At 39.4% G+C, this 72089-nt stretch overlaps 1 pseudogene; it reads right to left on the reverse strand.

The window, feature by feature from the left end:
* Positions 1–2489: 2489 nt before the first annotated feature.
* On the reverse strand, positions 2490–40586 carry LOC132651542 (WASH complex subunit 5-like; annotated as a pseudogene).
* Positions 40587–72089: the final 31503 nt, after the last annotated feature.

Raw genomic sequence — 72089 nt, forward strand, 5'->3', positions numbered from 1 at the left:
TAAACTGTTTATTTGGTCTTGATTTAGCTTTGTTAGGTGAAATCTATGAAAAAAATTGTCAGTTTCCTTTAGATTTTCCAATTTTGTGGAATACAGGCCTGTGAAAGAGAGCAAATGAGTTATTTTTTTATTTCCTCATTGTCTGAGAAGACATAAGTTAAGATTCCAGGTTGGAGGACTCTAAGACCCAAATGCTTTTCTACAGGATGTTTCCTGAAATTTCCAGAGACTGAAAACAAATGAGTTTCTAGTACCAATTCCATTTGGCAAAAAAGAAACTTAGAACTTTTAAACAGTGACATCAGATAGGAAAGATTAAGCTATGTGATTTCTTCCCAGCTCATTAAATTGTAGATGCCCATCTTCTTAGCATCTCTCAATGATTCTTCTCAGTCTCAGTGATATGGTATGATCACAACTGTGGCAAAGAATAACATCTACTGAACACTCACTGTTGTCCTATGTCACCCTCATAAATAGCTTTGTGATATAAAAACCATTTAACCCCCATTTTAGCAGGGAGATTATGGACATCCAGGTAGGCCTGGTCCCAAGACTATGCAATTTTAGAGCTTTGTTTCTCAAGCCATTGCAGAGGGGCTTTGAGTGACTGGTAGACACTGCAGAAGGTACGTATTTCCACACCCTACTCCTAAACAATATAATTTTGCAGGTATGTGCTGAGCCAGCCTCTGCAGTTCTGACAAGCTGTATACATGCAGGCCTCATGTTATAAATACCACCATAGACACACACTGTACACTACACGGCAAATATTACCTTATACCACACCCAATTATACCACATACCATACACCACATAGCATACAGCACACACCACACACCATACAACACACATCATACATTACATAACATACACAACACACCATACATCACACACAACACACAATACGCCATATACCACACACCATACACATATAGCACACACCCCACACCCCATATTCTACACCACATACTATATATCACACACCATACAACACACACCACATGCCATACACCGTACATCACATAGCACATACCATACCACATAGCACACATCATACACCAAACACTATACATCACACACCACATGTCACATACCATAAGTCACACAGCACACAGAATACATCACACAGCACACACCATACCTCACACACCAAAAACCATACACCATACACCATATACCACACAACACATAGCACACACCATACACCACACAGCACACACCATACATCATACATCACACACCATGCATCATACACCACACGCCATACACTATACAACATCATACTTTATATACTACACACCATACATCACCACACGCCATACACCACACACCATCATACATTATATACTACATACCATATATCACCACACACCATGATATACCACAAACCATACACCACACATATTATCATAAACTGCACACCATCATACACTGCACACCACACACTCATGGTACTTAAGAAGGAGCAGAAAGCCTCAAGAGTGAGGAAGTTAGACTTAGAAGTAAATGTAGTAAAACAACTCAGGAATGAGGTTTGCAAAGATCCATATATCCTTTATGCTTGGCTTCAGGTATCCTTCTTTTTCCCAGTACTAGCACTTTGACTATGACATTTGAGAGGAACCTAGTTCTGAGGATGAATTCCCAGTCACATCTAATCTGTGCTAGAAATATGAGCAGACAACTGATCAGGGTAGTTTTCTAGAAAACTCAGTGATTCAAGCTGTGGACACAAAGGACTATTTACTCTCTTGCCTGTGACAGAAGAAAATATTTCTGCTAGAAATGTCGAAATTTTTATCTACACTTGATCGACTTTCATAAATTTCGAGAAACAAAATAAGCCTGGACTAGAAGGCAGTATGGAATGTTAAGGAAGGGCATGTGTATTCAACAAAACATGGGTAGGTGGGGAGAGAAAGAACATTTGTTTTTTCTGGTAAAGCACACCTTTCATAGTCCTTTCTGAACATGTGCTCAGGAGTAAACTGAGCCACAAAGCAGCAACCTGCTCTTTCCTCTGTGGTCTTAGTATACTGTGTCATCTGAGGCTCAAAAGAAGAGGGAATGGGTTTAGCTGGATTATTGGGAGACACCATGGTACCCACCAGATATTTTCATCAAAAGTTTTAATTATGTGAGAAATTTCAGTCAGTCCTTGCTGAAGGCAGAACTCATGTGACAAGGATGTGGCATCACTGCACACAAAGCTATATGGTGTGCCCTTCACCAGCACAGTGCTTTGAGGGCTGGAGCTCGGTCTGATATAAGGACAGTGCCTGACAACTGTGGCATGCTTTTGTGCCAGAATTTCTTCATCTTTAAAGTAGCAACAGCACCAACACCTGCCTCCACAGGTCATTTTAAAAAGTAAGTATGTAGATTCCGGGAACATGCTGAGAAGGAGGTATGGACAATTGAGTACTCATTAGATAATGGCTCTTAGTGTTTCAGTGCTGGAAATAAGAAATAAACACACTATCTTAAATGGCAGGATGAGCTGACAAGTACAAAACTAGGGCTAGAGACCAGGAAGTATATATCAATGACACAGGGGTCTGGGGGGTCTTAAGCTCAGCCACACTCAGAAATACTTGCTTGGGGTCTGTTATCAGCAAGATTTCTCTGCAGAGTTGATAAATAAATGTTATAGACTCATCCACAGACCCAAACTTTGGGATTGGAATATGAGTAGACTGCTACATATTTTGCCAGTCTTGAATAGAAAAACAAACCCATAATGTCTACTTATGATAGTATAACTGGATATAATTTCTTTCTGTAATCTCACAGGCTCCATATAAAGAGCAATAATTAAGTGTTCCTTGGTTTTGAAGAGGAAAAATTTTAAATTGCCACCAAATGTTACATATAACATAAAAAAAAAAGAAAAACTGTAGAACAGAAGTGAGCACTGGAGATGTGGTTAATTGGGTAGCATGAAAAATGCCTGAGGTTCCACCCCTAGCAACTCATCAAGCAGGCACAGTGATGCAGGTCTGAAATCCCTGGGTTAGCAATGTGGAGGCAGGAGGATGGGAAATTCAAGATCATCCTCAGCTAAACAGAGAGTTGGAACCTAGTCTGGGCTGCATAAAAATGAGAGATATGGAGAGACAGAGAAACATACGTGTTATTTTTTGTTTGTTTGTTTGTTGTCTAGTGAGTTAAGATGGACAGTGTAACCTAAAAAAATAGAAAATATCATAAGCTTAAAAAATCTTTTGTAAGTATATCCAGCATGTGTCAGTTCCTTGTGTAAAAGAAATGACATGGGGGGGCAAGATGGTGGCGCCCAGAGAACACTGTCTGAGAAGTGGGACAATACTCTCCATGCAGCGACCAGGACACTGAACTCTGGGCCCTAAAACTACAGCGATCGTGTTTCCCAGGTGAGGGGAGGCTTCCACAGCGTGGAAATCAGTCGGGTCCACTCTCAGTACCCAGAGAGATCCCGGGTAACTCAGGCATTGGGTCTCCAGGAGGAAGCTACACGCCTGCGTGTCCCGATCACTTTCCCAGGCTGATTGGTGGGCACAGGGTGCCAGAGACTAGGAGTCCCAGTCACAAGAAAACCGCACGGGGAAGGAAAGTTGCGAGACTGATCACGAGTCACCCAGTCTTTCCCTGGAAGGTCTCACTGACCACGGGTACCTACCACTATCACAACTGAGCTCCCGCCACTCACAGAGAGTGAGGAGGCAGGACGCGTCCAGCAGAATCTGCCACAGACCACATTGTCTATACCCCAACCCAAGATCGGGGCTGAGAAAACCCAATCCTTTCGGGCACTCCCCCAAATGCCGCCATACCCTGCTGCAGCGGAGCAGAACGATAAAGAGGTGCATAGCGACTTCACAGTGCTGGGACCCCAGTGCTGCCAGCTGCTCCTAGCAAACAAACCTCAGCTCGGGATCTGGGACTGTGGTCATTCAACATCCTGAGATTCTCCTGGGCCCAGCACAATAAGGTCTAGCACCAAGTGCTATCACTGGTGCCCCCCCTCCCCCCCGGCAGCGAAACCCCAGCTCAGGATTGGACTGAGAAGTCCCAACCCCTTCTGGCACTCCCCTGAGAGCACCGCCATAAGCTTGCCCTAGCAGAGGGGAAGGTCAGAGGGGAAGAACAGAGAGGCAGCCTGCCACAGGACATAGCACCCCCTCTCCAGCTCACCCAGCGGCCCCTAGCAGAGAAACCCAAGCTCTGTATCTGAGGACACTGAACCCTACCTGGTACTTTCTTGGGATCAGCAAACATAGGTTCTTCCGCCAGGCTGCTTCTGGCAGAGACATCTGGGCCCGGGATCTGGAATTAAGAACACTCAAACTAACTCTTTCCTGCACTACCCCAAGACCAGTCAACATAACCCCTCCTGGCAGAGGGAAAGGACAGAGAGGCAGCACACAGGAAAGGTGGACACCGAGTCCTGCGGCCACAGGGCCACAGAGCTGACTGTTAGCCTACTTTTCTGCAGCAGGTCCAAATCAGAGAGTAGAGAGCAAGGGGAACCCCTATGCATTCCAATTGGTCCTGCAAGAGAGTGAGTGAGCCTTCTAGGGAGAGTTTGCCCCAGACCCAGGGCCTCTCCACAGAAGCAACCAGACGAGATCCCTGCCACCCACACCCCTAGTGTGAACATCATAGAGATTCTTGGGAGAGCGACCCCAACGTTGAAGCCTCTGCCTTGTGGGTTCACCAGTGTAATCTAGGCAAACAATCCCTGGATCTCAGACAGAACTGCGTAATAGTGCCCTGCAGGCCACTGAAATAGTCAAAGAATCCGCGCATGCACACTGCAGCTAAAAGCGCATGCGAATAGCACCAGTGTCACATTCTTTACTTAGGCAAAACTGAAACCACAACTCATACTCCCAAACCAGTGAACCTCTCTCATCTTCCTGAAAAAAAAGTCCAGAAAACAGAAAGAGACGATCATAGCCCGAACTACAATCTCGAGGAACAAACAGTGAGGGTTATAAATAACCATATGGCTAGAGGCAGACGTAAGAACACTCCCAACAAAAATCAGGAAATAATGACCTCACCAGCAACCCCACAAAACAATGGACACTTCAATTCACTAGATATACAAGAAAACGACCTCAAAACTATGTTTCTCCAGCTATTAGAGGCCCATAAAGATGAAATGAACAAAGCCCTCAGAGAAATAGCCAAAGAAATCGAGACGAACCAAGAGGAAACATATCGAGCTTTCAGAGAAATGACCACAAAAATTGAGGCAAACAAAGAAGAAATGCACAAAGCTCTCAAAGAAATGTCCACACAAATGAAGGCAAATAAAGAAGAAATAAACAAAGCTCTCATAGAAATACAGGTAATTATAGCCAAAGAAGTAGAGGCACAATTAGTGATACATAGAGAGGAAGCAGACAAAAAAAAAAAAAAAAAATAGAAGCTGTCATTGAAAAGCAGGACTCCACATTCAAACAGATGAAGGAAATGATGCAAGACATGAAAACAGAATTAGAATTAATAAAGAAAACACAAATAGAGAAAGACCAGGAGCTGGAGAACATAGAGAAAAGATCAGGAACTACAAAGGTAAGCATCACCAACAGAATACAAGAGATGGAAGAAAGAATCTCAGGAGCCGAAGATACGCTTGCGGAAATTGACATGTCTCTCAAAGAAAAAATAAAATCAGAAAAGTTCCAAACACAAAACATCCAAGAAATCAAGGACACCATGAAAAGACAAAATCTAAGAATAATAGGAGTAGAAGAAAAAGAAGACGTCAGGCTCAAAGGTCAGGAAAATATTTTCAAGAAAATTATAGAAGAAAACTTTCCCAACATAAAGAAGAAGATGTCCATAAACATACAAGAGGCATGTAAAACACCAAGTAGACTAGACTAGAAAAGAAATTCTTCACGTCACATCATAGTCAAAACACTGAACCTACAGAACAAAGAAAATTTTCTAAAAGCAGCAAGGGAAAAAGGCCAAGTAACATATGAAGGTAGACCTATCAGAATCACACCAGATTTCTCAACAGAAACTATGATAGCCAGAAGGACCTGGACAGAAATCATACAGTCCTTAAGGGACCACAGATTCCAACCCAGACTACTATACCCAGCAAAACTTTCAATCGACATAGACAGAGAATTCAAAATATTCCATGAAAAAAAAATTTAAACAATATCTACATAGTAACCCAGCTCTACAGAAGTTACTAGAAGGGAAACTCCAAACCAAAGAAACCAACGACATCTAAGGAAACAGAGGAAATAGATAAATACACACACAAAAAAAAGAATACAATCAATGGAACTCAGTGACACCACCAACCCCACATCAAAAGTAAGTAACAATTGTTGGTCACTAGTATCTATCAACATCAAAGGACTCAACCCCCCAATAAAAAGACACAGAATAACAGAATGGTTGCAGAAACAGGATCCAAAATTCTGTTGCATCCATGAAACACACCTATGCAACAAAGATAAACACTACCTCAGAGTAAAGGGCTGGAAAAATGTTTTTCAAGCAAATGGTTTCAGAAAACAAGCTGGAGTAGCCATCCTAATATCTAATAAAATAGACTTTCAACACAAGTTAATCAAAAAAGATAAGGAGGGCCACTATACTCTCATCAAAGGAAAAATCCACCAAAAGGACATCACAATTTTGATTATCTATGCCCCAAATACAAGAGCACCTACATCCGTAAATGAAACAATATTAAAGCTTAAATCACACATTGATCCTAATACCTTAATAGTAGGAGACTTCAACACTCCATTCTCACCAAGGGACAAATCAACTAGACAGAAAACAAATAGGGAAATAAAAACACTTACAGAGTCCCTAAATCAAATGGACCTAATAGATACCTACAGATCTTTTCATCCAAACTCAAAAGAGTATACCTTCTTTTCATCACCCCATGGAACCTTCTTCAAAATAGACCATATAGATGGTCATAAAGCAAGCCTCAACAGATACAAAAAGATTGAAATTATCCCTTATATTCTATCTGACCACCATGGACTAAAGCTGGACTTCATCAACAACAGAAATAACAAAAAGCCGAAACGAACATGGAAACTGAAGAACTTGTTACTCAATGACAGCTGGGTTAAGGAAGAAATAAAGAAAGAAATTAAAGAATTCCTAGAATTCAATGAAAATCAAGGCACAACATACCCAAATTTATGGGACACATTGAAAGCAGTGCTCAGAGGAAAATTTATAGCACCATGTGCCTGCAAGAAGAAATTCGTAACATCACATACAAACGACTTAATGGCCCAACTGAAAACCCTAGAAAAAAAAGAAGCAGATACACCCAAGAGGAGCAGATGGCTGGAAATAATCAAACTCAGGGCTGAAATCAATAAATTAGAAACAAATAAAACTATTCAAAGAATCAATGAAACAAAAAGCTGGTTCTTTGAGAAAATCAACAAGATAGACAAACCCTTAGCCAAACTAACTAAAGAGCAGAGAGAATCTATCCAAATCAGCAAAATCAGAAATGAAAAGGGTGACATAACTACAGACACTGAGGAAATTCAAACAATCATTAGGTCATACTACAAAAACCTATATGCCACAAAATTTGAAAACCTAAATGAAATGGACAATTTTCTTGATAGATTCCATCTTCCAACATTAAGTCAAGATCAGGTAGAAAGACTGAATAGCCCTATATCCCCTAAGGAAATTGAAGCAGTCATTCACAGTCTCCCCTCCAAAAAAAGCCCTGGGCCAGATGGTTTCAGCGCAGAATTCTACCAGACCTTCAAAGAAGTGCTAACACCAATTCTCCTCAAACTATTTCACAAAATAGAAACAGAAGGTACATTACCAAACTCATTCTATGAAGCCTCAGTCACCCTGATACCTAAACCACACAAAGACCCAACAAAAAAAGAAAACTTCAGACCTATCTCTCTTATGAACATTGACGCAAAAATACTCAATAAATTACTTGCAAACCGAATCCAAGAACACATCAAAGATATCATCCACCATGAACAAGTAGGCTTCATCCCAGGCATGAAAGGGTGGTTCAGCATAAGGAAATCCATCAATTTAATCCACCATATAAACAAACTGAAGGAGAAAAATGACATGAAAATCTCCTTAGATGCTGAAAAAGCATTTGACAAAGTCCAACACCCATTCATGTTTAAAGTCTTGGAGAGATCAGGGATACAAGGCACATATCTAAACATAGTAAAGGCAATATACAGCAAGCCTATAGCCAACATCAAACTCAATGGAGAGAAACTTAAATCAGTCCCACTGAAATCAGGGACAAGACAAGGCTGCCCACTCTCTCCATACCTCTTCAACATAGAACTTGAAGTCCTAGCCAGAGCAATAAGACAACTAAAGGAGATCAAGGGGATACAAATCGGAAAGGAAGAAGTCAAAGTGTCACTATTTGCAGATGATATGATAGTATACATGGGTGACCCCAAAAATTCAACCAGAGAACTCCTGAGCTGATAAACACCTTTAGCAAAATAGCAGGATACAAAATCAACTCAAAAAAATCAGAAGCCCTCCTGTATACCAAAGACAAAAGGGCCGAGAAAGAAATTAGGGAAACAAAACCCTTCACAATAGCCACTAATAACATAAAGTACTTTGGGGTGACACTCACCAAGCAATTGAAAGACCTTTTTGAGAAAAACTTCAATTCTCTGAAGAAAGAAATTGAAGAAGATATCAGAAGATGGAAAGCTCTCCAGAGCTCATGGATTGGTAGGATTAATATTGTGAAAATGGCCATCTTGCCAAAAGCATTCTACAGATTCAATGAAATTCCCATCAAAATACCAACTCAATTCTTTACAGACCTTGAAAAAAAGATTCTCAGCTTCATATGGAGAAACAAAAAACCCAGAATCTCCAAAACAATCCTGTACAAGAACAGATCATTTGGAGGTATCTCCATCCCTGATCTCAAGTTGTACTCCAGAGCAATAGTAATAAAAACTGCATGGAATTGGCATAAAAACAGAAAGGAGGATCAATGGAACCACATAGAAAACCCAGAAATAAACCCACACACCTATGAATACTCGATTTTTGACAAAGAAGCCAAAACCATTTGATGGAAAAAAAGACAACATCTTCAACAAATGGTGCTGGTCCAACTGGATGTCTACATGCAGAAAAATGAAAATAGATCCATATTTATCAACCTGCACAAAACTAAAGTCCAAGTGGATCAAAGACCTCAACATAAAACCAGATACTCTAAATCTGTTAGAAGAAAAATTGGGGAACAGCCTAGAATTCATTGGCACAGGAGACAACTTCCTGAACAGAACACCAACAGCACAGGCTCTAAGAGCAACAATCAATAAATGGGACCTCATGAAACTGAAAAGCTTCTGTAAAGCAAAGGACACTGTCTTCAAAACAAAACGACTGCCTACAGATTGGGAAAGAATCTTCACTAACCCTTTATCTAACAGAGGACTAATATCCCATATATACAAAGAATAAAGAAGCTGAAAAGCAACAAACCAAGTAATCCAATTAAAAAATGGGGAACAGAGCTAAACAGAGAACTCTCTGTGAGGAATATCGAATGGCAGAGAAACACTTAAAGAAATGCTCAACCTCTTTAGCCATCAGGGAAATGCAAATCAAAACAACCCTGAGTTTTCACCTTACACCCATCAGAATGGCCAAGATAAAAAACTCAAGTGACAACACATGCTGGAGAGGTTGTGGAGAAAGGGGAACCCTCCTCTGCTGCTGGTGGGAATGCAAATTGGTACAACCACTCTGAAAATCTATCTGGTGCTTTCTCAGAGAATTTGGAATAGTGCTTCCTCAAGACCCAGCTATACCACTGCTAGGTATATACCCAAACTTTGCTCAAGTACACAAAAGGGATACTTGCTCAACCATATTTATAGCAGCTTTATTTGTACTAGCCAGAACCTCGAAACAACCCAGATGTCCATCAACGGAGGAACAGATACAGAAATTGTGGTATTTTTACACAATGGAATACTACTCAGCAATCTAAAAGGAGGAAATCATGAAATTTGCAGGCAAATGGTGGGATCTAGAAAAGATCATTCTGAGTGAAATATCCCAGAAGGAGAAAGACAAACACGGTATATACTCACTTATATAGACCTATAAGTTATGATAAACATAATGAAATCTATACACCTAAAAAAGATAATCAAGAGAGCGGACATGGGGCAAGATGATCAATCCTCGTTTAGAAAGACAGATGGGATGTGCATTGAACGTATGACAGGAGCCTACTGAGCGCATCTGAAAGACTCTAACTAGCAGTGTTTTCAAACCAGATACAAAGACTCATGACCAAACCTTCGGCTGAGTACAAGGAATCATATGAAAGAAGGGGAGTTACTCTGATGGGGAAAGGATAGGAGCTCCACAAGGACCAAGTATATCTGGGCACAGGGTCTTTTCTGAGACTGACATTCAACCAAGGACCATGTATGGATATAACCTAGAATCTCTGCTCATATGTAGCCTGTGGTAGCTCAGTAACCAATCGGTTTCCCATAGTGAGGGGAACAAGGGCTATTTCTAAGAGGAACTCAATGACTGGCTCTTTGACCTCCCCACCCTCCAAGGGAGGAGCAGTCCTGTTAGGCCACAGAGGAGGGCTTTGCAGCCAGTCCTGAAAATACCTGATAAAACAGGATCGGATGAATGGGGAGGAGGTCCCCCCCATCAGTGGACTTGGAAAGAGGCAAGGTGGAGATGAGAGAGGGAGGGTGGGATTGGGAGGGAATGAGGGAGCGGGACATGGCTGGGATACAGAGTTAATAAAATGTAACTGATAAGAGAAAAATAAAATTAAAAAAAAAGAAATGACATGAGTTTGTTATTATTTTGTGGCTCATGAAAAAAACAAAACTCAACTCTCATGTCCATATTTCAAAGAAGATATACATACATGCACACACGATGGATAAACATGTGACAATACTGGACAGCCATTAAGGAAGTTCACATCAAAAAGGCACCTTCACAACCCACAAGGCCAGCTAAAGTTGGGAAGTGTACAGAGGCAAGTGCTGGGTGGGACATGAGGAAGGCAGAAACCTATGCACTGATGCAGGATGGAGCATCTATCACTGCTGTGAAAGGACTCTGAAAGTTCCTGAACAAGCCAAAGTGTTACAAAGTCAAAAGAGGTCCTGAGCCTCCCACTCTGGACCCCTGAGTTCTAACAAGAAAAGCTGCAGCTGCTACAGCCAGTTAGTGCTATCTACTTTCTCCTTGACACAGAAAGCTCCCCAAGGTCAGGTCCCATGTCATCTCTCCTTTTACAGTGAAATCTCCTAAAAGTGCTCTGTGGGACTTAATAGTTTTCAGTAAAACTATTAACTAAAACTATTAACTAAAAACTATTAACTAAAAACATTTTCTTGTGGTATTGCTGAGATTTGGAGTATGTATTTTAAATATTAGAGATAATAGACTCAGCCAAGAATTAAAAAACATACTTGCTAAATATTAAGAAGTTATTACATTTATAATCCACATTATCCTCCTGCCAGACCTTTAGACCATAAATGTTGGCATAGTCCTGTATATACTCAAAAGAACGATGGAATCTCTACATGGTGCCTCCCAGCTGTTTCAGCTTGGGCATCAACTCACTATCTATAGAGAAGAGCACAGGACAACTATTAATGAGAGCAAACTGACAAAGTAACACCTACATTAGACCGTAGTGACACACTAAGGGACTTTAGTCATGGTTTCAGACATAGCCAAAGCTTTAGAAATATTTCCTTCTACAGTATGGCTGATTGGCAGTGTTGTTGTCTTACAGCACTTGTCTATTCAGCCAGGAATAGATATCTCTCATTTGGGAAGGAAGCCTCATGCAAAGGATACAACAGAGAATACTGATGACATCACTACTATCAACTACAGAACATATCTAATACTATACACTTATCACTTAAGTTGAATTTACTAAAAAAAAAAAAAAAAAAATTCAGGCCTATTAATTTTTCTCCATAGAAAACCCACCATACTTTTAAATAGAAAATGCAAACTTGAGAACTGATAGACTAAGTTCAGAAAGAAGGAGAGGAGGACCTACCCTATCAGTGGACTTGGGGAGGGGCATGCATGCAGAAAGGGGGGGGGGAGAGGGTGGGACCAGCAGGGGAGGAGGGAGGGGCTTATGGAGGGATACAAAATGAATAAAGTGTAATTAATAAAAGTTAAATTAAAAAATCCCCACAGTTTTTTTATAGTTTCTATCTCCTTTATGGTAAAAAATTTCTTTGGACAATAAGTACTGTGAGTCATAATTATCAGTTCAGTTCTTAACACAGGATGAGCAGGGAAGGAGACAATTGGTTTTAAAAGTGATTTCCTTTTGAATGGATTATAGAAGGAGCAAAATGAACTACAGTTTTTGGCACCTTGAACACACACTGGATATTCAGGAAAGAGAAGGACCTATTTTGTTAGGAAGGTGTTCACATGCATACTGTGACATGGCATTTGTACCGTGGCCCGAGGTTTGAATATCAATCCCCAGTGGAGGGCGAAAGCTACCCCCTTAACTAGCTCTTTCCTTATTCCATCTTCCAGCAACTGCTTGGGATCCACCTACAAGTACAAATTAAAGGCATTCAGTGCAGTCAGGAAAAGGCAGGTGAGGAAGAACAGGGGGAGATGGCTCTGAGAGTCTGTAATGCAGGATTTTCCTACCTCATCTCTAGATGATTTAGATTTTTAAAATTTCTACCCCTCTTTCATCTTTCAACAGGTACACTGAATTTTTAGTACTGATACATGATAAATTTATGACACATTACCAAGATGGCAGATATGGACAGTTTTTAATTGCTTCATATTTTAAACACTTCATTAAATGTTAAGTTTTTTTTTTCTTGTAAAGCCAGCAGGAGATGGTGAGATGAAATTCCAAATTCATGTCATATTCTTGTTCTTAAATATGAGCCATCAAGATTATATAATGCTCCTTCTTCCTCCACCAAAAAATGGGTAAAAACAAAATTTCTGAGTCACACAAGATGGCCACATTCCTTCTTGTTCCATATGTAATTACCAGAAAATCAAACAAATATCCACTGGCTACACAAAGCAGCAGCAGGACTATTACCTTCATGATGCCCACCAGGGTCGTTTTCATCATCAAGATGCCCTCCATCTCCAAGATGGAGATGGTGTGAATGAGCTTGGCAACATTTAGCAGGGAGAGACGAGGGTGATGAAGTATATCACAGGAAAGATTCCTTACTTCTGTGCAAAGCTAAACAACTGGCCCACAGTCCCAAAATGGACAAAGGCAACAGGATATGGCTATGTGTAAAGGACAATGGTAAGCATGCACCCAAGATGTAAGTGAGGCTTTCTGGGGTAAAGAAAAGAATGCTGTTAGTTGTGCTGGGGGACAGTTGCTGTCAGCAGTTCTTCATCCTTTAATGCAGCACTTCCCTTCTCTGGGTTCTGTTTTTCACGTCTAAACTTGAGGGCTGGTCTCAAGATAAGCTGTTTTACTCAGCTTCCTGACTGTATTAAATGACTTTTTCACTTAAGAATTTTTTAACTTATGAAGGCTTTATTGGGATGTACCTGTAAGTCAAGCATCATGTGAACAAGAGGAGCATGGATGTGAAAAGCCCAAGTCCTGTAAAATACGAAGAAGAAGGGCAATGCCAGAATAATCAAGAGAAAAGAGCTCCATCTCTCTAGAGAACATGTTGGTGAGAAGGGCTCTCAGGTGTCCTAGGGAAATGCCGAGTCATGGTGTGAGTGCACTAAAAACTGCAAATCACGTTATTGCTGAGAGAGGGAGAACACAATCACAAGTGCTATACTCCATGAGCCATTGGACTGTGACATGTAGGAGGGCAATTTGCTCATAATGAGAGATGTTGAGAAACAAGAAAATTGTCTAAAACTGTTAGAAGGGTGCTATGTGGTGTATGCCTTTAATCTCAACAGCAGAGAGGCAGAGTCAGAAAAATCTCTTGTGAGTTCAAGGTTATCCTGGTCTACACAGCAAGTTCCAGGTCACTCAGTACTACACAGTAAGCTGTCTCAAAACAAAAACCAAACAAACAACTGCCAGAAAGCACAAGTTCATTTATTCCCACAATTTACTGGACAGAAAATATAAAGTTAATCCAAAAAATGCTCATGATTACTTATCATGCTCCTATTCGAGATTTTTAAAAGAGCAATGCTCAAGATGTCAATAACATCTCAGGAAGTTATCAGCCAGTGTAAGACAAAGACCGACTCTGAATTCAGCCATGGCTGAATCCTTGATCCATCAAAAATGACTGGAGCAAGGACCAACTCTCTCTTGAAGACTTGAACTAGGTTCTTGTAATGGAATGTGAACTATGATCTGCCTCTGAGGAGCCAGCTCTTAGCCTGAAGAGGCTACATCACCTCTGTTCCTCAGCTTTCTGCAACTCTGAGGCCAAGAACATGTGAAAACCAGCATGATCTCCTTAGAAAGCAAAATCACATATGCATGTCTGCAGCTGTAGTAAAAGTATGCTTATTTTGGGGTACTGCAAATTTCTGAAAAGAAAAGTGGAGGAAGTAATGCTCCATAAGGACACTGCTTGTTTAAGGCAACAGCTGGCCAGTGAAACTCACCCAGAGGCATTTCTTACCTTTCCCACTTAAAACACAAATTCTCTCAAATAATACTGGGACACACTGAGGAGGTCAGGGCTATTTGCTTGATTAATGTGTAGCAGGGGAAGATCAAGTGCAGATGCAAGCTGGAAGGAAACAACACACATCTCTTTCTTGTTTCATAAATGTCCTAGAAATCTCTTCCTCCAAAGTAGAATTTACAATGCAACATTTGTGCTTCACTCAATAGAGGGAAACACCCAGAAAGTCTCAGGAATACCTCAGATAGACTCAGACAATACATTAAAATACTAGGGCTTTCAGTTGGCCCATCCCAAAATCTACATCATCTGTGGACTGTTGGGGTATGTGAAAGGGCTGGGCTTGTCAATCCAAAGCTGCAGAATATCGAGGACACAGGGCAACAACAGGATAACCAGGAGTCTTCTCAGTGAGGATCCAAATTTGATGTTGTTACAGAAGCCAGAGACCTTGAGCATTTACAAGAGAAGATGTGTGGACAAAGGGGTATATTGTGGGACACACTGAGACACTACAGCTTCCACAAGATGTTTTCTATGCATTGCTTTGTTTAATTTTGTGGGGTTTTTGTCTTTTGTCTTTGGATTTTTTTTGGGGGGGGGAATGGAGGTTACAAGGGTGGAGGGCTGATACAAAGGGATGGGGAGATGCATGGGATTGAGGTGCATGATGTGAAATTCACAAAGAATCAATAAAAATTTAAAAATATATATATAATAAAAACTAAAACAAAACTACCCCTGCAGCCATCTAGTACTGTGGCAGTGTTTCGCCCCCTGATCACCAGAAGCATCTGGGATAGTGTGAGACCTTGTGAGACCTTATCAGGCTTACCACAGACTGACTTCGTCAGAATGCTGGGAGTGTGGTGGAGAAGCTGCTGTGCTAAGTAACACTGGTGCTTCCTGAAGATGTAGAGCTGCTATTCAAAGGAAGATCTTTGCATTCTTGATTCCTTTTCACTCAAGAAACCCAACACATAGGTCTGTAACACGGGCATAGAGATTAAACATTTACTGACAATAATCTATAAATTTACTTTAAAACATACACAATTATTTTACCACAAGAAAGCAAAATTGCATAATAAAGAAGATGTATGTTCATTTTTATATAAAGAACTAAATCTTGCCTGAATATTTGATGTTTCAGGATCTAGAGCTTTTCAAAGGCATTGATGAAATGTTTCATAAATGTTTAGTGCAAAGTGATAGCAATGTACAATGACCAATGATGGTGGAACAAAGGCTGACTTTACTCTGCCAGAAGATGGACATCAGCACTCCCCACTTACCTTTAGAAAAGTGGTTCTGAGTCTGGTAACCGTGGATGGGTTTACTCATATGCTTTCTTGCATGGTGGAAGTAAAATTGTAAAGAGGGACACTTGGTAAGTACATGAACCTCCTGGTCTTCATCAAGGGTAGAAATCAGTCTTTCCCCATTACCTGTGGATTAACTGCCAGGCAAAAGAAAGGTACCCAATGATATGCATGGTGATCAGGACCTCCTTCTTAATGTTGATGATTCTGATATTTGATGAAGAAACTTTCGGGTGTCAGCAAGAAACTGGCAAACTTGCATATTTGATTCTAACTGGTGAAACTCTTGGCATTGTGTTACATAAGTCAATTTCATGGCTTGGCAGGATTAACATAGTAAAAATGGCCATCTTACCAAAAGCAATCTACAGATTTAATGCAATTACCATCAAAATACCAACACAATTCTTTACAGACCTGGAAAGAAAAATTCTCAACTTCGTATGGAATAACAAGAAACCCAGAATTGGTAAAAAAAAAAAAAAAAATCCTCTACAATAAAAGATCTTCTGGAGGTATCTCCATCCCTGATCTCAAGCTGTACTATACAGCAACAGAACAGAAGACCCAGAAATAAGCCCACACACTTATGGACACCTTATTTTTGACAAAGATGCCAAAACCATACAATGGAAAAAAGATAGCGTCTTCAACAAATGGTGCTGGTCCAACTGGATGTCTACATGTAGAAAAATGAAAATAGATCCATACTTATCACCCTGCACAAAACTGAAGTCCAAGTGGATCAAAGACCTCAACATTAAACCAGACACATTAAATTGGCTAGAAAAAAAAAGTGGGGAATGCCCTAGAACTTAACTAAAAAATTCTTTAGTGTATCTTTCCCCTTGAAGTCACTTCAAATAAAGTACACCACTTACCAACGACCTCATGACAAATATTTCATTTCAAATTAAGCTTCAGAAAATTATAAAGCAAGTTCTAAGAAAGTGCACAGTATCTAGGTTAGAAAACTTGCCCCTTCTCTTATCCCATGACAAGTTAGCATGCTTATCTTCCATTTTAGAAGAAATGGACACATCTTGGAAGACAATCTTCTTGTGTACACCCACACTAAAAAAAGTCTTTGGTGAGTTATAGCACTACCAAAATGCTGCTAGAGTAAACTACTCTGTTCTCTCTGTTTCTTTAATGTCTTAATTGTCATGTATCACACATGAGGTCTGGGCTACCTGCCAAAATAAATAAGGAAAAACAAAGCAAAACAAAAACTGAGGTTTATGAAGCTGTTTATAATTGCAGTAGTCTAGAAAATCCCCAAACAAATACACATTTATAGTTGTTCTGGAGTAGATATCCTGAGCAAATTGGAGGTATTAGATAAAGTTGTCTAGTGAACATCAAAATAATCTCAAAGAAATAAAAAATCATAGGAAAATTTACTGAATAGAAAATATTAATTATACCAATGGATAGAGAATAGCTGATATTTTAAATAACGAGTCTGTGGTAGTGTTCTGACAAGGTTATATCACATTTTAAATCTACATAAACAAACAAAACTTTAAGAATTGTGAGGTAGTGTCACTTCCTTGGGTTCAGTCATTTTTGAGTATATATAAAAATTAAACATTTCAGAAAAGAAAGTAAAACACTTAAAAGGATAATATCAGTATGTAAGTACATTTATTTGTGTATTTACTTCTAGTAGTTCCCCACAGAGTTTTACATACCTAAAAGATGGCATGGACCTCCATTTTTTTTATACCTTATCACAAAATACCCAGTATTTCTAGATTATTTTCACAATTTTATTTCTAAAATATACATTTATTCATATTCAAGTATTTCCCAATTCTTGCTACAGCTCTACAAATGCTGACCACTTTGTTATAATTTTAAAGTAATTAGTATAACACTTCACATGAAAGATTCTCCTGAATAAAATGTTTTATGAGCAAAGTATCAGGTGCAACATAAGGTGTAACTTCTTTTTTTTTTTTTTTTTTTTTTCAATGCAGTTTATTCAGGAACCTTGAACAATCCTCGGACCCTGGGGAAAGCCAGCCCACAGCTTAGATAGCCTCTGGGTAGCCAACCCAGGCGTGCCACGTGGGCAATGCAGATAGGTCCACATACATGGAAGCAAGCCAGATCCTCAGCCTTAGCCAAATGTGGAATTGTTCGTGACAGAGAGCACTCACCATCGGGAAGGTGGAAGGCAGAAACCAGCTCCATCTTTAAGGCAAAGCATTCCGCAGCTCTCTACGGTTCCCCCTTTTTGATTTAGACGCATCAGGCAAGAGTAGAGGTCTGATCTCTGATATTAGAAATAAAGTGGGACTTTGTACCGATGTTCATTTAGGTGTCATCCACCCAAAGAGCATCAGACCCGTCCGATACCTTTTTCTCAGAGGTGGGACCTGGGGCATCAACCCGCATGCAATCAGACATGCTCTTCTCTGGGTCCAAAGCGGCTGACCCTGAGTGCAGTGCTTAGCCTCGCATCCTGAGCATAACATTTTAGCTTTTTATGGTATCCAACCATGCTTGGGGAGAATGTCCTGCTTCATTGGCTGTAAAGGCCTGACTTCTGATATAAGATATAGTTTCAAGATTTTAAAAATGATTTATTATTTTTTAAATTATTAAATTTATAATTAATAAGCATGAATGATTATTTATACTAATTTTAATAGTATGTAATTAATATTATTAAATTATTTTTTAAATTATAAATTTTTCTGCTATAAAACTTTGCCTCATTTACTTTTTATTTTTTATATTACAATTTATTTACTTTGTATCCCAGCTGTAGCCCCTTCCCTCATTCCCTCCCAATCCCACCCTCCTCCTCCATCTCCTCCCTGCCCCTCTCTAAGTACACTGATAGGGGATGTCCTCCTCCCCTTCCATCTGAACCTAGCTTATTAGGTCTCTTCAGGACTGGCTGCAATGTCTTCCTCTGTGGCCTAGCAAGGCTGCTCCTCCCTCGAGGGGTGGGGGAGGTCAAAAAGCCAGCCATTGAGTTTATGTCAGAAACAGTCTCTGTTCCCCTTATAAGGGTACCCACTTGGATACTGAGCTGCCATGTGCTACATCTGAGCAGGGGTTCTAGATTATATCCATGCATTGTACTTGATTGGAGAAACAGTCTCAGAAAAGACCCCTGTGCCCAGATATATTTGGTCCTTGTGGAGCTCCTGTCCTCTCCAGGTCATACTATCTCCCCCGTCTTTCATATGATTTGCTGCACTCTGCCAAAGGTTTGTTGTGAGTCTCAGCATCTGCTTTGATACGTTACTAGGTAAAGTCTTTTAAAGGCCCTCAGTGGTAGGTTCCTGTCCTGTTACTTTCACCTAATTCCAATGTCCATCCCAATCGTCTTTCTAAGTGAGGAGTGATCATTTTACTCTGGGTCCTCTTTCTTGTTTATCTTCTTTAGGCATACAGATATTTTTTTTTATTTTAACACTTTATCATGACTATTATTTTTAAAATGTGAATCTATTAAACCATGTAGAAATAAGACTATACAAACAAAACATACTTTAGACATGTATAAGTAGATAGACTGTGAGATCTGGATTGTCCAGACATCTTCTTCCTGCTATGGCAGCCAAGTAATCCCTCACTTCAGTTGGGGTGAGCCTCCTAAAGCCAGCTTCATTACAGATCCCAAGTTCTATGTTATCTTCAGTCATTTACCCTTCAAAAATTTCCTTTTGGGTTAAGATGGCTGTATAAATATCATCTTCCAGTTCTAGGTCCTCATTATATCTTTTCTCAAGGAAGGTTTTCCCATTCAAGTAGTTCTTTCCCATTGATGTAGTCTTCCAGGCAAAGTAAGCTCCAGATAGATCTAACTGAAATAAATATTGTCGTTCCTCATTCCACCCACAAATAAACACCAAACGGGCGAACACCACCTGACAGGGTACACTCATGTATTCCAGATGTTACTCTCTATACCAGCTGGGTTGTGGGAATGGGATCTTGGTAAACAAGATAGTATTGCTGGGCAAGTTTCCAAGCTCTGTGCATAAGCACTCTGTAATCTGGGCCCATATCACTATATACCAAACCAATATGCTTGGTAATCAGCTCCACTTTGTGTACATTCCTTTCATCATACAGGATGGATTTCTGCTTTTTCTCAGTTGTTAATACTATACCATGTGCAGCTTTGATTCCCAGTGTAGGAGCCCCTCCAGCTACAGCAGCCAAAGCATACTCAATCTGTACAAGTTTACCAGATTGGCTGAATATGGTCAGGGAAAGCTGTAACTGTGCTCTGCCATCTTTAGCCAGAAAGTTTCAAGTGTACAGATTTTACTTTGTTTTATCCTTTCTTATAGGTCTAGTACCCCCTTATAAGTGAATATATACCATGTGTGTCTTTCTGCTCCTGGGATACCTCACTCAGGATGATCTTTTCTAGACCCCATCATTTGCCTGAAAATTTCATGATTTCCTTGTTTTTAATTGGACAGTAGTATTCCATTGTGTAAATGTACCACAATTTCTGTATCCATTCCTCAACTAAGGGACATCTGGGTTGTTTCCAGGTTCTGGCTATTACAAATAAAGCTGCTATGAACATGGTTGACCAAATGTCCTTGTTGCCTACTTGAGCATCTTTTGGATATATGCTTAGGAGTGCTATACCTGGATCTTGAGGCAGCACTATTCTTAATTTTCTGAGAAAGTGCCAGAATGATTACCATAATGATTGTACAAGTTTACATTCCCACAAGCAATGGAGGAGGGTTCACTTTCTCCACAACCTCTCCAGCATGTGTTGTCACTTGAATTTTTTATCTTAGCCATTTTTAAGCATGTAAGTTGAAATATCAGGGTTGTTTTGATTTGCATCTCCCTGATGGCTAAGGACATTGAACATTTCTTTAAGTGTTTCTCTGCCATTCTATATTCCTCTACAGAGAATTCTCTGTTTAGCTCTCGACCCCATTTTTTAATTGGATTTCTTGATTTGTTGCTTTTTTACTTCTTTAGTTCTTTGTATATTCTGGATATTAACCCTCTGTCAGATATAGGGTTGGTGAAGATCCTTTCCCAGTCTGTAGGCATTCATTTTGTTCTGACAACAGTGTCCATTGCTTTACAGAAGTTTTGCAGTTTCATGAGGTCCTTTTTATTGACTGTTGATTTGAGAGCCTGTGCTGTTGGTGTTCTGTTCAGGAAGTTGTCTCCTGTGCCAATGAGTTCAAGGCTCCTCCCCACTTTTTCTTCTACCGATTTAGTGTGTTTAGTTTTATGTTGAGGTTTTAATCCAGTTGGACTTTAGTTTTGTGCAGGGTGATAATTATGGATCTATTTTCATTTTTCTCCATGTAGACATCCATTTGGACTAGCAGCAATTGTTAAAGATGCTGGCTTTTTTCCATTATATGGTTTTGGCTTCATTGTTAAAAATCAAGTATCCATAGGTGTGTGGGTTTATTTCTGGGTCTTCTATTCAAGTCCATCATCCACCATTGTGTTCCTATGCCAGTACCATTCAGATTTTATTACTATTGCTCTGTAGTACAGCTTCAGATCAGGGCTGGAGATACTTCCAGACAATCTGTTGTACAGGATCATTTTAGAAATTCTGGGTTTTTTGTTTTTCCATATGAGGTTGAGAAGTTTTCTTTCAAGTTCTGTAAAGAATTGTGTTGGTATTTTGATGGGAATTGCATTGAATCTGTAGATTGCTTTTGGCAGAATAGCCATCTTCACTATGTTAATCTTACCGATCCATGAGCACGGGAGATCTTTTCATCTTCTGATATCGTTCTTCAGAGACTTGAAGTTTCTTTCAAACAGGTCTTTCAATTGTTAGAGTCATACCAAGGTACTGTATGTTATTAGTGACTATTGTGAAGGGTGTTGTTTCCCTGATTTCTTTCTCGGCCCTTTTGTCTTCCATATACAGGAGAGCTTCTGATTTCTTTGGAGTTGATTTTGTATCTAGCCACTTTGCTGAAGGTGTTTATCAGCTGAAGGAGTTCTCTGGTTGATTTTTTGGGGTCGCTCATGTATACTATCTTATCATCTGTGAATAGTGAAACTTTGACCTTCCTTACTGATTTGTATCCGCTTGATCTCCTTTATTTGTCTTATTGCTCTAGCTAGGACTTCAAGTACTATGTTGAGATATGGAGAGAGTGGGCAGTCTTGTCTTGTCCCTGATTTCAGTGGATTGATTTAAGTTTCTCTCCATTGAGTTTGATGTTGGCTATAGCCTTGCTGTATATTGCCTTTACTTTGTGTATGTATGTGTCTTGTATCCCTGATCTCTCCAAGACTTTAAACATGAATGGGAGTCAAAGCTTTGCAGTTGGATTTGATCAAATGCTTTTTCAGCATCTAAGAAGATGATCTTGTGGATTTTCATCTTCAGTTTGTTTATAAGCTGGGTTACATTGATGGATTTCCATATATTGAACCACCCCCACATGCCTGGAATGAAGCCTGTTTGGTCATGTTTGCTGATATATTTCATGTGTTCTTGGATTAAGTTGCAAGTATTTTATTGGATATTTTTGCATCAATGTTCATAAGAAACATAGGTCTGAAGTTCTCTTTTTTGTTGGGTCTTTTTGTGGTTTAGGTAACAAGATTACTGTGGCTTCATAGAATGAGTTTGGTAATGTTCCTTCTGTTTCTATTTTGTGGAATAGTTTGAAGAGAATTGGAGTTAGCACTTCTTTGGAGGTCTGGTAGAATTCTGTGCTGAAACCACCTGACCCAGGGCTTTTTTGAGATGGGAGGCTATTGATGACTGCCTCAATTTTCTTGGGGGATATAGGACTATTCAGTCTTTCTACCTGATCTTGACTTAATTTTAGTAGATGGAATCTATCAAGAAAATTGTACATTTCCTTTAGATTTTCAAATTTTGTGGCATATAGGCTTTTGTAGTATGACCTAATGATTGTTTGGATTTCCTCACTTTCTGTTGTTATGTCTCCCTTTTCGTTTCTGATTTTGCTGATTTGGATAATTTCTCTCTGCCTTTAGGTAGTTTGGCTAAGGGTTTGTCTATCTTTTTGTTTTTCTCAAAGTACCAGCTCTTGGTTTCATTGATAATGTAATTGATATTATTGATTTTTAATTATAATTTTTATAAAATTATTTATAATTTATAATTCTGTCTTTTTGTGTGCTCATTTATGTGAATGCAGGGTTGAATGTCTGTGTGTAAACAGGTAACACACATGTGTGTATATGTGTATATGCTAGAAGTGGTGCATGTATGTGTCTGCATGTTAGCATATGTATTCATGTGTGTGTATGCACATGAGTGTGTGCCTGTCTGCTGTGAGTATGTGTATGAATGCCGGTGATTACAGAGGCCAGAGGCATTAGACCCTTGAAAGCTGGAGTTACAGGGTGGTTGTTAGCTGCCTGACATGGTTCTAGGAATAGAACCTTCATACTCCAAAGGAGCAGCACACAGGTCTCCTGACTGCTGATCCCCTGATCCATCCCAGACACTGTGGTTTAAGAAGATAGGCTAACCTCTCCAAAGCTTGCATTTGCTGCACAGTTTTTCTTCCTACAGCAATAGAATCATCATAATCTAGAGACAGTATTTGTTTTGATATCTCTCTGAACCAAGCTTGAAGATTTCCTCTTAATACAAAAACAAAGAAAGCTTATTGAGACCCAAAATCCCTGTGCTTTTAATTTAATCCATACATTATTAATGTAGTTTTCATAGCACTTTTATCATGTGATAAATATCACTCCTAACAATTTTTCCAGCCATCAATAATGTGGAGTGCCTGTGCCCAAGAAAATAATTTTCGGATTTCTGTATAAACAGCCAAGTCTCTGATACTGACTACTAAAGGATCAAAGGCCCTTACTTAAGCTGCAAATGGAAGTGCTACAGTGTTCATGGACATGGAGAGAGTTGGAGGGCACTGACTGTTGGACAGGACATGGAGTTATTGAGTTTTCTGGAGAAGTGAAGGTGGATAAAGATTTGGGTTGTTGGAAATGAAGAAGGTCTTCTCTCAAGGTGAGGGACAATCATAAGCACAGGCTTCTGACCAAGGAGGAAACCAACATCTCAAACTGTGAGGTACAAGCAGAAGGTTGTGGGACTTCTGACCAGTTCAAGGGGTGCCATCGTACTTATGTTTTTAGTGGTCAGAGTGGTCTTTTGGGAAAAATTTTTAAAAACATTTATTTATTTTTATTTTATGTCTATGTGTGTTTTCTTACATATATGTATATGCCAGATGTGTGCAGTGCCTGCAGATGCAAGAAGAGGGTGTTAGTTCACATAGAACTGGATTTATAGACACTTGTGAGCTGCCATGTAGATGCTGGAAACTAAGGTAAGATTTCCTAAATTAACCAAGATCAAAATTATTAAAGGAAAACTTAGGTTATTACCTTTAAATAACAGCCTGATCCTTAGTTGATGACAGGTTTTCTGGGAAACAACCTAGCATGACTAGAAGAATCTTAGGATCCAGGTAGGTCCTTACTAATAACCTCAGGTGACAAGTTCTTCTAGAAGATCACAAGTTCTTTAGCCTTCATTTTTTTCCTCCAATTGCAAATAAATACACTCATGAATTTTATCTAATATTAGGGAGAGATAGATTATGGTTCTCAGCCCTAGCTATGAACCAGTTATAGGAACCCCTGGTTCATATTTCAAAGATCAATTGAAACAGGAAGTCTAGAGTTGATCTGATTGTTGGCCCAGGGAGAACAAGCTGGAAATAGCACAGACTAAATGCAGGTCTCTAAGAACACCACCATGCAGTGCAGAGTTACATATGATAAGATGAGGATTGTTAACTTGGTTAGAGTGATGGTAAGTCCTGACTTTCAGCTTGACTGGATTTAAAAACACCTTTGAGAACACTTCTGGACATGTTTGAGAGACCTGTCCAGAGAGGCTTAAATGAGGGAGACCTACTGTGAGTGTGGGCCACACCATCCCATCATCTGAGATAGACTTAGAAAAAAGAAAGTGAGCCAAATACCAATGGTTAGCCTTCCCTTCCTGACTGCACATGCCTCACAGCCCTGCCTCCATATCTCCTCTGCCATGATGGGCTCTTCTCTCAAATTGTGAGCCAAAATAAATCTTCCCTTCCCTAAGTTTGTTTTGCCCGCTATTCTCTGACAGCAATGAAGAAAGTACCAGCCAGTTTCTAAGGCTTCAATAATATAAGCATACATCTCAAACACATCCATAACTACTCTTCAGCAATTACCATTTTAGTTAGTTGTTTCACCTCTGAAAAGACATCAAGCTTGGTTATGCACTTAGAGACCTCCATCTTGTACTGTTTCCATTTGGATTGTTTCTCTGAAAGCATTTGTTTGAACATCTGTTGACAAGATGGAAAAATTTATTTACTCAAGAGAAAACTCAGATCCTGAATGGACCCTGATTTACTCTAAGTAATATGTAATAGAGGGTTGGAGATGTGGCTCGGTGGGTAAGTTGCTTATCGTGCAAATAAGGATCCAAGTTCGGATCTCCAGAACTCTTATAAAAAACAGGCAGGTGTGAAGGTAGAGTTGGAATCCCTAGGAAAGCCAGCTAGCTAGACTAGCCAGAATTGCTGAGTTCTGTGTGTGGTGAGAGACCATGCTCTACACATGAACTGGAAGTGACTGAAAGGGTAGTCAATATCAATTCTGGCTCCCATTTTTGTGCACCCCTCACACACATGCACCTACACACACCCATAAAACCTACCTACAGAAAGTTTGTTTGTATGTTCACAGACACAGTAGAAATCACCACTGACACTGATACCATATCTTTGCATTACTACATTATAAATCTGAAAAGTAAAGCCAGACATGTGTTTCCAGACTGCTTGTACACCAGCACAACCCAGAGGGCTTCAAAAGTTTCAAGTTTGCAGGCTCTGAAAATTCAATTGAGAAGGTCTTGAGTAGGCCTGTGAATCAGCACTTGAATATGAAATTAAACTAGCAACTACTGTTCTATGGCCCTTTCTAAGAAACAACTCCCATTATTCTAATTTACTCCTGGAACAGTTGAATATTATCTTTACAGAGGACAGAGTAATGAACTAAATGACCTATGTAAGTTCCTTCTTTTTACATTAGGTGACAATTCTGTTTGTTAATTATTTCCATGACATGGAAGCCTACCAAAAGTAGAGCTAGCTACTTGGAGAAAATGTAACTGAAGCTTGTTTTTCTTTCCCTTGGAAACAAATGTACAAAAATACTGATATGTAATCAAAGGACATGTTATATCACACAATGTATAGGACTTTTACACTGTGCTCTTATGAGATACATAGGCATGGATACTAATTTTTCTCTTAAGAGAATCTGCATTGGTCATTATCATAATGAAACCAAAAACAGGAAAAGTAAGTCATGAGACCCCTCCTGCATGTGAGAGGATCAGTGGTAGGCGAGACTGTGGCATCTGTACAGGAAGAATCTTAGTCATCCAGAAAGGACACTTAACCAATAAATGCCATGTAAAAGGATGAGGAACACTGAGGATTATTTATGGAATATACTCTGTCTTTCTGAGTACCTATGATAAATCAGTGTCATTAAACAGTGGCAAAGCAACATAGAAAACAACCTAGATTACAGGCTGAGTGGCTTCATGTCTCCCATAAGTTATTATTCACTTAACTCACAGGGTTCCTATCTGGTAAGACAAAACAGCAGGTGGAGCATGGCCACTGCATTTTTTTGTTGTTGTTGTTTAAAACACATTTTATTTTTTGCGTGTGCATAGATGATGTATGTGAGAGTGTGGACACACATATATGTGGAGGTCAAGGGAAGCTTTCTGCAGCTGGTTCTTTCTTCTGTTTCCTCCCTGTGTGAATGGACAGAATCAAGCTGCTTCCAAAGAGTCCAGTGAACTGACTCTGGATTGGAGATATATACTTGGTTAGTCAGCCTAGGACTTCCTTGGCTGAGATTATGAATGTATCTCCACATGTAGTAAAGATAATATATATATATATATATATTCTAAGGGATCACTGTTGTATATATAATTAATAAATTTGAAAGACAGTCATACTGAGTAAGGCTTTATTGCTTCCTCTCTCTGAAATGCTCCCCATCACACTCTCATACTTTGTCTATCACAGTAATGACAGGATCACGGGACCTTCAGAGATCACCAGGAGATGACTCAATGCAAGAACAAGAGAGCTTTATTATAAGAGCAATCAAACCAGGGACCCAAGTCTCACTGAAGCAGCAGTAGAGAAGTGGGACCTCGAGCCCTGAGTGAGCAGCGTTTTTAAAGGAAAAGACTGCAAGAGGGGGGTTTCCATGAAAGCAAGCAGGGAGTTCATGCCTTGACGTAAAAGTTAGAGGGGCGAGGTGACCTCCTCTGAGGCACATAATCACAATTGCTATTCTTCTAAACTATATCTGAAACATTGAGGAAAATTTTCCCAGCCGATTCCCAACTGTTTCTCAATGATTATTGCCAGTGAGATTGCCTCTATTTTCTATGAAGTATTTATTCTGTGATATTTCCTGGAGGCTGTTGCCAGGAGAGTTAACTTTGTTTTCTGCCAAGTGTACATTCTGTGATATTTCCTGGTACCTGAATTCAGCTTCCAGTTAAGATGGCTCTTTATTTCAAAATGGAGTTTTACCCAGGCTAACTTAAACTGTTCACCACTATGGTGGATCCTTCTCCAAGGATCATCAGGAGCTCTGGCTTTTGTTCCCAAGGATGTTTATGCCTCAGGTTCCTTTCCTTCAGAGTACAAATCTCACCATACACACCCAGTTTTCACACGTGTGTGTTATATACATGTCTGTGTAAGCATATTTGTACATGTATGTGGGTCAACCTGTGTATGGAGGTCCAATTTAGATTTTGAGAATCCTCCTTGATCACTCTTTCCTCTTATGCACTGAGGCAGGGTCTGACAATCAAATTGAGAGCTTGCAGGTATGGCTAGTCTTTCTGACCAGCTTGCTCTGGGATTTCCATCTCACCTCAGAAAGTTGTTATTACAGGTGGGCTGCCATGCCCACTTGGCATGTAAGTGAGTTCTAGGGATCCAAATTCTAGTCCTCAACTTAGTGTACTGGATAGTGATTTTTTGCATCTTTTTTTTCATAATTTGAATATATATATATATATGTTAAAATTTATTCACTTTGTATCCCTGCTGCAACTCTCTCCCTCATCTCCTCCCAGTCCCACCTTCCCTCCATATTCTCCCCTTATGCTCTTTCCCTAGTCCCCTGATAGGGAAGTACCTCTTCCCCTTCTATCTGACCCTAGCTTATCAGGTCTCATCAATGCTGTCAACTTGACATAAGCTAAAGTCATCTGAGAGAAGGGAGTTTCAATTAAGAAAATGTTCCCATAAGATCAGACTGTAGGCAAGCCTATAGGGCATTTCCTTAGTTATTGATTGATGGCAGAAGGTCCAGCCCATTGTAGGTGGTGCCATCCCTATGCTGTTAGTCTTGAGTTCAATAATAAAGCAGGCTGAGCAAGCCATGATAAGCAAGACGTTATGTAGCATCCTTCCATGGTTTCTCCATCAGCTTATGCCTCCAGGTTCCTTCCCTATTTGAGTTTCTACTCTAATTTCCATCAGTGATGAACTTTGACTTGGAAAATGTAAGCCAAATAAGTACTTTCCTGCCCAAGTTTTTTTGGTCATGGTGTTTAATTGAAGCAAAAGTAACCCTAACAAAGACCCCCAGGAAGCCTTTGCATCTCAGCTCTCCAGATGTAAATCCCATTGTTCATATAGGTTTTCATAAGTGTGATTCTCAAAATTTTCTGTATCCCACATTAGACTTATCTCTACAATATGGTATACATTCCCTGTAACAAAATAATTATTAAATGCTTAATTCTGTCATTTTTTATATTAAAAAGTCTTAGTCAGACAAAAGCTATCGCTGGAGTTAGAGTCACAATTAAATCACAATCTTTTTCTGAAAGTTTGTTTTATTTTGCTTTTGTTTTTTGAAACATGGTTTCTCTGTGTAACAGAGCTCTGGATGTCCTGGACTCACTTTGTAGACCCTCACCTTGTAGACCAGGCTGGCCTCAAACTCACAGACATCCACCTGTCTATGCCTCCTGAGTGTTAGTTAAAGCAGTGCACCACCACGCCAGGCTCTGAAAATTATTTTTAAACACAAAAATTCCCTAAGCACTGAGGTTATTAATTTAATATTTTTACATCTTTGAGTATAAACTCAAATTATGCAGTATTCAACAGCAACTAGAAGAGGCTCTCGGGAATGTAACTAGCCTAGCGTCTGTCAGATCTGGTCCTTTTTTGGTGAGGAAGTTAGCTGTTTGGGTCACAGGCAAGAGAGAGGAAGAAGAATTTCCCACTGATGAAATGTGTTGAAAACACCTACAAAATAAGATGGAGCCTTAAGTGCCTCCCTTCATTTCCATTATTTAAAAAGTATTAAGTAAAATGCCTAACCTTAGTAATAAACACCATATGTCTATATCACAGAGTGCACAACTGAACAGCTAACTATTCAAGACATGGCTATCTGTCCCTGTTGAATAAAAACAACAAAGATGACAACCATATTTTTGTAAGCATTTCAGGGTTGACTTTTATTATCTGCCCACAATGGTTCAGCAGGGCCTTCTGGCACCACTTTGCAGTACAGAAGACTAGTCTCTTCATGTCCCACCTCTCTGTGCCCTTCAGATGCAGAAAGACAATCTGAAACTGATATCTATAGAGATATGTTTTCTAGGTTGGCTCTTGTGGTATCTGGTAATTTGAGTTTTTGGCAGAGTTCTGTTAGAAATTATTTTCTAGGCCTTAAATGTTCATTCAAACAACATGGAACATGTTGAACACTGATTTCATTCTTAGAGTCTGGCCACTTGATGCCTGCCAGCTGAAGCTGGTTATGTTATTAGCCCTCATGAGACACCCTGGGCAACTGAGTCTAACAAACCTGACTGGCTGGCAACATTTCTCACTTATTGGACCAGTTTAGCAGGTCCCTATGACTCCACTGAGAGAAGATCTTTGGAAGCCTGGGCCTGTTTTCCTCTAGATTTTCCCACATGTTCTTATCCTTTTTTGATTCTGTTCTCATTCTCTGTGTGCTGTATTAAGTGACAGCTCTGAGTACTCCCCGTGCTGATGTCTCTCAGGGAATCAGAGAAGTAGGTCTTAGGCCTGCCAAGCACAACAGGGAGAGAGGAATTCCCACATAAAACATGGCACCTTCACACAGGAAGAACCATATAAGTGGCTGTCCTGCTCCTTGAAAAGAGGATGGGAGACCCTCAGAGTTTTCTGTGCACTATCCAGTTACAGAGAATTGAAGTCAACTAGGTCAAAGTCATAGAATTAGGTAGTGAGTGACCCACAGACAAAAGCAGATATCCTGGTTTGCCGTTAGCTTATTAAATGCCAAGCAAAACCATTTCACGTGATGCAGACAGATTAAAAGAACAGAGAGATGGGAGTAGTGGCTCAATCTGCAATCCCAGTACATGAGAGGCAAAGGGTTCCTTATTACTTCAAGGCCAAGTGGGCATCATAGCTGAGGTGAAGGGCAGCCAATGCTATAGAGTGGGTGGGATGCTTTCTCAAAATTACATAAGTAAATAAGAAACAAACTCTGATATTCCTCAAGATGTGTTTAAAGGGCCAATTAAAAAAACAATCAAAAGTAGGCTATGGCAAAAATACTTATAAGTGAAAGCCATTTAGATTACAAATGAAGTAAAAAATTCCCAGATGAATGAGGTTGAAGCCCATGTTCATAGAACCACTGCTTCAAAGGTGTATCACTGCTTTTCCAGCCCTCTCCAAGCAACCCAAGCTGCTGGGCAGGCTCAGCAAGCCCTTATTAATTGTGAGGTAAGATGTTATTCAGTGCTTCTGTTTATTCATGTGTGGTGAAACCTGCAGGAGGCCATCTTGTATATTGATTTCTACACCCCCCCTTCAGGACAGACTCATGACACCTGTAAGAGTGGCTCAGCTGTTGTGGAACACTGCAGAGATCTGGTATTTCATCCATTCCCCAGAGACACCTGGGCAGATGGAAAATGCTAGCACTGGTTAGACAAAGAGAACCTCCACCTTCTGTGCTTCCCACCTTCTTTTTTAAGGAAAGGTCTCAGGTATTTCAGGCTGGCCTTGAACTAAATATACAGCTAAGGATGACCTTCCTCTGCCCCTCAGAGATTTGATTTACACATGTGTCCACATGCTCTGTTTCAGCCTCTTCTGGGGATTGAACTCAGAGCTTTATACATGCTAGGCAAGTTTCTACCATCTGAGGAACATCCCTTGCCCCTTCACTTGTCTTGATATGAATTCTGGTTAAACAGAAGACCTAGCATTAAGTTGATTTCACCTTTGGATGGGGGCCTTAATCCAGGTGATGGACAAATGATTTGCATGATTCTATACATGTTAACATTTGATTTCCTGATATATATGATGTGTTAGTTGTCCTGAGCCTGAACATCTCTCTTTGATATGGTGCTGAACAATTAAGGCCAAAAAAAAGTACAAAAATTGATCCTGGAACCAAGGTAAACTCCTGGCCACTTTCTGCAGCTAGTTAGCTTTGCTCTTCTAGTGTTGCTCAGGTATTGAGCTGCAAAGCATTATGGGTTTAGCCTCTGCTGTGTAGAGTCCTACAGTGGGCCAGGAGGAGTGACAGGCACGTGCACATGCCATGACTGGAACAGCAAGGCTAAGTAAGCAAATACTTTTTCCATGTGTAACTCATGCCCAGAGAGGCAAAACATATTCATGTACAATTTGGGTACAGGCTAAAGTGAGAATTTGTGTTATTTACATAAATTGGATAGGGAAGATTATAAGCTGAGTTACTAGGTAAATTCTTGAAATCAGAGAAGGTGTTTATGTAGAAGAGGAAACTCAGCCTATTACAGGTAGGTCAGTGGGGCTGGAGAGGTGGTTCAGGGCAATTCCATTTCTTCCAGAGGACAACTTTGTTTGCCAGCACCCATATCAAACAGCTCAAAACTGAATTGATAGCTCCAGGAATTTGACACACACAGAGATAAAAACAGGAAGTCTTAAAAGCATGTGAATTAGATGATTAAATTTGTACTGTGAATAAAGTGAATGTGGACTTACATACAAAGTAGAAAAATGATGCAAAAACAGAAAACAGCTTATATGAAAAACATTTAGGCAGCTGGAGAGAGTTAAGAAGGAATTCTACATGTTTTCAAAGACATAAAGCATGAGGAAGTCCAATTGTGGATGGGTCCTAGGAAGTGGAAAGAGTAGAAAATAAAGGGAGTGAGGACATCTGGCTGAGGAGCAAGGAGGCTGTGGCTACTGGATCAGAGGGGCCAGTGATCTGGTAGGGCAGCAGTGTTTGCTAAAAACCAGGAAGTGAGGCCGTGCATGACACAGGGCAGGTCTTCAAGAGACAATGACTGGATGAGAGGTAAAAAGCAGAGGGTTTGGTGCATGTGGAGATGTGCACCTGTAATCCTAGCTTCTGAGAAGACTGACCACAGGTTTAAGACCAGCCAGATCTATGGCAGCAACTCTGGGACCAGGCATGGTTACATGCCAAGACTGTGTCAGAAAATAAACTCTTTACAGGATTGCTGAATGCACAGCTCAGTTCAAGGTAGTATGCAATTCTGGAAAACTCAGTGAGTGTTCAGGAAGCATTTGTAAGGATAAGTACCATCTCTGAAGATGCTTGGGGGTCTCAGTTGTCCTCTACTGTTTTCTGAGATTTTATCACAGGTCTTAAAGTCATAGCTCATGGGTTCTATGGAGGCCTTTCCCACAATGGTAAAGCTCCTGAACCTGATGACCAAACTGTATGGACAGAAGTTCTCAAAGAGGGCCATGACCATAAGAGGTTGAGTCCACCAAATTAAAAGCTTCAATCATTAGGCTCACCCCTTTTCTCTACTTCCAATTTTGATCACATCTATGGTCTAGAGTTTCTTCCATTTTATCAATTCAAAATCTTCCCAAGAGACTGGCCAGTTCCTAGATTTCTGATGTAGCCATCTTTGTCTTCCTCTGTTCATCCACTCCAATCTACCAGAGACTCAAACCATGACCACTATGAGTTTCACACACCTAGTTCTGACATGCTACCTGGGACCTTTTGTTAATTTCCTGGAGCTTCTCTAACAAGTTAGCATAAACAGCAGTTTAAAACAACAAAAAAATAGGTTTTTACATTTTAGAGTTGCACTATGTGAAGCAGGGTCTATTGTAACTAAAACCAAGAATGTCAGCAGGGGCTGGCAAGATGACTCAGTGGGTAAAAGCCTTGGTTTCTTAACCTGATGACCTGAGATCAATTCCCAGATCCCAAATGCAGAAAGGTGAAAACTGACACCTGAATGTTGTCGTATGACATCCCCTGTGCACAAGAGCACACATACACACACACACACACACACACACACACACACATACAGAGAGAGAGACAGAGAGAGAGAGACAGAGAGAGAGAGACAGAGACAGACAGAGAATATACTTAAACATGGGTACAAAAAACATATACAAAATACATTTTTTGTTTTGTTTTGAGACAGGGTTTTGCTGTGTTGTGTAGCCCTGGCTGTCCTGAAACTCATTTTGTAGACCATGTTGGCCTTGAAGTCACAGGGATCTTCCTGCTCTTGCTTCTCGAGTACTGGAAACACCACCTGTTTTTTTTTGTTGTTGTTGTTTTTTGTTTTTTTTTAATGTCATCAGAGTTGGAAATAAGAAGTACTAGGAGGTTAAGAAGTTATGTCCAACTTGTGGTTTGATGGCCACATGCATCCCAGAGAGCTATGAATGTGGTCCACTCACAGCTATGTTATAGATGACAGCATCATACCATATAATACCACAAAGGGTAAGTAGCCCTAAATCAGAGGGAAATTGCTTAGCTTGCCCATTTTACCTTCCAAAGGCTCCCTGAACTCCTTAGCATAAGCCCTTTCTACCTGTAAGTCAGAACTGTTTGGTCAAGTCATATATGCCTGTGCCACTTCTGTTTCTGATCTTCCTGCCTAACTCTCCTGCCTTATGGCTCTTTGCATTACACAGGATCTATGGGGACAATCTAACATAGTTTCAGACTTCAAGGTCAGCAGATTAACAACATCCTCATTCTTCCACATGCCCTCTGAGGTTCTAGGGATGAACGCATGGGCATCGTTGAAGAAGGTGGGTAGAGGCATTATTGTACCTGTCATTATTCTGCAGTTACCCCTTTTTATATCTTCACAACTGACTACCCAGTGCCATAAGTGACAAGATTCTTGAACATAGGAGCCCGAAGTCCTCATGTTTCCGAGCCACCTACCAGTGCCTGACAGATGACATCTGTACCAGAGGGCAGCTGATCTCTCCATATTGATACAAAAATCACTACCTTAAGTAGTCAACAGCTTCCCCTGCAAGGCCCCCCTTCTTCTGAATGTTCTACATTGTTACCAGACCCTAGCTGCACAGAGCTTTAGGTGGGCAGGATAAAAAGCTCCCTTGTGTGCATTACCTGAGTCTACTGTGTGAAGCATTAGCCAATGGATGGTGACATTGCAATCTCTGAGGCAGTTCAGCAGCTTTTGGATACTGTCCAGAACCACCTCCTACCTCAAGTAAACCTCTTTCAGAAACTGCTGCACCTGAGCTCGCACTCTTCAGTTGACACTACAATATTTGCTTGTCTTTGCAAAACAAAACAAAACAAAAAAACTGGAATTATATAGAGGAAGAGCTATCTTGAAAATGAATAAGATTCAGCTGAATCCCCTGACAAATGCAAGTTTTTCTTTTCTCTATCTAACAATTCAACCCTCCCGTCCCTCTTCTCTTTTTTATTTATTATTTATACAGTGTTCTGCCTGCAGGTATGCCTGCAGGTCAGAAGAGAGCACCAGATCTCATCATCGATGATTATAAGCCACCATGTGGTTGCTGGGAATTGAAATCAGGACCACAGGAAGAGCAGCCTGTGCTCTTAACCTCTGAGCCATCTCCCCAGCCCCATTCTTCCCTTTTTAAATATATTTCTTTATTTCTATATGAGGTAATAATGTGAATTATAGATACAGTGCTAACAGCAACAGGTGTATTGGATTTTTCTTTTTTGAGACAGTCTCAGGATGTTGCTTGCAACTTGCTATGTAGACTAGGCTGAGGTTTGAACTCACAGAGATCCACCTGCTTCTGCCTCCAGAGTACTGGGATTAAAGGTGTATGTCACCAAGACTGGTTTCATTAACCTTTTTAAAAACAATATAGTACTTAAAATTTTGAGACTCAATTCTAGTTTGGGGTGTGGTTAAACACTGGTGGATTTATCCCTCTGTATATTGTTTTCTTTGTTTAATACTGAATTGGAATGGGTGATATTTCTCTGATCCCTTCCAACATTTTTGTTTGCTTATTTCTTTCTTTGTTTTGTTTTTGTATTTTGAGACAGGGTCTCAACATCCAGCTCTGGCTATCCTGGAACTCACTATGTAGACCAGGCTGGCCTTAAACTCACAGAGATTTGACTGCCTCTGTCTCATGAGTACTGGGAGTAAAGGCATACACCAGTCTGTTGGCTTGAGCCCTTTAACTCTTAGCTTGGATGGAAAGGAGGCACAGAGACAGAGCCTAAGTTGACTGTTCTGGTTTCAGCTGACAAATACAGAGCAGAGCAGACACACTCAAATATCAGACTATGGAATTTTCAATCAGGGTCTTGTTATATAGCCCTGGCTGGCCTTGATCTCATAGTGATTCTACCTTAGCCCTCTGAGTGCTGGGATCACCACTCCAGATAAAGGATGAGATGTCCACAGGAATATGAAGAGTAATAGAAAGTACATCTCAGAAGATCAAAATTTTGACGGTTCTAACTAATCTTTTAGATTCCTGGACATTTCCTTTTACTACAAAAAGGGTCCAATGTTAAACCTTCCTAATCCAATCAATTTGGTTGAAAGCTCCAAAGAAACCTCTTACAATGTCACAAATGAGAAAATACAAAAGTGTAAAAGAATTTGAGTGGTAAATAATTAATTCTTTGTCACCAGTAGGCATCAAATCCACTTTCCTTAACACTCCTTTAGAAGAAACACCAACACTGAGATCATTTTGAGCATTTTTGAAAGGATTCAAGTGACTTGAAGAAAACATGACAGAAGTTTTAGAGTCAATATTGTTCTATGTATAGTGGAAACTATATGACCCAGAGAGCCTGGCAGGAGAACACACTAAGAAATATTAAATACATGCTTGAATAAGGGAATTTATTTATATCCCTTTGTCTGCTCAGCTACTTACTTTTGCCTGGCATTCTTCCCAAAGAAGAATATAGGCACATAATTCAGAAATGAGTATAGAGTCTTATGCTTAAACAAATCAATTGTGCACCAGAAAATATGACTTAAATTACAGTAATAAAATAGCAGTATTTTTTTTTTCACCTCAGCATTCATCCTACTGCTAAAAACTTCAGGCCAGCTCTGCAGGACATGGTCTTCACAAACTGGACTTCACTGTGGTCTCCTCATACTGACTCATTTTAGGTACTGAATCTTTCTAATTTCCTCTACCACCCAAGTTGAAAATGTATAAATAACTGATGTACAGATTTTGTCTTTTAGTCATGAAGTAAGAAATGTGGAAGCACATCTTCCAAATTCCATGGAAAATGTGCCAAGCTCATTTTCTACATGCTAGGCTTGACACACATGGTTACTCACCAAACCTACCTGTTCTTTGATGTTTGGGAGGTCCAGGATATTGTTTAGAGCAGTGATTGCAGCTTTGTAAGGTTCCTAAGCATCAGCTAGATTAACAGTGATGCCCTTGTAAATGCTGATCACCTGGAAGAAGGGACAGCCACTCAGTATTTGTACAGTACTTACTTCCATCAAGAAAAGGGCTGGAGAAATGCAAAGTTATGCACAAAACTGTCGTCTTTTTCCAGTTTCAATTAATGTTAGTGAAACCTTGGGTTCTCCAAAGAAACATAAGGAAGAACTCTTTGGAGTAAGAGTGACATGCTTGCTATTCATGGCAAAGTAACTGAGATAAACCTTTTCTTCCAGCTGCTGAGTACTAGATTCATAGATGAGGAAAATTACTGGAAAGAGAAAAGAAGTATCTAGTAAAAGAAAGCATTTGATTTGTTTGTTTGTTTGTTTTGAGATGAGGTCTCTCTGGCACCATTACAGCCAGCTCAGGTCTCTTAATTACTTTATTTTAATTTATTTATATTTTTCTTAATTAAAGTTTATTCACTTTGTATTCCAGCTATAATCTCCTCCATTCTTTCCTCCCAATCCCACCCTCCCTCTCTCTTCTCCTCCCATATCCCTCCCCCAGTCCATTGATAGTAGAGGTCTTCCTCCCCTTTCATTTGTTACTAGTCTATCAGGTCTCATCAGGACTGGCTGCATTGTCCTCCTCTGCAGCCTAGTAAGGTTACATCTTGCTCAGGGGGAGGTGATCAACGAGCAGGCCACTGAGTTAATGTCAGAGATAGTCCCTGTTCCCTTTACTAAGGAACCCACTTGGACACTGAGCTGCCATGGGCTACATTTGTTCAGGATTTCTAGGTTACAACCAGGAATGGTCCTTGGTTGGACTATCAGAGTCAGAAAAGACCTTTGGGTGCAGATTTTTTTTCCTCTCTCCTTGGAGGAGTTCTTTTCTCCTCCAGGTCTTACTATTTCCCTCTTCTTTCATAAGATTCCCTGCACTCTGCCTAAAGTTTGGCTATGAGTCCCAGCCTCTGCTTTCATACCCTGAAAGGTAGAGTCTTTCAGAGTTCCTGTCCTGTTCCCTGTTTTCTCCCTCTTCTGATGTCTATCCTGTTTGCCTTTCTGGTATATACTCACTTAAAAGTGGATATTAGACATTATATAGGAAAATCATGCTAAAATCTGTACACCTAAAGAAGCTAATCAAGAAGGAGGAACCTGGGTAAGATGCTCAATCCTCTTAATTACTTTTATGCTCTTAACTTTTATGCTAGCAAGATGACTCAGCGAAAAAAAATAAAAAATAAAAAAAAAGCAATCAAACCTGGTTACTTAGATTTGATCTCTTGAACTCTGACATTTGTGCATGATTTACTATACACATACACACATGCAAGCATGCACACTCATGGTCACACAGCTTTTAAAATCAATGAGGACTCTTGAGAACTTTCCAACAAATCTACTGATGTCAACACTAACTGATTTTTAGTTTCTATTTTATGTCAATGTATGTTTTGCCTGTACTTATATCTGTATGTCATGTGTGTGTTTGTTGCCCACTGAGACCAGATAACGGTGTCAGAACTCCTGGAACTGAAATTATGCGTAGTTGTGAGTTTCCATCCATACAGGTGCCCTGAATCAAACTCAAGTCCTTTGAAAGAGCAGCCAGGCTCCTAACCATTGAGTCATCACTCTGGCCTTATTTATTAACTTTTAATCTTGCATTCCACAAAGTAAATTTCACATACTAAATCCCTCTAAGAGCAGTTTTACCCATTTCCCACAAACTTTGCTGTGTAACATTTTCATATTGCACAATTCTTGTTTTTGTTTGTTTTAATTTCATGATTCCTCTTTTATAAAAAAGCCATCTGGCTATGTATTTTTTCTCAAACATTTAAAACACATCTTTCTCTCTTTTTGGTTTTTTGAAAGAGGGTTTCTCTATGTAGTCCAGGCTGTCCTGAAACTCACTCTGTAGACTAGGCTGGCCTTGAACTCAGAGATCCACCCGCCTCTGCCTCCCTGAATGCTGGGAGTAAGGGTGTGCACCACCACCACCGCCTCCTCCTCCTGGGCTAAATGCATCTTTTCAGTTAATGCTTAATTAAAATTAAATTGCAGTATAGTGAGAAAATAGTTTGTAAGATTTCTGTTAGGGGTTGGACTGATGCTTGTATTATGATGCTAATTACTGGCCCTTAAGATCTGGTTACTGCATGGATACACCTGCCTTGTTGTATAAACCTGCCTAAAACGTTATACTGATTGCTTGATTAAAAGGACTAACACCAGAGGTAAAAAGTCTTCGCTCTAGAACATTTCATATGTAATAGGTGTGTCAACAGTTTTACATAAAACAAAGTTTACATGTTATGAAGACTTCCCTGCAGTAATCTAAACCTTAAGAAATCTAGCAGAGTCATATTACAGGTAAAATTGTGAAAGTAAAGTTTCTATTTAAAATTTGACTAATTAGGTGACATCTGCTAGCTTAAGTTTATAAATGGCTGACCGTTATTTACAAAACAGAAAGAATGAACAGCCCTGGCTTTTATTCCCAATAGCCAAATTAAGAATAATTTCAATATATAGTTTTACTTTCAGAGTATCTATTTTAAGAAAAATACTGTTTGCTTAGAATTTTTTTATTATTTTACTAACTGCATAGTTCTTCATGTCACGATTCATAAAATTCTCACTACATAGGACAATTTTGTTGCAGTTATTCTTGTGGCCAATTATTTCTAACATTTTTTTAGCTTTTGGGTTAAAGGCAAAAGAATGGGGCTGGAAAGGTAGCTCAGGAGGTGAAGGTGCCTGCCAACAAGCTTGAGGAACAGAGTTCAAGTCTTGGGAACCATATGGCAGAAGGAAATGACTTCCCAAGCTGTCCTCTGACCTCCACACATGGAAGCATGCACAATAAATAAAAGAAAAAAATAAAAAAGGTGTAAAGGGGTTCTGTTTATTTCTGTTTAATTTTTCTTAAAGATTTATTTCTTTTGTGCAGGGCATGGTGACTCACACCTGTAATCCCAGCACTCAGGTGCATCTCTGTGAGTTCAAGGCCAGCCAGGTCTGCAAACTGAATCTAGGACAGCCAAGGCTACACAGAGAAACTCTGTCTCAAAATAAAACATAATAAAAAAAAAAAGAGATTTATTTATTTATTTCATGTGTATTAGTGCTCTGCTTTCAAGCACACTAGAAGAGGGAATCACATTCCATTACACATGGAGGTTTGAACTCCAAACCTATGGAAGAGCAGATAGTGCTCTTAACTACTGAGCCATCTCTTCAGCCCCGGCTTAAATTTAAATAAAATTTTCCACACAATGTAACTGGATTATGCTTTTCTCTTCCCCTAACTTCTTCCATGTCCTCCTCATCTCTGTGCCCACCCAAACTGGCCTTCAAGTCACTATGTTCCCTAAAATGATCCCAAGCTCTTGATCCTCCTGCCTCTGAGCTCTAAGATGCATTACAGTTGTGTATAACATACTTGGCCCCAGGAAGCTAAATATGTGACAAATTTACAAAAGGGGGAGGAATAATTGCCCAGTTATCTGGAAAATACTCATCCATGATCTTTCTCGTTTTTGCTGGGTGGGTGTGAAGAATGGAAGGTTCAAAATAAAGAATCATTCATAGCATGGCAGCTTGGTTCACCAGGGCAGTGCTACGATGCTCTGGCAAATGGTAGGCAGAGACCTGCAACACAACAGCCTCTCATAACATATGATTAAAGCTAACAGCCCCTAGGAGCAACTCTGTTCTTATCTAGAACCCTAAATATTATCTTACTTTCATGCCCTGACTCAACTGTAGTTCATTACTTTCCTTACAAAAAGAGAAAGTCTTAAACCTGCACGGCATCCTTTTCCCCATTTTTATCTTTCCTGTCACACAAGGAAAATATCTCAGAACTGATGGACTTCAACTAAATAAAACCACAGTTTCTTCACTTTCTACTTGTCCATCAAGTCACTGAAATTCCTCCATCATCCCAATAGAGTTTCTTTTTTAAAAATTTTTTCCAATGAGGTTTTTAATATTTATATTTATGTTAATTAATTATATTTATATTAATTACAGTTTATTCACTTTGTATCCCAGCTATAGTTCCCTCCCCCATTCCCTCCCAAACCATCCCTCCCGCATGACTGATAGAGGATGTCCTTCTCCCCTTCCATCTGACCCTACCTTATCAGGTCTCATCAGGACTGGTTACATTGTTCTCCTCTATGGTCTGGCAAGGCTGCTTCCCCCTCAGAAGGAGCTCTCAGAGGGAGCCCTCAGAGGGAGCCAGCCACTGAGTTCATGTGAGATAAATTCCTTGTTCCCATTACCAGGGAGCCCACTTGGCCACTGAGCTGCCATGAGCTACATCTGAGCAGGGCTTCTAGGTTATATCCATGCATGGTTCTTGGTTGGAGTATCAGTCCAAAAGACCCCTGTACCCAGATATATTCGTTATGTTGTTCTCCTTGTGGAGCTGGTGTCCTCTCCAGGTCTTACTATCTCTTCCTTCTTCATAGGATTCCCTGCACTCTGCTCGAAGATTAGTTTTGAGTCTCAGCATCTGCTTTGATACACTGCTGGGTGGAGTCTTTCAGAGTTCCTCTGTGTTAGGCTCCTGTCCTGTTTCCTGTTTTCTCTTTCTTCCAGTGTCCATCCCATTTGTCTTTCTGAGTGAGGATTGATCATCTTACCCAGGCTCCTCTTTTTTGCTTAGCTTCTTTAGGTGTACAGATTTTTTTTTATGTTTATCCTATATTATATGCCTAATATCCACTTATAAGTGAGTATATACTGTGTGTGTCTTTCTGCTCCTGGAATACCTCACTCAGAATGATCTTTTCTAGATCCCACCACTTACAAGTAAATTTCATTATTTCTTGTTTTTAATTGCAGAGTAGTATTCCATTGTGTAAAGGAAACACCACCTCTGTAACCATTCCTCTGAAACCATCCCAGCTGAGGGATATCTGGATGGTTTCCAGGTTCTAGCCATTATGAATAAAGCAAATGTCCTTTGTTGAATACTTGAGCATATTTTGGATATATGCCTAGGAGTGGTGTAGCTGGACCTTGAGGAAGCGCTTTTCCTATTTGTCTGAGAAAGTGCCAGATTGATTTCCAGAGTGATTGTACAAGTTTACATTCCCACCAGCAATGGAGGAGGGTTCCCCTTTCTCCACATCCTCTCCAGCATGTGTTCTCAATTGAGTTTTTGATCTTAACCATTGTCATGGGTGTAAGGTAAAATCATAGCACTGTTTTGATTTGCATTTCCCTCATGACTAAGGACATTTAGCATTTCTCTAAGGGTTTCTCTGCTATTCTGTATTCCTCTACAGAAAATTATCTGTTTAGCTCTGTACCCCATTTTTTTAATTGGGTTACTTAATTTGTTGCTTTTTAACTTCGTGAGTTCTGTACTTATTCTGGATATTAGCCCTTTGCAGATACAGGGTTGGTGAAGATCCTTTTCCAGTCTTTCAGCTGTTGTTTTTTGTTTGTGTGTGTGTTTGTTTGCTATCTTTCTGAGAACAGTGTCCTTTGCTTTACAGAAGCTTTTCAGTTTCATGAGGTCCTTTTATTGACTGTTGATCTGAGAGTTTGTGCTGTTGGTGTTCTGTTCAGGAAGTTGTCTCCTGTGCCAGTGAGTTTAAGACACTTCACCACTTTTTATTCTTAGAGGTTTAGTGTGTCTAGTTTTATGTTGAGGTCTTTTATCCGCTTGGAATTTAGTTTTTGCAGGGTCTATTTGTTTTAGTTTTAGTTAGTCTATTTGAATTTAGTTTTGCAGGATCTATTTGCATTTTTCTACCTGTAGACATGCAGTTAGACCAGCACCATTTGTTGAAGATGCTGTCTTTTTTCCATTGTACTATTTTGGATTCTTTGTTAAAAATCAAGTATCCATAGGTGTGTGGGATTATTTCTGGTTGTTCTTTTCCATTCCATTGATCCACCATTCTGTTTCTATGCCATATCCATCTAGTTTTTATTACTATTGCTCTGTAGTAAGGCTTGAGATCAGGGATGGGGATACCTCCAGATGATCTGTTGTTGTACAGGATAGTTTTAGCATTTCTTTTCTTTTTTTCCATATGAAGTTGAGAATTTTTCTTTCAAGTTCAGTAAAGAACTGTGTTGGTATTTTGATGGGAATTGCATCAAATCTCCAGATTGCTTTTGGCAGGATGATCACTTCACTATGTTAATCCATGAGCACAGTAGATCCTTCCATCTCCTGATATCTTCAAATTCGTTCTTTTTTCATAATATTTTATTTTTATTTTTATTAATTACTGTTTATTCTCTATGTATTCCACATGTAGCACCCCCCCTTTTTGCCTCTAAATCCCAACCTCCTTCCCTCTTCACCATCCATGCTCCTCCCTCAGTCCACTGCTAGGGGAGGTCCTTCTACCCTACCATCTGATCCTCGCCTATCAGGTCTCACCAGGAGTGGCTGCATTGTCTTCCTCTGTGGCCTGCTAAGGCTGAAGCCCTCTGAGGGGCAGGTAATAAAAGAGCAGGCCAATCACAGACAATCCTTGTTCCCATTACTAGGGAAACCATTTGGACACTGAGCCTCCATGGTTACATCTGTGCCAGGGTTCTAGGTTATCTCCATGATGGTCCATGGTTAGAGTATCAGTCTCAGAATACACAGCTGTGTCCAGAGTTTTTGGTTCTTTTGTTCTGCTAGTGGAGCTACTGTCCCTTCCAGGTCTTTCTATCTTGCCCTTCTTTCATAAGATTCCCTGCACTCTGCCCAAAGTTTGGCTATGCATCTCAGCATCTGCTTTGATATTCTGCAGGGTAGAGTCTTTCAGAGGCCCTCTGTGGTAGGCTCTTGTCCTGTTCCTTGTTTTTCCCCTTTTATTATGTCCATACTCTTTGCCTTTCTGGATAAGGATAGAGCACTTTAACCAGAGACCTCCTTCTTGAGTAGCATCTTTAGTTGTATAGATTTTTGTATGTTTATCATATATTATATGTCTTATATCCATTCATGAGTAAGTATATACTGTGTGTGTCTTTCTGCTTCTGGGATACCTCACTCAGGATGATCTTTTCTAGGTCCCAACATTTGCTGCAAATTTCATGATTTCCTTGTTTTTAATTGCTGAGTAGTATTCCATTGTGTAAATGTACCTCAATTTCTGTATCCATTCCTCAACTGAGGGACATCTGGGTTGTTTCCATTTCCTGGCTATTCCAAATAAAGCTGTTATGAACATAGTTGAACAATTGCCCTTGTTGAATACTTGAACATTTTTGGATATATGCCTGGGAGTGGTGTAGCTGGATCTTGACAAAACACTATTCCTAACAATCTGAAAAAATGCCAGATTGAGTACCAAAGTGGTTGGACAATTTTACATTCACACCAGCAATTAAACTGGGTTCTTTTTTCTCCAAATCCTATCCAGCATGTGTTGTCACTTAAGTTTTTGATATTAGCCATTCTGATGGTTGTAAGATAAAATCTCAGGGTCGTTTTGATTTGCATGTCTCTGATGACTAAGGTCACTGAACATTTCATTAAGGGTTTCTCTGCCATTCTACATTCCTCTACAGAGAATTCTCTGTTTAGCTCTCTACCCCATTCTTAATTGGACTACTTGATTTGTTGTTGTTTAACTTCTTGAGTTCTTTATATATTCTGGATATTAGCCCTCTGTCAGATACAAGATTGGTGAAGATACTTTCCTAGTCTTTCAGCTGTCTTTTTTTTTTTTTCTGACAACAGTGTCCTTTGCTTTACAGAAGCTTTTCAGTTTCATGAGGTCCTTTTTATTGACTGTTGATCTGAAAGCCGGTGCTGTTGGTGTTCTGTTCAGGAAGTTGTCTCCTGTGCCAATGAGTTCAAGGCATTTCTACACTTTTTTTTCTTAGAGATTTAGTGTGTCTGTTTTTATGTTGAGGTTTTTTATCCACTTGCAGTTTAGTTTTTCTCAGGGAGATAAGTATGGATCTATTTACATTTTTCTACATGTAGACATCCAGTTAGACCAGAACGATTTGTTGAAGATGATATCTTTTTTTCATTGTATGATTTTGGCATCTTTGTCAAAGATCAGGTGTTCTGTTTCTATGTCAGTACCAAGCAGTTTTTATTACTGTTGCTCTATATTACAGCCTAAGATCAGAGATGCCGATACCTCCAGAAGATCTTTTACTGTAGAGTTTTGTTTTAGCAATTCTGGGTTTCTTGTTATTCCATATGAAGTTGAGAATTTTTCTTTCAAGGTCTGTAAAGAATTGTGTTGGTAATTTGATGGGAATTGCTTTGAATCTGTACATTGCTTTTGTTAAGATGGCAATTTTTACTATGTTACTTTTGCCAAGCCATAAGCATGGGAGATCTTTCCATCTTTTGATATCTTCTTCTAATTATTTCTTGAGAGACTGGAAATTTTTTTCATACAAGACTTTGACTTGTTTGGTTAGGGTTACACCAAGGTACTTTATATCATTGTGGCTATTGTGAAGGGTGTTGTTTCCCTAATTCTTTCTCAGCCCTTTTGTCTTTTGTATACAGGAGGGATACTGATTTTTTTGAGTTAATTTTTTATCCAGCCAATTTGCTGAAGGTGTTTATCAGTTGTAGCAGTTCCCTGGTAGAATTTTTGGGGTCACTCAGGTATACTATCATATCATCTGCAAATAGTGATACTTTGATTCTTCCTTTCCAATCTGTATCCCCTTGATCTCCTTCAACTGTCTTATTGCTCTAGCAAGGACTTCCAGCACTATGTTGTAGAGATATGGAGAGAGTGGGCAGCCTTGTCTTTTCCCTGATTTTAGTGGGATTGCTTTAAGTTTCTCTCCGTTCACTTTGATGTTGGCTATTAGCTTGCTGTATATCTCCTTTACTATGTTTAGATATGTGCCTTGTATCTCTGATCTCTCTAATATTTTAAACATGAATGGATGTTGGATTTTGTCAAATGATTTTTCATTGACATCCAGGGAGATTATCATGTGTTTTTTTTTTCTTTCAGTTTGTTTATATGGTGGATCACATTGATGGATTTCCATATACTGAGCCACCCCTACATAGCTTGGATGAATCCTACTTTGCCATAGTGGATGATATATTTGAGGTGGTCTTGGATTCAGTTTGCAAATATTTTGTTGAGTATTTTTGCATCAATGTTCATAAGGGAGATTGGCCTGAAATACTCTTTTTTATTGGGACTTTGTGAGGTTTAAGTACCAAGGTGACTGTGGCTTCATAGAATGAGTTTGATAGTGTTCCTTCTGTTTCTATTTTGTGGAATACTATGAAGAGAACTGGAGTTAGCTCTTCTTTGAATGTTTGCTAGAATTCTGGGCTGAAATCATCTGGTCCTGGGCTTTTTTTTTTTTTAATGGGAATCTTTCAATGACCGCTTCTATTTCCTTGGGGGATATAGGACTATTTAATTGATTTACCTGGTTTTGATTCAGCTTTGGTAAGTCGAATCAATCATGAAAATTGTCCATTTCATTTAATTTTCAAATTTCATGTCATACAGACTTTAGAAGTACTCCCAATGATTGTTTGGATTTCCTCAGTGTCTGCAGTTTTGTCCCCCTTTTCATTTCTGATTTTGTTGATTTGGGTGGTGTCTCTCTGCCTTTTAGTTAGATTGGCTAAGGGCTTGTCTATGTTTTTGATTTTCTCAAAGAACCAGCTCTTGGTTTCATTGATTCTTTGAATTGTTTTATTTGTTTCTAGTTGATTAATTTCAGCCCAGAGTTTGATTATTTCCAGCCATCTACTCCTTTTTGGTGTGTCTGCTTCTTCTTTTTCTAGGGTTTTTAGGTGAGCCATTAAGTTGCTTGAATGAGCTTTCTTGATTTTCTTCTTGAAGACACTTCATGCTATGAACTTTCCTCTTAGCACTGCTTTCATTGTGGCCCACAAGTTTGGGTATGTTGTGCCGTCATTTTCATTGAATTCTCGGAAGACTTATTTTCTTTCTTTATTTCTTCCCAGACGCAGGTGTCATTTAGTAGCAAGTTGTTCAGTTTCCATGCTTTTTTCGATTTCTGTTGTTGTTGAGGTGCAGCTTCATTCCATGGTGATCAGGTAGGGTACAAGGGATAATTTCAATTTTCTTGTATCTGTTGAGGCTTGCTTTGTGACCAACCATATGGTCTATTTTGGGGAAGGTTCTATGATGTGCTGAGAAGGAGGTAAATTCTTTTGTGTTTGGGTGTAAGTAAAAGTGTTTGTGTTGTGTTTGTAAGTGTTTGTTGAGTCCATTTCATTCCTGACGTCTGTTAGAGACATTGTTTCTTTGTTTAATTTCTGTTTTGATGACTGTCCTTTGTTGAGAATGGGGTGTTGAAATCTCCTACTATTAATGTGTGGGGATCTATATGTGGTTTAGGTTTTATCACTGTTTCTTTTACATATGTGGGTGCCCTTGTATTTGGGGTATAGATGTTCAGGATTGTGATGTCTTCCTGGTGGATTTTTCCCTTGATGAGTATAAAGTATCCTTCCCCATCTTTTTGAATGATTTTGGTTGAAACTCTACTTTTTTTCAGATATTAGAATGGCTACTCTGCTTCCTTCTTTGGTCCATTTGCTTGGAAACCCAGCTTCCAGCCCTTTACTTTCAGGTAATGTCAATCTTTGTGACTTAGGTGTGTTTCTTGTATGCAACATATTGCTGGGTCTTGTTTACACATCCATTCTGTTAGTCTGTGTCTTTTTATTGGAAAATTGAGTCCCCTGAGGTTGAGAGAGATTAGTGACCAGTGGCTGTTAGATCCTTTGATTTTGATGTTGGCTATGGTTATATGGTTGTGGACTTGGTTGCTTTTTCTTTTACTGTAGTGAAGTTAATTATTTCCTGTGTTCTTGAAAGTAGCTAGTTTTCTTGGGTTGTATTTCCCCTTCTAGTGTCTTCTGTAATGCTGGATTTGTGTGTAGGCATTGTTGAAATTTGTATTTGTCATTGAATATCTTGTTTTGTCCATCTATGAAGACTGAGAGTTTTGCCTGGGCTGACATCTGTGTTCTCTTAGGGTCTGCATTATATCCATCCAGGCCCTTCTAGCTTTCATACCCTCTGTTGAGAAGTCAGGTGTGATTCTGATGGGTTTGACATTGTATGTTACTTGGCCTTTTTCTCTTGCAGCTTTTAGTAGTTTTTCTTTGTTCTGCATAATTACTGTTTTGATTATTATGTGGCAGGAGTATTTTCTTTTATGGTCTAATTTATTAGGTGTTCTGTAGGTGTCTTGTATCCTTATGGGCCTCTTTTTTCTGTTGGGGAAATTTTCTTCAATGAGTTTGTTGAAAATAGTTTCTGGGCCTTGAAGGAAGGACTTTTCTTTTTTCTGTATTCCTATTATTCTTTTGTTATTTTCTTTTCATGTTGTCTTGAATTTCTTGGACTGTCTCTGTCAGGAATTTTTTTAGATTTAACATTTTCTTTGACAGATACATCAATTTCTTCCATTGTATCTTCCACACCTGAGATTCTTTCTTTCATCTCTTGTAGTCTATTGGTTATGCTTACCTCTGTTTTTCCTGTTTTCTTCCCTAGGTTCTTTCTCTCCAAAATTTCCACCATTTGTGTTTTCTTTAATTTTTCCAATTCTATCTCCAGATCTTGAGCCATTTTTTATTTCCTTCACCTGTATGACTGTATTTTTCTGTTTTTCCTTCAATTCCTTCAGCTGTTTGTTTGAACAATCCTCTGTTTCTTTTATTTCTTTCAGTGATTTAAGTATTTTCTTTCTGAAGGCCACAAACTGTTTGGCTACAACTTCATCTATTTCTTTAGGGATGGCTATAATCTATTTTTCTTTATCTTCTTTTATTTCTTTACAGATGGCCATAATCTGTTTGTTTTTATCTTCCAGTATTTCTTTATGGATGGCTATAGTCTCTTTATCTTTATCTTCCTCTAGTTCTTTAAGGATGGCAAAAGTATGTTTGGCTTTATCTTCCTCTAGGTCTTTATGCATTTTATTTGTTTCCTCTATTATCCTCTTCATGAGCATAAATGTTAGATCATCTTCTTGAATTTCAATTATGCTGGGGTGTCCAGGGCTACCTACCCCTGGATAACTGGGTTCTGGAAATGCCATATTGCTCTGGCTTTTGTTGGTTGAGCTTTTATGCTAGCCTCTACCCATTGAGCTATCTTAGGTGTTGGGAGATAGTTCCTGCTGGTTCCTGGAATCCTGTTGTGAAGAGAATCCTCTTGGCATGAGGATGTGTTTTCCTGAAAGAAGCCTTCTCAGCTTTTTGCGTATAGTCACTGGATGGCTAGTGTTTTTCAGGAGTTGCCACAGATTACTTCAGTCATAGAGACCTGAGCGGTAACTGTGGTCCTTGTTAGTTGAGAGGGCTCTCCTCTCACCTGGAGAAGTCCTGATGACAGCTGCCCTGCTTCTGGGTTTCTTGCTGTAAATTTAGTGGGCTGCTGCTGTAACATGAGTGTCCTATGGTTTGGTCAGTTTTCTTAACCAGGTTAGGGCTAACTGGTTGCCTCTTGTACCAGTATCTGGGTTTTGATCTCAGGGATTCCAGGCTTCTGAAGTTCTGAGCTTGGGGCTCTGTTCCCCAATACCCAAGTGGTAAACTGCTGCTCTCCTGGTAGCAGCAGGCTAGCTGGTGCACAGCAGATCCCTGGGTTGGGCCTGTCTGTGGGACCTTTTCCAGGGATATACTGGGTGGCCTAAGTCCATCCCCTTTACTTCGTTCCGATTGGGCATTTCTCCCGACAGGCACTCCAAGTTTCTGGTGCCCTTGGGTGCACAGTTCTGTCTGTGATAATAGTTGGTGCACAGCAAGTCTCTGGGCTGGCAGTGCGTGCCCACTGGTCTGTGGGACCTTTTATATGTATATACTGGATGAGCTAATTTGGGTCCTCGTTTCCTTCCTTCCCTGTGGGGATTACTCCCAACAGGGACTCCCAGTCCCCTAGGGTGCACAGCTCTGCCTGTGACAGAGAGCTGGGCACGCAGCAAGTCTCTGTGCTCCTGGCTGGAGTCCAGTTCAGTGATGGCAACTCACACATGCTGGTCTGCGAGACCTTTTCCAGGTAAAGACTAAGTGGCCAGTCCCATTTCCTTCCTTCCCTGTGGGTTTTTCTCGTGACTGTGGTGTTCTTGTGCCCATTGTTCAGCCTGGGAAGGTGATCAGGACACACAGGTGTGTGGCTCTGGTCTGGCGACCTAGTGCCTGCACAACAAGGGATCTCTTTCGGGTTCTGGCTGGTTGACCTGAGAGTGGATCCGACTAATTCTCACACTGTGAGGGTTTCCTCTCACTTGGGAAACACAATCACTGTTCTTTTAGGGCCCAGAGTTCAGTCTCTTGGTCACTGTATGGAAAACGTCCTGCTCTTCACACAGGATGTTCCCCTCATGCAGCAATCTTGTCCCTCCCCAGCCACTTCATCCAGTATGTAGCCTTTAGACAGGAAATAATTAAATCACTGAAAGAAATTAAAAAAAAAGAGGATTGTTCAAACAAACATATGAAGGAACTGAAAGAAAGACAGGAAAATACAGTCAGACAGGTAAAGGAAATAAAAAAAACAGCTCAAAATCTGAAGATAGAATTGGAAAAATTAAAGAAAACACAAATGGTGGAAATTTTGGAGAGAAAGAACCTAGGGAAGAAAACAGGAAAAAGAGGTAAGCATAACCAATAGACTACAAGAGATGGAAGAAATAATCTCAGGTGTGGAAGATACAATGGAAGAAATCGTTGTATCTGTCAAAGAAAATGTTAAATCTAAAAAATTCCTGACACAAACAGTCCAAAAAATCCAAGACAACATGATAAGACAAAACATAAGAATAATAGGAATAGAGGAAAAAGAAGATTCCCTCCTACAAGGCCCAGAAATTGTTTTTAACAAAATCATTGAAGAAAATTTCCCCAACTGAAAGAAGAGGCCAATAAGAATACATGAGACCTACAGAACACCCAATAAATTCGACCAAAATGAAAATCCTACTGCCACATAGTAATCAAGACAGTAAGTATACAGAACAAAGAAAAACTACTAAAAGCTGCAAGGGAAAAAGGCCAAGTAACATATAAGGTCAAACTAATCTGAATCACACCTAACTTCTAAACATAGACTAAAAAAATCCAGAAGGGCCAGCATGGATCTCATGCAGACCCTAAGAAAACACAAATGTCAGTCTAGGTTACTATACACAGCAAAATTCTCAGTCTCATAGATGGAGTAACAAGATATTCAACAACAAAAATAAATTTCAACAATATTTACACACAAATTCAACATTACAGAAGATATTAAAAGAAAAAAATACAAACCAAGAAAACTAGCTACTTTCAAGAAAACACAAGAAATAATTAACCTCACTACAGCAAAACAAAAAGTACTCAAGCACACAAACACATTGCCACAGCCAACATCAATAACAAAGGATTTAACAGCCACTGATCATTAATTTCTCTCAACATCAATAGAATTAATTCTCCATTAAAAAGACAGAAATTAGCAAAATGGATGCATGAACAAGACCCAGCAATCTGTTGCATACAAGAAACACACCAAAGTCACAAAGATAGACATTACCTGAGGGTAAAGGGTGGAAGACAGCTTTCCAAGCAAATGGACCCAAGAAGCAAGCAGGAGTAGACATTCTAATACCTGATGAAATAGACTTTCAACCAAAATCTTTCAAAAGAGATGGGGAAGGACATTTCATACTCATCAAGGGAAAATTCCACGGGAAGATATCATAATCCTAAACATCTATGCCCCAAATACAAGGGCAGTCACATTTGTAAAAGAAACATTAATAAAACTTAAACAACACATAGATCCCCACACATTAATAGTGGGAGACTTCAACACCCCACTCTCAACAAATGACAGGTCAACAAAACAGAAATTAAACAAAGAAACAATATCTAACAAAGGTCATGAATAAGATGAACATAACATACATCTATAGAATCTTACACCTAATCACAAAAGAATTTACCTACTTCTCAGAACCTCATGGCCCCTTCTCCAAAATAGACCATATAGTTGGTCATAATGCAAACCTCAACAGATACTATAAAATTTAAATAATCCCTTTTATCCTATCTGATCACCATGGACTAAAGCTGAACCTCGACAACAGAAATAGAAAAAAGGCTACACATACATGGAAATTGAACAAGTCGCTACTAAAGGACAGCTGAGTCAGGGAAGAAATAAAGAAAAAAATTAAAGTCTTCATAGAATTCAATGAAAATGAAGGCACAATATGACCAAACTTATGGGACACAAAAAGCAGTGCTAAGAGGAAAATTCATAGCACTAAGTGCCTTTAAGAAGAAATTTGAAACATCTCATTCAAGCAATTTAATGGTTCACCAAAAAGCTCTAAGGAATAAAAAAAGAATCAATGAAACTGAAAGAATGAGACTAACTTTGTAACCTATGTTTCCTTTAATGGCCTTATAATGTATATTTGCAAGTTTTAGGCCCATGTTAATTAAAGCCTCTTAGTGCTTCTCCAGAGAGCCGAGGAATGTAGACGTTCCTGACATTAGCCATCTGTGAGGGCAGAGATAAGGAAGAAAACAAGCAGAGATCTCTACTAAATGGAGAGAAAATCACCGGCTGGCACCAGTGAGATGGGCTTTGTTTGGAAACTGGACCAAATGGCCCCAATCCTTCTCCTGACCTTTGATCCGAAGCCTGTAACCCCCACTCCTCAGAACAGACTTGGGATGAGTTAATCACTCTCCCATCTTTAACTGTGGATGGCAGGAACTTCCAAACTGACTTGAAGACCAGATATTTACGACAGGGCTGACTGAACCTAAGGGTGACCAGAACTAACCAATTATTTTAAAAGTTAAACACCTCATCCAATCCCAAATCGCCAAGAAGGCAACCCCAGGAGATTCCCGCCTTGTGTCTTTTAAAAACCTAAGGTCTTTGTCTCCTGGTGCCACTCCTAGCTGACCAGCAGGGGTGACCCCATTGCGCAATGGTCAAGAGGAACCTCTTGCGTTTTTGCATCAATGGATGATTAGTTTCCTGAGTTCTCTTCATACCTTCTTATATTTAGGCTCTTGCTGGGCCTAACAAAACCAAGAGCTGTTTCTTTGAAAGAATCAACAAGATGGACAAACACTTACTCAAACTATCTAAAAGGCAGAGAGATACTATCCAAATCAACAAAATCAGAAATGAAGGGGGGGGCATAATTACAGACCCTGAGGAAATCTAAACAATCATTAGGTCTTTCTTAGAAAGACTCTACACAACAAAAGTTGAAAATCTAAATGAAATAGATGAATTCCTTGATTGATTCCACTTGCCTAAGATGAATTAAGACCAAATAAATCATTTAAATAGGCCTATATCCCCTAAGAAATTAGAAGCTCTCATCAAAAGTCTCCCAATGGGGGGGGGAAACAAATGAACAGGGTCAGATTGTTTCAGCACAGAATTCTACCAGACTTTCAAAGAAGAGCTAACACCAATACTATCCAAAGTATTCAACAAAATAGAAACAGAAGGAACACTACCAAACTCATTCTATGAAGCCTCAGTCATCTTGGTACCTAAACCAGACAAAGACCCAACAAAGAAAGAGTATTTCAGGCCAATCTCCCGTGAGAACATTGATGCAAAAATACTCAACAAAATACTTGCAAACAAAATACAAGAACACATCAAAGATATCATCCACTTCAATGAAGTAGGCTCCACCACAGGCATGCAGGGATGGTTCAATATATGGAAATCCATAAATGTAATTATCCATATAAACAAACTGAAGGATAAAATCCACAATATCGTCTCCTTAAATGCTGAAAAATCAATTGACAAAGTCCAGCATAAATTCATGTTTAATGTCTTGGAGAAATCATGGATACAAGGCACATACCTAAACATAGTAAAGGAAATATACAGGAAGCCTATAGCCAATATCAACCTCAATAGAAAGAAACTTAAATTAATCCCACAGAAATCAGGGACACTCTCCATATCTCTTCAACATAGTTCTTGAAGTTCTTGCTGGAGCAATAAGACAATTGAAAGAGATCAAGGGGATACAAATTGGAAAGGAAGAAGTCAAAGTATCACTAACTGCAGATAATATGATGTATACTTGAGTGACCCCAAAAATTCTACCAGGGAAATCCTACAGCTGATAAACACCTTCAGCAAAGTAGCTGGATACAAAATTAACTCAAATAAATCAGTATCCCTCCTGTATACAAAAGACAAAAGGGCTGAGAAAGAAATTAGGCTAACAACACCCTTCACAATAGACACAAATGATATAAAGTACCTTGGTGTAACCCTAACCAAGCAAATCAAAGACTTGTATGAAAAAAAAAAAATTCCAGTCTCTGAAGAAAGAATTAGAAGAAGATATCAGAAGATTGAAAGATCTCCCATGTTCATGGCTTGGAGGTATAAACATAGTAAAAATGGACATTTTACCAAAAGCAATCTACAGAATCAATGCAATTCCCATCAAATTACCAACACCATTATTTACAGACCTGGAAAGAAAAATTCTCAACTTCATATGGAATAACAAGTAATCCAGAATTGCTACAACAATTCTGTACAACAAAAGATCTTCTGGAGGTATCTCCATCCCTGATTTGAAGCTGTATTATAGAGCAACAGTAATAAAAACTGCATGGTACTGACATGGAAACAGACTGGCAGATTAAGGGAATCAAATAGAAGACCCTGAAATCAATCCACACACTTATAGACACCTGCGTTTTGATAAAGATGCCAAAAACAAACAATGTAAAAGATAGCATCTTCAACAAATGATGCTGGTCTAACTGGATGTCTACATGTAGAAAAATGCAAATAGATCCATACTTATCACCCTGTACCAAAGTAAAGTCCAAGTGCATCAAAGACCTCAATATAAAACCAGACACACTAAACCTGTAAGAAAAAAAATATTGGGAAAAGCCTGGAACTCATTGGAACAGGAGGCAACTTCCTGAACAGAACTCCAACTGCACAATATCTCAGGTCAACAATCAATAAATGGGACCTCATGAAACTCAAAAGCTTCTGTAAAGCAAAGAATACCGTCATTAAAACAAAACAACTGCCTACAGATTGGGAAAGAATCTTCACCAACCCTTTATCTGACAGAGGGCTAATATCCAGAATATATAAAGAACTAAAGAAGTCAAAAAGCAACAAATCAGTTAATACAATTTACAAATGTGGTACAGAGCTAAACAGAGAATTCTCAATTAAGGAATAGCGAATGGCAAAGAAACAAAGAAATATTCAACGTCTTTGTCATTAGGGAAATGCAAATCAAAACGACCCTGAGATTTCACCTTAAACCCATCAGAATGGCTAAGATCAAAAACTCAAGTGACAACACACACTGGAGAAGACGTGGAGAAAGGGGGAACACTATTTCACTGCTGGTGGGAAGGTAAACTTGTACATCCCCTTTGGAAATCAATCTGGCTCTTTCTCTGACAATTAGGAATAACACTTCCTCAAGAACCAGCTATACCACTCCTAACCATATGTCTAAAATATCCTCAAGTATACAAAAAGGATATTTTTTCAACCATGTTTTAGCAGCTCTATTTGTAATAGCTAGAAGCTGGAAACAACCTAGATGTCCCTCAGTTGAGGAATGGATACAGAAATTGTGGTTCATCTACACAATGGAATATTACTCAGCAATAGAAAACAAAAAAACAAAAAACAAGGAAAACATGAAATTTTCAGGCAAATGGTGGAAACTGGAAAAGATCATTCTTTGAGATATCCCAGAAGCAGAAAGACCCACAGGGTATATTCTTACTCATAAGTGGATATTAGATTATAATATAGGATAAACATACTAAAATCTGTATACCTAAAGAAACTAATCAAGGAGGACTCTGACTAAGATGCTCAATACCCATTCTGAATTGCAAAGAGGATGGACATCACCAGAGGGAGGAAACAGGGAAGAGTACAGGAGTCTATCACAGAGGGCCTCTGAAAGTTTCTATCCTGCAGGATATCAGAGTACATGCTGAGATTTACAGCCAAACTTTTGGCAAAGTTCAGGGAATCTTATGAAAGAAGAAGATAGTAAGACCTGGAGGGGATAATAGCTCCACAAGTAGAGCAACAAAACCAAAACATCTGTGCACACATGTCTTTTCTGAGACTGATACTCCAACCAAGGTCCACTCATGGAGATAATGTAGAACCCTTGCACAGATGTAGCTCATGGCAATTCAGTGTCCAAATGGGTTCCATAGTAATGGGAACAGGCACTGTCTCTGACATGAACTGATTGGCCTGCTCTTTGATCACTTCTCCTTGAGAGGGGAATAGCCTTACCAGGCCCCAGAGGAAGGCAACAAAGCCACTCCTGATGAGACCTGATAGACTATAATCAGAAGCAAAAGGAGGAGGACCTCTCCCATCAGTGGACTTGGGGAGGGACATTAGTGGAGAAGGGGGAGGGGAGCATGTCATTGGGAGGGGAAAAAGGAGGGAGCCACAGGGGGGATACAAAGTGAATAAACTCTAATTAATAAAATAAATTAAAAACCAATTATACTTGGCCTTACATAAAGCTAATTTTATGCTAAATTAAGTTAATGAAACCTAAATTATTGTTTTATAATGTTGGGTATTTTATGAATAAATATGTACACAGTTGTCTGAAAAAAACTATTACTTGAAATTAAGTCTGAAACAATATATGAAGCAAAGTCAGTACTGAGAATCTTTTTATCTTGACATGCCAAAATCTTATTTTGATTCAATCAAAAATTACATCTGTTATCACATAAGGAATAAACAAAGCAAAGATAGAGCTAATTTAAGCCTCCATACTATTAGAAATACAGTTTTGTCATACTGGACATATGTTTTATGAATTCTTTCAACAGCAGCATCAAGCTTAAGACTTTTTTCCTGCAATATGAACCATAATGATCTATTCTTTTACTTCTTTTTGAGTTTTCACTTGTTTCAATTTTATCATCTTTATTGGTAATGGTTTCTCTCCTATTTATTTTTAAATTTTTCACTTTCTTCTTATTATTATTTATGACAATTTATTTATTGTATCCCAGCTGTGGCCCCCTCCCTCATTTCCTCCCAATCCCACCCCTCCTTTTCTCCCTATGCCCCTTCCCTATTCAACTAATTAGACATATAACACAGGAAAAACATACTAAAATATATACTCCTAAAGAAGCTAAACAAAGAGGAAGACTCTAGGGAAGATGCTCAATCCACATTCAGAAAGGCATGTGACAGATATTGGAAACAGGAGAGGAAAGGGAACAGGACAAGTTCCTAGCACAGATGTCCTCTGATAGACTCTTCTGATCGAGGTATTGAAGCAGAGGCTGAGACTCATAGCCAAACTTTGGGAAGAAGGCATGGAACTTTATGAAAAAAAGGGGGAGATAGAAAGACCTAGAGGTGACAGGAACTCAAAAAAGAGACCAACCAAGCGAAAGTTCCTGGGCCCTAGGGACCATGCAGAGACGGATACCCCAACCAAGGACCATGTATGGAAAGGACCTAAAAACAAAACAAAACAAAACAAAAAAACAAAACAAAAAAAAACAAAAAAAAACAAACAAAAAAACCCTGCACAGATGTTTCCCATACAGTCAGCCTCAAAGTGGGGTCTCTAATAAGGGGTGCAGGGGCTGTCTCTGGCATGCACTCAGTGCCAGGCTTTTTGATCACCTCCCTCAGGGACGTGCAACCTTTCTAGGCCTCAAAGGAAGACAATGCAGCCAGTCCTGATGAGACCTGATAGGCTAGTGTCAGAAAGAAGTAGAGGAGGATCATCCCTCTCAGTGGCTGAGTATCTTAGAGATGTGAAGTTTTACTAAATTCAAGATATCACCAAGTCACGTGTACTGAAGCAAATTCTCCTTAAGTAAATCATGGCATAGAAAGTACAGCTATAGACCACTAACTTTTAGGTGTCATCTGTTGATTGGTATGTCAAAACATGTACTGTGATTAAAAAAAAAAAAAACAACCTGTAATGATCATGAATATTTTTCTGACCATGAGTCTTAACATGGTTTACTCAATGCTCACAGATCCTTCATATTAAAAGTCAATGTAACAAAAATTGTACAGAGTAAACAATGAACATGTTAGACACCACTTGTTGGAAATGGTTTTCGGTTTTCTAATTGCTATTTTGAGTTATCTGTCTTTTTTATTGTTATGAAACTATCTGGCTTCTATAAAGCCACAAAAAATATGGTGTGAGATGTTGGCATACTTTTTCAAAACTCCTTTATTTACATTTCTTATATCTCTTTTACCCTACTCCACCCCTGTCCCTTGTAACAACCCAAAACAGGTAAGAGAACAGTTTTTGGAAGATGGGGCGCAGATTTCTTTCTTAGCTGTTTTCTGCTGATTGCGTTCCTTGGAGCCAGTCTAATCCTCTTTCAGGAGATCTTCAACTTCTTGTCTCACTGCATCAACAGCAACAAGAAGGAGCAGCCTCTTCTTTCTCAGAGTTCCTCCACACTCTCTGGGCTCCAGCATTTATTCTTTTCCCAGACTCCTCAGATTTGAACTATCTGCTGCTGGCAACAATCTCCTCTCAGAGGCCACACAAGGCAAACAGTTTGCTACAGTGAACTATCTAAATCAGTCCCACATCCCACATGTAGGATTAAAATAAAAACGTATTTATATCCACAACAGTGAGATATTTTAACTTTGGAAAAAGTAAACAATTATAACATTTTAAATGCTTTCGTAATTTCAATTTAATTTTTTTTCTTTTGATTTTGGGTACAGAGTCTTCCTTACTAAGTAAGCTAGTTTGGATGAAAGGTATTATGTAATTCAGGCTGACCTTGAATTTTTGGCATTCCTTCTGATTTTAACTGCCTAGTAATAAAGTGTCATTCTCACCATGATGTACCCAAAGTTAAATTTCTAAAATACTTTAATAGAAATATTTCAGAAAAACTCAAACCTTGAATAGTTGTTGATGTATTTCCATAGGGTACATATCAAAAAGTTTTTACTGCAACACTCAAGGGTTCTATTCATTAGTCTCTGGCACATTATTACATGTATTTACGTGTGTGAATGTGTGTGTGTTGTACTCATTGCACACATGACTATGAGTAAGCATGATCATGTAGATACCAGAATGACATTTGTCAATCACTGTCTTTTGGTCTTGGTATTAACACTCAAACTTACCAGGCTACATGACCAAAGGCATGCTACCTTACAACATAGCACTAGGCTACATAAAGAAAAGCCTACTGCCTCATATTGTTTGTTCTCTTCCTAGTCAATCTAAGACAGCCACTCCAAACCCTCTCTGGGAGAGTGATACTACCCCTCTTTCTTTTTTCTTTTCCTATGCTAGAGCCCTTAAAACTTCTATGTGCCAGGATGACATTGGCCATTGTTGACCTTGCCTGATTCAGAGAAAGCCCTCCCATTTGTTTCTCAGAATAATGCATTTGTGTGTGTGTGTGTGTGTGTGTGTGTGTGTGTGTGTGTGTGTGTTGAGAATCTGGGGTCACTTTATTATTACAGACTCAAATTTGTTTAAAAGACTCCTGACACAATTCTTGTACTTCATCCAATGGGGGCTAATTGTTGAGTTTCTCTTATTAGTCTTCTTAAACACTCTACAGGACATCAGGTGATGATGATTTTTGATGTAAGTATTATAGCTCTTGGAAGGAAAGGCTTCACCTACAGAAGTTGCTCCAGCTGCTGGTAAAGTTTCCCCAAGCCAAGTGTAACAGCTCTGCTCTGCCAGAGGGGATTCTCTCCAGCTAAATTTTTATATACCTGATCTGGCAGGAGGAGTTATCCCCAGTGAACACTCTGGTTTGGCAAAATTATTACAGCACTGATCTAAAGGTATCTTAGCAATTGGCAGTGGGAATATCTGCCACTTGAGTTGACATGAATAGCCAACATTTGATCTTCTAGCAACCCTGCTCTGTTTTGTGAAGCCTAAAAAATGCACCTGAACATGGTTTTCAGCCGCTACACTGGAGTTCTCTGGGCAACTTTTTAAAGGAATTCTTCTTGAGCTTTGGGACAGGCAGTTCTCTCCAGATCCTGGAAGTTAATCCCAAAAATCTAGATTAGCTACATTTTGCCTCCTCCAAATCATGCCAAAAGGCATCTGATTTTTCATGGATATACATTCCTCCTGCTGAAAAAGTCATGAAATTCTCCTGCAGAAGAACTTTAATCCAGAACGTGGCTACTCTGGCTACTTGTTTTTAGTATATAACTCTAATTCCAAACAATGTAAGTATGGTTAATTTATATAAGAAAGCAGCCATAGGGGGAGAAGATGGCGGCACCGGGAAAACACTGCTTCTGAGGAACAGGACAACATTTTCTGTACAGCGAAAAAGAGACTGAATTCTGGGCCGTAAAACAACACTGATCATGTTTCCCAGGTGAGAGGGAAACCCCAGAGCGTGGGAATCAGTTGGGTCCATTCTCAGGTCACCCATCCAGAATCCTGAAGAGATCCCTGGTCACGTAGGCACTAGGTCAACAGACCAGAGCCACACGCCTGTATATCCTGATCCCCTTCCCAGGCTGATCAGTGGACACAAAAAAACACCAGAGACTGGGAGTCCCAATTGCGAGAAAATCCCACAGGGAAGGAAGGAAACAGTACTGACGTGGGTCACCCAGTCTTTCTCTAGAAAAAGTCTCACAGACCAGCGGGTACAAGCTGCCATCACGGAACTGGGCTCCAGGCACAAGAAATTCAAGATAACATAAAAAGACAACACCTAAGAATAATAGGAATACAGGAAAAAGAAGATTCCCTGCTCCAGTCCCAGAAAATGTTTTCAACAAAATCATTGAAGAAAATTTCCCCAACTTAAAGGAGAGGCCAATAAGAATACAAGAGGGCTACAGAACACCCAATAAATTAGACTAGAAAAGAAAACCCTTCTCCCACATAATAATCACAACAGTAAGTATACAGAACAAAGAAAAAATACTAAAAGCTGCAAGAGAAAAAGGCCAAGTAACATATAATGGCAAACCCATTAGAATCACACCTGACTTTTCAACAGAGACTATGAAAGCCAGAAGAGCCTGTAGAGATATCAAGCAGACCCTAAGAGAACACAGATGTCAGTCTTGGAGAGATCAGGGATACAAGGCACATACCTAAACATAGTAAAGGCAATATATAACAAGCCTATAGCTAACATCAAACTCAATGGAGAGAAACTTAAATCAATCCCACTGAAATCAGGGACAAGACAAGGCTGTCCATTGTCCCCATATCTCTTCAACATAGTACTTGAAGTCCTAGCCAGAGCAATAAGACAACTAAAGGAGATCAAGGGGATACAAATCGGAAAGGAAGAGGTCAAAGTGTCACTATTTGCAGATGATATGATAGTATACATGAGCGACCCCAAAAATTCAACCAGAGAACTCCTTCAGCTGATAAACACCTTCAGCAAAGTGGCAGGATACAAAATCAACTCAAAAAAATCAGAAGCCCTCCTATATACCAAAGACAAAAAGGCTGAGAAAGAAATTAGGGAAACAACACCCTTCACAATAGCCACTAATAACATAAAGTACCTTGGTGTGACCCTAACCAAGCAAGTGAAAGACCTGTTTGAGAAAAACTTCAAGTCTCTGAAGAAAGAAATCGAAGAAGATATCAGAAGATGGAAAGATCTCCCGTGCTCATGGATTGGTAGGATTAACATTGTGAAAATGGCCATACTGCCAAAAGCAATCTACAGATTCAATGCAATTCCCATCAAAATACCAACTCAATTCTTTACAGACCTTGAAAAAAAGATTCTCAGCTTCATATGGAGAAACAAAAAACCCAGAATCTCCAAAACGATCCTGTACAACAACAGATCATCTGGAGGTATCTCCATTCCTGATCTCAAGCTGTACTACAGGGCAACAGTAATAAAAACTGCATGGTACTGGCATAGAAACAGAAAGGAGGATCAATGGAACCGCATAGAAGACCCAGAAATAAATCCACAAACCTATGAATACTCGATATTCGACAAAGAAGCCAATTCCATTCAATGGAAAAAAGACAGCATCTTCAACAAATGGTGCTGGACCAACTGGATGTCTACATGCAGAAAAATGAAAATAGATCCATATTTATCACCCTGCACAAAACTAAAGTGAAAGTGGATCAAGGACCTCAACATAAAACCAGATACCCTAAATCAATTGGAAAAAAAAGTGGGGAGCAGCCTAGAACTCATTGGCACAGGAGACAACTTCCTGAACAGAACACCAACAGCACAGGCTCTAAGAGCAACAATCAATAAATGGGACCTCATGAAACTGAAAAGTTTCTGTAAAGCAAAGGATACCGTCATCAAAACAAAACGACTGCCTACATATTGGGAAAGAATCTTCACTAACCCTTTATCTGACAGAGGACTAATATCCAGTATATATAAAGAACTAAAGAAGCTGAAAAGCAGCAAACCAAGTAATCCAATTAAAAAATGGGGAACAGAGCTAAACAGAGAATTCTCGACAGAGGAATATCGAATGGCAGAAAAACACTTAAAGAAATGCTCATCCTCATTAGCCATCAGGGAAATGCAAATCAAAACGACCCTGAGATATCACCTTATACCCATCAGAATGGCCAAGATGAAAAACTCAAGCGATAACACATGCTGGAGAGGTTGTGGAGAAAGGGGAACCCTGCTCCACTGCTGGTGGGAATGTAAACTGGTACAACAACTCTGGAAAGCTATCTGGCACTTTCTAAGACAAATAGGAATAGTGCTTCCTCCAGACCCAGCTATACCACTGCTAGGTATATACCCAAAGTTTGTTCAAGTACACAAAAAGGACACTTGCTCAACCATGTTTATAGCAGCTCTATTTGTAATAGCCAGAACCTGGAAACAACCCAGATGTCCATCAACGGTGGAATGGGTACAGAAATTGTGGTATTTTTATACAATGGAATACTACTCAGCAATCAAAAAGGAGGAAATCATGAAATTTGCAGGCAAATGGTGGGATCTAGAAAAGATCATTCTGAGTGAAATATCCCAGAAGGAGAAAGACAAACATGGGATATACTCACTTATATAGACCTATAAGATATGATAAACATAATGAAATCTATACACCTAAAAAAGATAATCAATTGAGTGGACATGGGGTAAGATGATCAATCTTCATTTAGAAAGACAGATGGGATGTGCATTGAACGAATGACAGGAGTCTACTGAGCGCATCTGAAAGACTCTAACTAGCAGTGTTTTCAAAGCAAAGACTCATGACCAAACCTTTGGCAGAGTACAGGGAATCATAAGAAAGAAGGGGAGTTAATCTGATGGGGAAAGGATAGGAGCTCCACAAGGACCAAATATATCTGGGCACAGGGTCTTTTCTGAGACTGACATTCAACCAAGGACCATGTATGGATATAACCTAGAACCTCCACCCAGATGTAGCCTGTGGTAGCTCAGTAACCAAATGGTTTCCCAAAGTGAGGGGAACAGGGACTATTTCTAACAGGAACTCAATGACTGGCTCTTTGGTCTCCCCACCCCCGAAGGGAGGAGCAGTCCTGTTAGGCCACAGAGGAGGGCTTTGCAGCCAGTCCTGAAGATACCTGATAAAACAGGATCAGATGAATGGGGAGGAGGTCCCCCCTATCAGTGGACTTGGAAAGGGGCACGGTGGAGATGAGGGAGGGAGGGAGGGAGGGACTGGGAGGGAATGAGGGATCGGGACATGGCTGGGATACAGAGTTAATAAAATGTAACTGATAAAAAAAAATATAAAAAAAGGAAAAAAAATCCTGACAGAGACCATCCAAGAAATTCAAGATAACATAAAAAGACAACACCTAAGAATAATAGGAATACAGGAAAAAGAAGATTCCCTGCTCCAGTCCCAGAAAATGTTTTCAACAAAATCATTGAAGAAAATTTCCCCAACTTAAAGGAGAGGCCAATAAGAATACAAGAGGGCTACAGAACACCCAATAAATTAGACTAGAAAAGAAAACCCTTCTCCCACATAATAATCACAACAGTAAGTATACAGAACAAAGAAAAAATACTAAAAAGCTGCAAGGGAAAATGCCAAGTAATATATAATGGCAAACCCATCAGAATCCCACCTGACTTTTCAACAGAGACTATGAAAGCCAGAAGAGCCTGTAGAGATATCAAGCAGACCCTAAGAGAACACAGATGTCAGCCGAGACTACTATACCCAGCAAAACTCTCAGTCTTCATAGACAGAGCAAAGAAGATATTCAATGACAAAAACAAATTTCAACAATGCCTACACACAAATCCAACATTACAGAAGATACTAAAAGGAAAATACAACCCAAGAAAACTAACTACTTTCAAGAAAACACAGGAAATAATTAACCTCACTACGGTAAAACAAAAACCAACCAGGCACACAACCATATGACCACAGCCAACATCAAAATCAAAGGATCTAACAGCCACTGGTCATTAACCTCTCTCAACATCAATGGACTCAATTATCCAATAAAAAGATACAGACTAACAGAATGGATGCATAAACAAAACCCAGCCATCTGTTGCATACAAGAAATACACCTAAGTCACCTAGATAAACATTACGTGAGGGAAAGAGTTGGAAGACAGTATTCCAAGCAAATGGACACAAGAATCAAGCAGGAGTAGCCATTCTAATATCTGATAAAATAGACTTTCAACTAAATTAATAAAAAGAGGTGGGGAAGCACACTTCATACTCATCAAGGGGAAATTCCAACAGGAAGACATAACAATCCTGAACAGCAATGTCCCAAATACAAGGGCACCCATATTTGTAAAAGCAACATTGATAAAACATAAACCACACATAGATCCCTACATATTAATACTGGGAGTTTTCAGCATCCCACTCTCAAAAAAGGACAGGTCAACAAAATAGAAATTAAACAAAGAAACAATGTCTCTAACGAGGTCATGAATCAATGGACCTAACAGACATTTACAAAACCATACACCCAAACACAAAAGAATTTACCTTCTTCTCAGTACCTCATGAAACTTTCTCCAAAATAGACCATATAGTTGGTCACAAAGTGAGGATCAACACATACAAGAATATTCAAATAATCCCTTGTATCCTGTCTGATCACCATGGAATAAAGCTGGACCTCAGTAACAACAGAAACAGCAAAAAGCCTACACACACATGGAAACTGAACAACTTGCTACTAAATGACAGATGGGTTAGGGAAGAAATAAAGAAATTAAAGTCTTCCTAAAACTCAATGAAAATGAAGACACAACATACCCAAACTTGTGGGGCGCAAAGAAAGCAGTGCTAAGAGGAAAGTTCATAGCAAAAAGTGCCTTGAAGAAGAAATTTGAGACAGCTCATTCAATCAACTTAATGGCTCACCTAAAAACCCTAGAAAAAGAAGAAGCAGACACACCAAAAAGGAGTAGAAGGATGGAAATAATCAAACTCAGGGATGAAATCAATCAATTAAAAACAAATAAAACAATTCAAAGAATCAATGAAACCAAGAGCTGGTTCTTTGAGAAAATCAACAAGATAGACAATCCCTTAGCCAATCTAACTAAAAGGCAGATAGACACCACCCAAATCAACAAAATCAGAAATGAATGGAAGGACATAACTACAGTCACTTAGGAAATTCAAACAATCATTAGTACTTAGTTCAAAAGTCTATATGCCACAAAATTTGAAAATCTAAATGAAATGGACAATTTTCTTGTATGAATCAGGAAGAGGTAAATCAATTAAATAGTCCTATATCCCCCAAGGAAATTGAAGCACTCATTAATAGTCTCCCATCCAAAAAGAGCCCAGGACCAGATGGTTTCAGTGCAGAATTCTACCAGACCATCAAAGAGGAGCTAATGGCAATTCTCTTCAAACTATTCCACAAAATAGAAACAGAAGGAAAATTACCAAACTCATTCTGTGAAGCCTCAGTCACATTGGTACCTAAAACTCACAAAGACCCAATGAAAAAAAAAAAAAAAGGAGAGAATTTCAGGCCAATCTCCCTAATGAAAATTGATGCAAAAATACTCAACAAAATACTTGCATACCGACAACAAGAACACATCAAAGATATCATCTACTATGACCAAGTAGGCTTCATCCCAGGTATGCAGGGGTGGTTCAATATATGGAAATCTATCAATGTGATCCATCACATAAACAAACCAAAGGAGAAAAACCACATGATCGTCTCCTTAGACGCTGAAAGAGCATTTGACAAAATCCAACATCCATTCATGTTTAAAGTATTGGAGAGATCAGGGATACAAGGCACGTATCTAAACATAGTAAAGGCAATATACAGCAAGCCTATAGCCAACATCAAACTGAATGGAGAGAAACTTATATCAATCCAACTGAAATCAGGGAAAAGACAAGACTGCCCACTCTCTCCATATCTCTTCAACATAGTTCTGGAAGTGCTTCCTAGAGCAATAGGACAGTTGAAGGAGATCAGGGAATACAAATTGGAAAGGAAGAATCAAAGTATCACTATTTGCAGATGATATGATTGTATACCTGAGTGACCCCAAAAATTCCACCAGGGAACTCCTACAGCTGATAAACACCTTCAGCAAAGTGGCCAGATACAAAATTTACTCAAAAAATCAGTATCCCTCCTGTATACAAAAGACAAAAGGGCTGAGAAAGAAATTAGGGAAACAACACCCTTCACAATAGCCACAAATAACATAAAGTCCCTTGGTGTAACCCTAACCAAGCAAGTCAAAGACTTGTATGAAAAAAATTTCAAGTCTCTGAAGAAAGAATTAGAATAAGCTATCAGAAGTTGGAACGATCTCCCGTACTCCTGGCTTGGCAGGATTAAAATAGTAAAAATGGCCATCTTACATAAAGCAATGTACAGATCCAATGCAATTCCCATCAAATTACCAACACAATTCATTACAGACCTTGAAAGAAAAATTCTCAACTTCATATGGAATTACAAGAAACCCAGAATTGCTAAAACAATCCTCTACAATAAAAAATCTTCTGGAGGTATCTCCATCCATGATTTTAAGCTATACTGTAGATCAACAGTTATAAAAACTGCACGGTACTGGCATAGAAACTGAATGGTGGATCAATGGAACAGAACAGAAGACCCAGAAATAAACCCACACACTTATGAAAACCTGATATTTGACAAAGATGCCAATTAATGGGACCTCATGTAACTCAAAAGCTTCTGTAAAGCAATGGACACTGTTGTCAAAACAAAATGAATGCCTCCAGATTGGGAAAGAATATTCACCAACCCTTTATCTTACAGAGGACTTATATCCAGTATATGTATAAAGAACTAAAAAAGCTGAAAAGCAGCAAACCAAGTAATTCAATTAAAAAATGGGGAACAGAACTAAACAGAGAACTCTCTGTAGAGGAATATCCAATGGCAGAGAAACACTTAAAGAAATGCTCAAAGTCATTAGCCATTAGGGAATTGCAAATCAAAATGTCCCTGAGATTTCACCTTACACCCATCAGAATGGCTAAGATCAAAAACTCAAGAGACAACACATGCTGGAGTGGTTGTGGAGAAAGGGGAACTCTCTTAGCAACAGCCTCCAGGAAATATAACAGAATAAATGCTTCATAGAAAACAGAGACAAACTCCCAGGCAATAATCAATGGGAATCAGTTGAGAATCGGGTGGGAAAATTCTCCCCAATGTTTCAGATATGGTTTAGAAAAATATCCATTGTGATTATATGCCTTAGCCAATGTGATTGTGTGCCTCAGAAAAGGTCACCCTGCCCTGCTAAACTTCACCCAATTCTATTATGCCAAGACTTGTGCCCCCCTGCTTGCTGCCATGGAAACCCCCGGCTCACAGACTTTCCTTTTAAAAATCCTGTTCACTCAGAGCTCGGGTTCCCACTTCTCTACTGCTGCACCAGTGAGACTTGGGTCCCAAGTTCGATGCTCTCGTAATAAAGCTCTCTTGCAATTGCATTCAGTCATTTCCTGGTGTTCTCTGAGGGTCCTGTGAACCTGGCATAACAATTACACTCAAAATTGGCCCTTATACCTCTTAGATAATCAAACAGATGGACACGTAATAACTTCTTTAATCCCAATGCCATTAACTGGGACTTTCAGAATTTCTGTGAATGCATATAACACTGGAGGGAGATCCCCTATGGGAAACATTGGATTATAAAAACAACTTTTTTTTTTCTTGAACCAGGTTAGCTTCCAAAAGAATTAACATAGAAAGACTATGATTTCTTTTATAAACTGAAAACACTGGAACTGGGCAGACACCAACCCTTAAGCTGTTTTTTTAATCTCCCAGCTACACATGCCAAGTTACTCACCAATAAATTGTCCTGTCTAAGCTGCTTCTGCTGCATCAGTCTGTCCTCATGGCCATGTTCTCAATGTCCATCATGTACCATGGCAACCTCTTTCTCTCATCCTTCCAAATCCGAAGAACCTAAATCTCACCTACTCTTCTGCCCAGGCACAGGCTTCAGCATTTTTATTAACCAATCATAGATAACTGAGGAACATTCCTTCTCAGAGAACTGAAATCATCATCTGAAAACACAGTGCACAAGGCCCTCCTCCAATACCTATGTCTCCACTTTCTCCTACCTCTACTACAAGTCTTCCGTTTATATTCCCTATTTTTCATTTCACATTCTATTACTTATCAAAACTTCTGCCAGTTACATTTTTTTCAATTTAGCCCTGAAGCCAAATCCCCTGCCTTTGATCCTGCTGATAAACCCTATCCTTTGCCCTCTACTAGCATTTCTTTTTAAATGCTGGCCCAGTGGGGAGGGGTCAATGCTCATGCATCCCACAGAAGCCTGAACCTGGCTTCTCCAACTTACTTTCCTAAATCTCCAGACCCTTTTCCTAGCCTGTATTTTCAATAGCCTTATCTGTTTCCACTTGTTCTTCTTTATATCCTAGTATCCAGTTCCCTTCCTTGACAGAGACTCCAAACTGGTCTTTACTTTTACTTTATAACCAAGGAACTTTGCCACAAACACACCTATACCTCTACTGTCTCCTGCTAACAAAGAGAATACAACTGCTGGCTCTCAACCTGCCTCACTCTCCCATACACCTTTTCTGTTACCCCCTTTCATTATCAAAACCAAGGTGTGGAAACCACATCTTGCACTTTGGTCTCATATCATAAAACCTTTGCTATCAAAATTCAACTTCTCTTTATCTATATTTCCAGACCACAAATATCCTTTGTCACTATCTATGCTCTTCTTAATGAACCCTATCATTAAGACCCTCCTATCAAAAGGCCTTCTCAGGCCCAGCTTCTCTCCCTTCAATACCCTCATATTGGCTGAAAAAATTATCTTAGCTTGGGGTTTATTGCTGTAAAGAAACATTATGACCACAGAAATTCTTTTTTTAATTCTTTATTAATTACACTTTATTCACTTTGTATCCCCCCTGTGGTTCCCTCCCTCTTCCCGTCACAATCCCTCCCTTGCTCCACCCTTTGCATGCATGCCCCTCCCCAAGTACACTGATAGGAGAGGTCTTCTTTTCCTTCCTTCTGATCTTAGTCAATTAGTTCTCCTCAGGAGTGGCTGCATTGTCTTCTTCTGTGGCCTGGTAATGCTGCTTCCCCCTCATGGGGAGGTAATTAAATAGCAGGCCAATCAGTTCATGTCAGAGACAGTCCCTGTTCCTATTACAATGGAACCCACTTGGATACTGAATTGCCATGTACTACATCTGTGCAGAGGTCTTAGGTTATCTCCTTGGTTGGAGTATCAATCTCAGGAAAGACCCCTGTGCTCAAATTTTTTTTGGTTCTGTTGCTCTCCTTGTAGAGTTCCTGTCCTCTCCATATCTTACTGTTTCCTACTTCTTTCCTAAGATTCTCTGCACTCTGCCCAAAGGTTGCTCACAAGTCTCAGCATCTGCATTGATAGTCTGCAGGGCAGAGCCTTTCAGAAGTCCTCTGTGTCAGGCTCCTGACTTGTTCCCTCTTTTCTCCTTCTTCTGATGTCCAGCCTCTTTGCCTTTCTGGATAGGAATTGAGCAATTTAGCAAGAGTCCTCCCTCTTGATTAGTTTCTTTAGGTGTACAGATTTTAGTAGGTTTATCCTGTATTTTATGTCTATATGAGTGAGTATATACAGTGTGCATCCTTCTCCTTCTGGGATAGCTCACTCAGGATGATCTTTTCCAATTCCCAACATTTACCTGCAAATTTCATGATTTCCCTGTTTTTTATTGCTAAGTAATATTCCATTGTGTAGATATACTATAATTTGTGTATCCATTCCTCCACTGAGGGGCATCCGGGCTATTTTCAGCTTCTGGATATTAAAAATAAGGCTGCTAAAAATATGGTTGAGCAAATGTCTTTATTGTGCACTTGAGAATCTTTGGGTATATGGCTAGGAGTGGTATAACTGGATCTTGAGGAAGCACTATTCCTAGTAGTCTGAGAAAGCGCAAGATTGCTTTCCAGAGTGGTTGTACAAGTTTACATTCCCACCAGCAGTGGAGGACGGTAACCCTTTCTCCACAACCTCTCAGGCATGTGTTGTATCTTGAGTTTTTTATCTTAGCCATTCTGATGGGTGTAAGGTGAAATCTCAGGGTCGTTTTGACTTGCATTTCCCTGATGGCTAATGAGGTTTAGCATTTCTTTAAATGTTTCTCTGCCGTTCGATATTACTCTATTGAGAATTCTCAGTTTAGCTCTGTACTACATTTTTTTTTATTGGATTACTTGATTTTTTGCTGTTTAACTTCTTTGGTTCTTTATATGTACTGAATATTAGTCCTTTGTCAGATATAGGGTTGGTAAAGATCCTTTCCCAATTTGTAGGCAATCGTTTTGTTTGGACGACAGTGTCCTTTGCTTTACAGAAGCTTTTCAGTTTCATGAGATCCCATTTACTGATTGTTTGTGTTAGAGCCTGTGCTGTTGGCTTTCCGTTCAGGAAGTTATCTCCTGTGCGAATGAGTTCAAGGCTCTTCTCCACTTTTTCTTCTAAGTGGTTAAGTGTGTCTGGATTTATGTGGAGGTTTTTGATCCACTTGGACTTTAGTTTTGTGCAGGGTGATAAGTATGGATCTATTTGCATTTTTCTACATGTAGACATCCAGTTAGACCAGAAACATTTGTTGAAGATGCTATCGTTTTTCTATTGAATGGTTTTGGCATCTTTGCCAAAAATCATGTATCCATAAGTGTGTGGACTTATGTCCGGGTCATTTATTCAATTCCATTGATCCACCAGTCTATTTCTATGCCAATACCATGCAGTTTTTAGAATTATTGCTCTATAGTACAGCTTGAGATCAGGGATGGAGATATCTCCTGAAGATCTTTTACTTTAGAGAATTGTTTTAGCAATTCTGGGTTTCTTGTTGTTCCATATGAATATAAGAATTTTTTTTCAAGGTCTGTAATGAATTCTGTTGGTAATTTGATGGGAATTGCATTGAATCTGTACATTGCTTTAGGTAAGATGGCCATTTTTACTATGTTAATCCTGCCAAGCCATGAGCATGGGAGATCTTTCCAACTTCTGATAGCTTCTTCTATTTCTTTTTTTAGAGACTGGAAATTTTTTTCATACAAGTCTTTGACTTGCTTGGTTAGGGTTACAGCAAGGTACTTTATATCATTTGTGGCTATTGTGAAGGGTGTTGTTACCCTAATTTCTTTCTCAGCCCTTTTGTCTTTTGTATACAGGAGAGATACTGATTTATTTGAGTTAATTTTGTATCTGGCCACTTTGCTGAAGGTATTTATCAGCTGTAGGATTTCCTTGGTAGAATTTTTGGGGTCACTCAAGTATACATCATATTATCTGCAGTTAGTGATACTTTGACTTCTTCCTTTTCTATTTGTATCCCCTTGATCTACTTCAATTGTCTTATTGCTCTAGGAAGGACTTCAAGAACAATGTTGAAGATGTATGGAGAGAGTAGGCAGCCTTGCCTTGTCCCAGATTTCAGTGGGAATGATTTAAGTTTCTCTCCATTGAGTTTGATATTGCCTATAGGCTTTCTGTATATTGCCTTTACTATGTTCAGGTATGTACTATGTATCCCTCATCTCTCAAATACTTTAAACATGAATGGATGTTGGATTTTGTCAAATGCCTTTTCAGCATCTAAGGAGATGATAATGGACCACAGCAATTATTATAAAGAAAAACATTTACTTGGGGCTGGCTTATAGTTTCAGAGGTTTAGTCCATTATCATGTCAGAAAACATGGTAGACAGAGTGCTAGAGGAGAATTTGAGAGTCCTACATCTTGATGTGAAGACAGCATAAGAAGACTGTGCTATGTGCCACA

The sequence above is a fragment of the Meriones unguiculatus genome (genome assembly GCF_030254825.1).
Source record: "Meriones unguiculatus strain TT.TT164.6M chromosome X unlocalized genomic scaffold, Bangor_MerUng_6.1 ChrX_unordered_Scaffold_31, whole genome shotgun sequence".
NCBI lineage: Eukaryota > Metazoa > Chordata > Mammalia > Rodentia > Muridae > Meriones > Meriones unguiculatus.